The sequence below is a fragment of the Muscardinus avellanarius genome (assembly GCF_963383645.1).
Source record: "Muscardinus avellanarius genome assembly, chromosome: 2".
NCBI lineage: Eukaryota > Metazoa > Chordata > Mammalia > Rodentia > Gliridae > Muscardinus > Muscardinus avellanarius.
In genome coordinates, this window is record NC_137787.1 from 131,003,408 (window position 1) to 131,075,496 (window position 72,089).

Consider the following 72,089-nt stretch of genomic DNA (forward strand, 5'->3'; position numbering starts at 1 on the left):
AGTTCTTTTCGAAGCACCTCTATTATTTCTACAGTTATTTTCCTGATTTGATCTTCTAGAAATCTCTGATTTTCTGTTTTATCGGGTTCTGATGTTGTGGGGTTGTGCACATTCATTACTCCAGTGTTATTCCTCTTTCCCATGATTTCGGAGGTTTGTGCCTTCTCTGGGTTCTTCCCTTGGGTCACTATGGCTTCACTTAAGGTGCTCTGGATCTCGAGTCTGTATTATCTCAGACCCCACTACTCCTTTACTGGGTTGTATCACAGAGTCTCCGACCCAGGGAGTCGATAGAGGCTGCTTTAAACTATGGGGGGTGCCAGGTTGCACGTTCTCCTATGGTGTGATATCTCTGCCACCACCACTCCCTCACTGGGTCAAGTCCCAGGAGGCCCAATACTGGGATTTCTCCTCTGTGGCCCGCAATTTGACTCACTGTTCTTGAGTACGCAGATGTAGCTGTACTGGACTCGGTGAATTCACTGCTGCTGCCGCCGCCGGTGGCAATATGGCGCCTCTGCCACGCCCTCGGCCATGAGGCTGGCGTATTTTTTTCTTCTCTGGTTTTGATTTCCACTCTGAATCCCTGCAGCGTGTGCCGAGCTCAGCCACTGGGAGCTTTAAATGCTGTCTGCGCCGAAAGATCCCGCCTGGCTGTTCCGCAGCGGCTCACCTGGCTTGCTGTAGCCGTCCGTTGAGTTCGCCGCTGCCGCCGGCAGTATGGCGCTGCTGCCGCGTCCTCGGGCTCGTGTGTCTCCTCTGTGGCCCTGAGCTCTGTTCTCAGTCCGCTTTCTCTCTGGAGCCTGGTGGTTTTTTTTGTTTTTCTGGTGATGGTGTTTTCTGGCTATGAAAGGCGCTCTTTTTGTGGTAATGGAGATTGGTTGTTAGCGGAGCTCTTAAGCCCCGCTTTTCTCGGTCGCCATCTTCCCGGAAGTCACAAATTACTCTTCTTCAAAGTTGTCAGATTTACACTTTCACCAATAGTATATAAATACGCTTTTTTGTATTCTAATATTAAATGTTAATCTTTTCCCTCTTTTTGAATAAAACATGGTATTTATCAACAATTTTATTTTCTATTAGTTTGGTAGGGTTTTTTTGCATATATTTGTTGGACAGTTTCACTTTTATCCTTTGAGACTTGCCTGTTCATATCCTTTGATGATTTTTACACTGAATATATTATGCTTACTTATTTGTTTTCCATATTCTTTATGGGTTATTGATATGAACTCCCTGAAAATAATTTTTTAGGTTATTTGCACTCATCTTTAATTTTATTAATAATGTCTTTATGGTTACCTTTATCAATATTTTCCTTTATGTTATCTGAATTTTGTTTCATGCTGAGAAAGGCTTTCTTTGCCACAAGTTTACAAAAATATTCTGCTTTTGTTGTAGCATTTTAAAGCATTTAAAATTTTTGTTATTTAATCAATTAGGATTATTTTATTAGTGTGGTGTAAATTTGGAATTTAATATAGTTTTCTTCCAATTGAATTTTCTCCAGTATTAAAACTAACTCTCTCTCTCTCTCTCTCTCTCTCTCTCTCTCTCTCTCTCTTTCTCTCTCTTTCTCTCTCTCTCTCTTTTCCTGCATTTTAGCTTATGCAAAATGACCTTATATCTTTCCAGAGCTGTTTTGTACATTCTAATATATTTTATTGGTTTTTTATTTTTTTGCGGGTCTGGGGATGGAACCCAGGGGCATTTGACCTCTGAGCTACACCCCCTGCCCTATTTTTTATTCTTTATTTTGAAACCGGGTCTCACTGAGTTGCAGAGGGCCTCACTAAGTAGCTGAGGCTGTCCGCGAACCATGATCCTCCAGGTCTCAGCCTCCCGAATGCTGGGATTATAAGCGTGCACCACCATGCCCGGCTTTTTTTATTGTTTTTTTGCTGTCCCAATTGTAGTAATATGTTGTTTAGGAAAAAAACATTTCTATTTTTCTTTTCACAATTTTCTGGACTCCTCTTACACAATTTACGTTTCTTTTATCCTGACTGTTGTTGAATATTTCTTAGGCTTATACTTTCTGTTTGTTCTCCTGCTAACTCTCTATGTACTTTACCAATTAAATATGTTGACTTTAGATGAAGCTTGAAATGTCCCAGTGGAAATGCTGGGCAAACTTTGCAGGTGTGAGGTGGGGAAGTTTAAATTTGTGAATTGCTCTCACAAATGAAACCAAAGAGTAGAAGAATGGTGTGAAAAGAGGGTCAACATGAGAGATGGGGACAGTCACAAAGAGAAAGAACCAAGCTAAAATTTTGAACCTAGGATCACAAAATTCATGCTGTAGAAAATGAGCTCTAAATATCAAATTGCTGGGCCACATCAGAGCCTCTTGATGAAAAATAAGATCTCCAGGCTCTGTCCTTAGAGAAAGAGAGCACCAAGGTGGTACAGGCACAACATCCACACCACAAGGGTGAGGGTTTGTAGGAGCTCAGCTGTCACCTGGTCAGGGGTCCTAGACCAAGTTTTGTTAGTCACACTTGGAGACTGATGCATTTTGAGCTATTTTTCTTTTGCTGGTGATACATTCCAGCTAATTAATGCACTTTCTGTTCCAACTGATGCCCTGATGACTCAGGACACCAATTTCAAGTCTACGGCAGGACCAAGATGGCAACCTATGGAGAACGATGGATGCTTAATTAGGCTGTCCAAATTCTGAACTCTTGACCTTAGTCCCAATCATCAAGGAACTGACCATATTCTAATAAACAGAAAGTGTGATTTTCTATTAAGTAAAAGTTTAGTTGTTTCATTATCTCTGTGAGAAATGGGTCACAAAATTGTGGATTTTAAACACCAGCATACAAACTGCCTGAAACACTGCATAAGGTACTTGAGATCACTGGGTCTATATAGACAGTTACTTTAAAAATGCAATGTTGTGTGGCTTCAATCCTGCTTTTCAGTGATGTTTCAATATCTTTTGTTGACTACTTGGGAATTTCCCTATATTGGTTTTTTCTTTTTTCAGACTCACCCAGCTGGCTCTCAGCAGTTAACTTAATCTTTTATTCTACAAAATGTAAGTCATTAGTTTTAAGATTCCTGTCATTTCCTTCAACTGCCATCAGCCTCTCATCTCAGAATATAATTGTCTATAATTTCCTCTCTGCCGCCCGTCTTTCTGTAGCTCCATGAACTTGTCTTCCTTCTCTTAGGAAGGCCTAATTCTTCTGCACTCTAGACTAAAACTTATTGACATGCACTTTTTTCAACTTATGGATAAGTTGAAAAATCAAATAACATTGAAGTGTTTATTTAAAATATCATCACACTTTGGTTTTGCCCCTTTCAACTCTTTTACCTATTTTTTCTTGGTATTTCACTTCCACATATTAAAATAATGTGCACACACAACCTCTTTCTCTTGATCATTTGTGCAATTGCTTATTGTAGTTGTAATCACAATTTTGTATTATATTCATGTTAAATATAAATATGTAAATTTCATTCATGGCTAAGCTGAGTCAAATACTGTACTGTTTCTTTTTCATACACTTTTTCCCCCCATGAAGAAGTGGTTATTTCTTTTTCTTTTTTAAGTCAGGGTTCTGATATACTTGTCTCTTCAAACATCTTTTTACCTTTGAATGTGCCCTGTAAGTTTGTTGTTGTTATTGAAAGTTGGACATGGCACATCAGTTAAAAGGAACTGAGACCAAGAGGACTTTAGTGTGAGATTGCATTTGACTAGGAGTGAGGCTGTGCTGATTCTTTTCTATAGTCATGGGGTCAGAGGCTAAAATTTTCTTAACTGTTCTTGTTTTTTTTATCTTCTTTATTGTTGTGGGGTTTCCCTAGAGTCTTCTTCCTAAAAAGGTCTGAGGCTTTGGCTATAATCCCCTGACATTATACAGAAGCCCCATTGATGCAGTGATAAGATGTGGAGGAAGGGGAACCATGCTGTAGTCATGTGACTGGACCCTAGTCTTTCAGTGATTCTGGATTGGGTATTTCTCTTCCTTCATGCTGAAAGGAGCAGAGACTTGGAGTGGTTTTCCCTTACCCCAGGAGAGGGACTTGGTGGAGAGGGGATGCATCATGCCTACCTGTGCTGGGAAAGGGTAGAAAAACAGGGTATAAGAGCTGCTGTTTTCAGGAACCCCCAGTCATAGTGTCTCAGATCTTGATCCTTTCTAAGGTGAAGCCGGGTGAACCATCTTGTTTCCCCCTCAGATCTCCCCCAGCTGGCTCTTTCCTTTCTCTGTAGTAACTGCAAATAAATATCTTATTCTCCTCATTGGTGGCAGTATTCTGAGAGAAATAGTAGAAACACTTGACTCTAGCAACTCCATGCTCCAAGACCCTGATGCTCCCAGGTTCTAGACATAAGCCTTGTGCCAGGACATGTTTAGTTGGCATCCAAATCAGTAGCAGGTTATGGAAGCATCATCTTACTTAGGAGGACATGGCAGGGTTGGGAGTGCAGGATGTAAACCTTTGGGCCCTCTGCTCCAGTATGAAGAGATGAAGCCACCCAGGGACAAGCAGCTTTCATAGGACAGAAAAGGCACCAGAGCCCATCTAGTGACCCCATGGTCTGCACTAGCTCCAAAGAGCTCTGCAGAGCTGCACCTTCTTGAGAAGAAACCACAGGTGCCCTGGGGCATTATGGGGCTCATTTTTGCTGTCCTTTTAGTAGGTTTTTGTCCATCTTCCCTGACTTGCTGACTTGTGCTCCCTTCTCCAGCACTAAGACATTCCAGCTGCATGTTCTTGCTTTCTTTCTTCTGTCTACATGTTTAAAATCTTGGGACCTTAAAAGTCTACAATCAACTACATTAGATCATGGTGATTCCAGTACCCTATTTTGCTTCATCTTCTCTGAAACTCCCCATTCCTCAGCTCCTTCAAGATTATAAACACAAATGTAGGCAGAATTGGTTATCTTGAAAAAAATTTTCCTTGAACTCTGCCAGCTCCACAAAGTGACCTCTTTTCTAATTCCCTCCACTGGAAATATACTCAGTGTTTACTTGTGGCCTTTGTTTTCTCACCTCCCTCAGGCTCTCCTTAATGCCTTATATTGTAATCTGGCTTCAGTTCCTATCCCATTACAATTCAACAAGTGAAACAAAAGTAAAAGTGATTTACTGTCCCCAAAGTCACCAAATGGACCTAGATCAGTATCTTTTTTCAACAAGTTTGAGCATCTTTCCTTTGTTGAAGTGCTCAACTGCTTAGCTTGAAAAAATACTATCCTGGGACTTCTGGTATCCCTCTATAAGTGGTCCCTCTTCCTCCTCCTCCTCCTCCACTTCCTCCTTGCTTCCTTTCATTCTCCATCCTATCCATCTCCCCAAATGGAGATTACACCAGGGTCCTGCCCTTTGCTTTTAGTTGCTTTTCTTTTTACTATCCTCATTTGATCCAATATCCTGATATCAAAATTTCTAGTCTAAATATTCAGTTTGTAACTGCCTCTTGAACTTTGATTCCATATCTTCATCTATATGCTTGATATCTTAATTTTTATCTTTGAAAAATTCTTCAAATTCAGCCTATTTAACATAATTCATCTTTCCCCCCAAATTAACTACGTGCTTTAAGCATTCTTATAGTCCTATCATTTTTATTGTCAACTAAGTTTAAATCACTTAAATCATCCTTAATCTTACCTCCTATCTTCCTCTCTGGCCTCCCACATTGAATCAGTCTTTTTCAGCACCACCTTTCATCTTTCCCTTTGTGTTCTTCACATGTTTCTTATGCTCGACATCAGCCTTCCTTTGTTCATTACCCAGGTTACTACAGTTGCGTTCAGTCTGTTCTTCTGGATTCCAGCATTATCTCTTTCAATGGATGCTGTGTGTTATTGTCAAGTCAATTGACTGGCTAATTAATACCACCCTTTTATTTAAGTTTTTTGTGGTACTGGGGATTGAACCCAGTGGAATTCTCTAAGCTACACCCCAGCCCTATTTTTTATCCTTTATTTTGAAACAGGGTTTCACTAGTTGTGGAGAGTCTCACTAAGTAGCTGAGGCTGGGTGTGAACCTGTGATCCTCCTGTCTTAGCCTTGTAAGTACTAGGATTACAAGTGTGCACCATTAAGCGCGGCTTACTCTTTTATTAAAATAAGTTGAAGCCTCTTTGCTGTTTTACCAAAGCCTGAGTTGGGCTGGGCCCTATAGATTTGAAACTCATATCTTGGGATGTAAATCACTTGTACTTAATTTCACTTGCAAATAAGTAGAGCAAGGATGCCACTGGGTGGGAATGACTCCCTCTTATTTCCCCAGCTTTTTATGAAGGTACACCTGGAACTTGGTGGATACAAAAACTTTTGTGGAAAGAAGAATTTTCTAGATCAGAAAGCCTCAGAACCCCAGCATCACTTCCTTTCCCACCGCTTTGGGCATCAGAGATGAACCAGGGGAAGGAGGGCAAGAAGAAACCTATTAGAGCTGCTTTATAATCTAACCCTTTACAGAGTTTTCAGACCTCTATTTCCTTCTCTCTTTGAATTTCTCTAACCATTATTCAGTGTGTCATTTATTGACACTCAACTGAACAAATTAAACAATTTATTGCCAACTTTATCCGGTCTCTCTATTCTGTACTGCCTCTGAGGGCCAGATCTGATGTCTATGTTTTGAAGTCTCTAAGCACTTCACAGATGTCTGGCTCATAGTTGTTGCTCAATGAAATTGCTGCTGCTAATGGAAATACCTTCCTATGGAGGCTGCATGTCTGTGGCTGCTGAGCTGAGACGTCATGAGATTGGTGAACCTCCTTCTGTTCCCTTGGCTGTGGAAGACTCCATGGTCCCAGGAGCATCCAGGAGAACAGGTATGAGGGGCTGGAGAAAAGTGGGTGATGGGGGAAAAGATGACCAGAATGCTGACCACTTTTAGGTTACTGAAAATCATCACAGTAGTTGGGCATGATGGTCCATGTTTACAATCCCAGTACTTGGGAGGCTGAGACAGGAGGATCATGGGTTCACAGCCAGCCTCAGCAAGTTAGTGAGGCCCTCTGCAATTTAGTGAGACCCAGTGTTTTTTTTTTTTTTTTTTTTTTTTTTTTTTTTTTTTAGAAAAGGCTGGGAGTGCAGCTAGGATGTAGAATGCCCCTGGATTCAAATCCCAGTACTATGACCAAAAATAAAAAATTACTAAAAAAATAAATCGCCACCATGACCAAGGTCCATAAACCAATTTTAAATTGTCCTTTTCTTTGATGCTTCTACACCTTCACTTTTATAGTCAAAGCACAGCAAGTAATTAATCTCTCATATGCAGGGGAACAAAGCATTTGAAATCCACATGGTAGACGTTTGAAAGTGGTTGTTAAAAAATAGCAGCCAAAATAAAGCCAAGCTCAGGAGAAGCCACAGTAGCAGTTATTTACACCCCAGGAATCTAGAACTTAATGATCATGAACAGAACCTTCACAAACAGAAAGTTCTGGAAAGAAAGTGCAATTATAATGCCATCCTTTTTGTTGGGTTAAATTAAGTATCATCTGGGAAGCTGCAAATGCTGGAAGCTTTGATGTCCATCTTAGGAGATGCATGTGCCTTATGTCTCCCTTGGAGAGGGGAATTTCAGATGTGAAACATTTAATCAAGTTGGTCCTGCTCTTTAATCACCACTCTAGAAGAAACTCCTTTTTTTTTTTTAACTGTTGGTTAAATAAAAATAGCAATAGATGCAATCTGCCCTGAGCAAACAGACCATCCATCAATACATGAATACTTAGCCTGAGCTGTTTTCCATGAGACTCATGAAGCATTGCTAATTGAAACATAACAAGCTCCCACCCAGAAACACTAATGTTCAGTTCTGCAAGGGAAGGGGACTGCGTGCAAGATGTAGAAGGCTTTCAATTTAGCTGGAAGAGAGGGCAACTGTAGAGTTACATGGTATAATGTTTTTAATTGCTCATGTGTCATTGTTTGTTATTTCTCATTTACTTAACAACCTAAATGCCACATTTAACAGAATAGCAATAAGTATTTGTTCCAGTCTGGTGACTTACTCTTACTAATCATGATAATGTATGCTAGATAGAGTTGGGAATATTTAATAAAATACTGCAATAAATTTCTTGTGCTTCCATTTCAAGGGAATTAATAAAAATACCTTTTATCGTCAACTCTTAAAATTCTATTGACTTTAAATTTGTATGAGGCAGTGCAGGAAGATCAGCAGTGGAGAATACATGCACCTCTGCGGGGGTATTAGTCATCCAGCACAGTGTAGGCGAACAGGGACTGAGTTATAACCTACAGAATAGGAAGGAAGGCAGAAATAATAGCAAGACTGAATTCTAACCTACTGAATAGAAGGTACAACCATTAGCAGGATCTCCATTCATCTCGGCTTTCCATGTCTGAGTCACCAGTGTGTCCATGTCTTCCAGTGGTGCTTTGCAGCCCTCTGAGGTGGCAGGTCAGGTGCCCATCCACTTTTTGTAGAGGAGGGAACTTGGGTTGGAGAGCCTGTCCTGCCTCAAGTCACAAAGGAGAACCCCCACCTTTTTTTCCTTAACAAATGCATGCCAATTACTCACCAATTATGTATTTGTATGTGTACAAACAACGTACACTCAGGCACTTAACTTCTGTTCAGAGGGCTCTATAGCAACTGAAAATGATGTCGCAGCTCTGTTTTGTTGTAGGGAATTAGGGAATGGGAATGGTTTGAATCTCCCCTCCCTCTGCTCCGCAGCAGCACAGGTAATAAATGTGGAAACTTGGGATCTCCGACTCCGGTGCAGCTGCGCCTGCAACTTTCCACCGGAAGTTACTTGCCAAAGTCAGAGCTGAAAGCTAAAACGTGCGACTATTCATCAAACGGATGCAAAAGGATAAAAATGGTGATTGGGATGTACTAAAAGCCGAAACCTAGCTAGGCGTGGTGGCGCATGCTTGTAATCCCAGCACTTGGGAAGCCGAGACAGGAGGACCCCACAGGTTCGAAGCCAGCCTCAGCTACTTAGTGAGGCTCTCAGCAACTTAGTGAGACCCCGTTTCCAAATAAAATATAAAATAGGGCTGGGGGGTGTAACCTGGAGGCAGAAAGCCCCTGGGTCCCACCCCACACACACAAAAAAGTCAAAACCTAGGTGGCTTTGCTTCTTCCCCCGAACAATCAGTAACTATGATTTGAAGTTCATCTGGGAATTCTGAGACCTAATAGAAGAACAAGCACTGGTTTGAAGTTAAAAGATAACTGTGAGAGAAAGTGTAAAGCAAAGTCCTAGCAACGCATGAGTCTCTTCATCTTCCTTGGCTGCAGGGCCAGGAGGGGCTGTCCCGCTCCTGCGCCGGTGCGGGGTGCACCTGGGCGCGCCGGCCTCCCAGAGGGAGACCTGCCACAGAGCCCTTCTTCCAGCGCAAAGTTTCTGCGTGGCTCTCCCCACCTGGCCCTCCTTTACGATTCCAGACAATTCCCAATCCGCCCTAGCAAAGTCGATCGCAAGCCTCCCCCGCGCTTCCCCGCCGGCGGGTCCTCGAGGATCCCCAGCCCCGCCGCTCCTCCCGGGAGGGCTCGCGGGTGATGGCGACGAGAAGGTGGCGCTGGACCACTGAGCGTCGCCCCAACTCCCCGAGCGGCTCCCTCCGGCCGGGAGGAGCAGGTGGCCTTCCTCCGACGCCCCGCGAGCCGCCCCTGGCCGGCTGGCGCCCCCTCCCGGGGCACCTGGCCCGCGCCCCCCCGCGGGCCGGGAGGGAGGCGCCTGCTCGTGGGTAACCATGGCCCGCGGCCGGGAGCGGGGCGAGCGCGCGGCGGGGGCGGCGGCGGCGGCGCGGGCATAAAGGGGCGCGGCGCGGCGGGCCCGGCTCCCCAGCATGCCCGCCCGCGCCCCTCCGCGCCGCCCGTCGCTGCTGCCGCCGCTGCTGCTGCTGCTGGCCCTGGGCGGCCGCCGCCTGCAAGCCCGGCCCGGCGACGGCGCGCAGACCTGGGCCCGCTTCGCGCGCCCGCAGGCCCCCGAGGCGGCGGGGCTGCTCCACGCCACCTTCCCCGACGGCTTCCGCTGGGCGGTGGGCAGCGCCGCCTACCAGACCGAGGGCGGCTGGAGGCAGCACGGCAAGGGCGCGTCCGTCTGGGACACGTTCACGCACCGCCCTCCCCCGGGCGCCGCGCTGCCGTCGGGCATCCCCGCGCCCTCCCCGCCCGCCACCGGGGACGTGGCCGGCGACGGCTACAACAACGTGTTCCGCGACACCGAGGGGCTGCGCGAGCTCGGGGTCACCCACTACCGCTTCTCCATCTCGTGGGCGCGGGTGCTCCCCGATGGCAGCGCGGGCGCCCCCAACCGCGAGGGGCTGCGCTACTACCGGCGCCTGCTGGAGCGGCTGCGGGAGCTGGGCGTGCAGCCCGTGGTCACCCTGTACCACTGGGACCTGCCCCAGCGCCTGCAGGACACCTACGGAGGCTGGGCCAACCGCACCCTGGCCGACCACTTCAGCGATTACGCCGAGCTCTGCTTCCGCCACTTCGGCGGCCAGGTCAAGTACTGGATCACCATCGACAACCCCTACGTGGTGGCCTGGCACGGCTACGCCACCGGGCGCCTGGCCCCCGGAGTCCGGGGCGGCTCGAGCCTGGGCTACCTGGTGGCGCACAACCTCCTTCTGGTGAGTGCGAGGGGCCAGGCAGAGAGCCACTCACTCCAGGAGGGAGGGCCTCAGGCGGGGAAGGGGGTGCCCAACTCTCTGCTTATGACAGGCCTCGCTTGAATCCCTTGTGGGGTCCCCTGGATTCACACCTTTGGGGAAACTGAGCAGTTCAGGCTTTGCTGGGAAGGCTTGGAGGCAGGAGAGCGGGGTGGCTGTGCGCTTGAGTCAGTGTCCCTTGGAGCCCATTTGTCAAAAAAGAAATCCGCATTAGTTTCCCTGCTAGGAAAGGGAACTCCTTTTTCTGGGTGTTGAGGAATTCCTAGAGGTAAGGGTTGGGAGGATTTCCTAGTGGTAGCTGCAGAGAGAGAGACTAAGGAGGATGAGTGTAAGAAAAATGTTGGTTCTCAAACCTCACCGAGGGGCATTGGGCTCTACCAGAGCTCAGTGTTAGTCCAGGAAGACCTGTCTTGCTTATGACCCAAGGTCACACTATCAAATGTAAAGGTGTCAAAACCTCATTATCTGGAGGGTCGGAAGTCTTTTCTGCAGCAGGATATTGAGCTGCCTAGGTCAGTCTCACTCATCGCCTGGGGTCTGAAGACCACTTTTTACACAATCTTAAAAGAACCGACTGCAGAGTGATCTAGATTGGGTATCTGCAACATCTGTTTCCACAGTGCTGTCTCTAGTTGAAAGGGCTCCTCCCTGGTGCGATTATTAGCCTGACAGAAGTAATTTTAACACAGGTGTGCAAAAGAGCTCATACATTTTGACAGCAGGAAATATTGGTATGTAATGATAAAATTGTTTCTCAATTACGTCTTCCTCCTTTTTTCTGCTTACTGTTCAAACCCCCATTGGTTTGGGGGGCTCATTTATAATGTCAGTTGTTGGCACACTTTGTACAGGACTTTGTATCATGATAAGATATATTATGCACATGTACAACATTTTAATAAAAGTATTTAAATGTATAGTTTTGGCACCCTATTTTGGTGACTAGTGGACCTACTGGAAAACCTATTTTTAAATTTAGAGTCAAGACACATATTCTGAACAAATTCAAGATGAAGACTATTCCTAAACGCTTTTAATTAAAGCTATAGATAATTGAGGCAGAGCAGTACCAGGTTATTGAGTTGACTCAGTGCTCTGAGCTGCTGGTAATGTAATAATGGCTAAATTAGATTGTATGTCAGCGTCACAAAACCTGTTTTGCTGCCATGGGTCATACAAGAATGTTGGATTTATTTAACAAATTTTGACTTTGGTGAAATCATAGTGATAACTGTCTTTTCATAGGGGTACTTTAGAGCAAAGATTTAAAATTTTTCCATGCTGTTAATCCTTTTAAAGAATATCCTATAAAAAATCCTTTTATAGAATAAACTATAAACACAACCAGTTAATGGTTGGTAATAGAAAAACTATAGGCAGAACTGTCTCACATTTTGAAAAAAAAAAAACAGAAATTTTTCAGTTTATACCAGAAAAAGAAAAAAAATAAAAAAAGATGAGTGTACTAGTTGGAGAACCTGATAGACCATCATTTGAAAACCACTAAAGATTTAAACCATACATATTCTATTTTACAGTGCATATAATAAACCCTAATGTATACAAAAGTAGTCAGTTGTTATTATAGTGACTAATGATCATTGCATTTATAAGATAAGGAATTGCAAGAACTTTCTGATATTTTAAATAATCAACACACTTTAGATTCTTGTGCCTATTCTTGGCCTTGTGGCCAACTTTTTAGTTATATTTTTGAGGAATTACACAAAAATTTTCTAAACGCTAACCACCCTTCCTAAACGTGGTGGACTTTGTGTTTATAAGAAATTAGTAACTGGTAGACACGTGGCTTGGTTTTGCTGATGCTGCGAATACAGTGCTAGTTGCTGTAAAATATTAATTTAACTTTAAATTTTCTTTGGGTTTGGAATGAAGTCATTCTTGTCTCTTCTGTAGACTCTTTTTTTTATCTAAAAAAAGTATCTTTCATTTTGTTGTGTGAGATTCTTTCATTTTGGTTTCTGTGTTCTTTCTTGATGAATGTGTATGGGTGGGGTGGAGGTGGGCAATTCTTACCTTACCTGAAAAAGAGAAAACAAACACCTATTGTGTGGATTTTGGTGACAGGACATTTCAGACAGAGCTTAGCTATTGCTGCTGAACAGTTAGGGCACTGAGTCCTTTAGCAGCTTTAGTCCTTAGGGGATCTAAGCTGGTAAAGGATAAAGCAGGCCAACCTGCCCTTTCTTCTCTCCATTTCCAGTAATTTACTAGTGGGCTTAGGAGACCCCTGGAAAGAATAGACAGTTGGGTCCCCAGGGATTCCAGAATTACTGTTTGATGGCCCAGAGGGCAGAAGGCTGGGCAAACAAATAACAGGACAAATAATGGGGAGGGGATTCTATCATGGAAGTCTCCATGATCTTTTGCGGGTTCCTGGTACAGGTGTGATTCTTGATGAAAAATGTGTATGTTGCCGAATGTAACAAAGGAGGACATGTTTATTTTTCTTTGGCTTCAAGACAGACAATTAGCTTTCATGGCTTTTGAAACTTGGTTCTTGATGTCCTGGAAAAGCCAGCACTGGCACCTGTAGTTGGGGAGTCAAGCACCAACTCCCTTGCTCATTCCCTTGCTCCCCGGAGTCACCCTGATGGGTATTATCCAGTGTGTCATTGTGTATGAGCAATTTTTGTGTAATTCCTCAAAAATATAACTAAAAAGTTGGCCACAAGGCCAAGAATGGGCACAAGAATCTAAAGTGTGTAGATTATTTAAAATATCAGAAAGTTCTTGCAATTCCTTATCTTATAGAGGAAGATCCACGTGTTCCTCCCCCCTCCCCGCCCTCGGTCCCTGGAAGAGTCTTGCACTATTGACTGGATTGGAGCTTTAGCCTTGAAGCCCCCCTTTAGTCTGATTCGTCCCCAGTACACGTGTCTAAGCCATCCATTTCTTTCTTGTCACTCTTCCTCAGTTTGGCTTCCAGACCCCACATTCTTGCTTCTTTTTTCAGCTCCCCCCGTGATTCCTTCTCTGTCTCTGTTGTTTTTTTATTTTTTTACTTTATTTTTTCTCCCTCCTCACTTTGCCTGGAAAGAGTAGAGGGGCCAGGACTGCCCTGGCCTATGTCTCAATTCACTCACTCTTGAAGGTCCTTTGAACAGCCTCTGCATCCTGACCATTCCAGAATTTGAGTCTTTAGCCGGGACTTCTCCTCTGAGCTTCAGGTTTGGATAGACGATCACCTTGTCCACTTAGGTGGGTCACATGTCACACATTCCAAACCAAAGTCCTGTTGTTGTCCCCATCTCTGTAGAGCACTTTGCTCCTGTAGTTGGTTAGGTGCCAAATCATAGCTCCCCCACCCTTCTCTTATTTCAAACCTGTCAGCAAATCCTACATCTCTACTGATCACAGTGTGCCCAGAAACAACCCCCTCTCCCTATCTGTATCTGTGACCGAGGTGCAAGCCATCATCCAGTCTTTCCAGGGTAGCTGGAAGAGCCCCCCCCCTCACTGACGCCCTTGCTCATTCCCTTGCCCCCCGGAGTCACCCTGATGGGTATTATCCGGTGTGTCATTGTGTATGAGCAAGACAGGCCTCTGCTTATTAAAATCCCACCTATTCTTCAAGAACCAGCTTGCACACTCTTTCGGCTCCGCACCTGAAGGCCATTTCCTCTATGGAATTCCATATTGGGTTGCTTCCCTCTACTGCCTCCTACTGCTTTCTTCCTTTTATTCACCCATTTGTCTCTTTTACCACCCTGCTGGCTGTGTGGTTCCTTGCACCAGGGAGCCTTGTCCTTTGCATCTTCTCCTAAGTTGGCATCACGCCTTGGTAGATGCTCCGGAGGTGGTTTCTGCCTAGCGAGGAGCCTGGTTTTGCCTCTATAAATGCATGCTTCTGGGACTTGCTCTCCTTGTTCATCTGATGGAACAGTGGATGCCAAAAGCTAACCAGATGTAGTAAGTAAAATGACACAGCATCTGATCGCCACAGTGAACATTTAAAGTTATTTACTAAATATACCCACTCCATGTACTAGAGGAGGGCAGATCTCAGGCTAGCACATGAGACCCATTTTCAAAATAAATAATAAAATAGGGATGGGGGATATAGCTCAGTGGCAGTCCCATCCCCCATTCAGTCTCCAGTGTTACAAAGATTAATTAACTAACTAATTAATTAAAAGAACTGTAGTCACTATATAGCAGTATGAAGACATTTTTCAGAACAGGGAGAGTTGTAAATTCACTAGGCTCACATTGGCAGTATATATTGGAAAGGATTTTTTGCTGTCTAGTTGAATTTTTGTTCCCCAAGTAATCAGTATAAGCAATTTATCTGCTACATATATATTCAAATTATATAGAATATGGACTTTTGAAAGCACTTTACAAATTTCCTTCTCATTAAAATGTATTTGCTCCGTGGCTAGAATAATCAACTGGGTTGAAAGCACATTTTATAGACTGACTGATTTCAATATCCATTTTATCAGAAAGAGTTACATCACCCAAATAGCTTAACTCACTTCTCTTTGAGCATCAAATTGAACACAATATTTTCAGAAGGTTACAAGACCAAGAAAAAATTTAAAAGAGGAAAAACACCGATAAATTCATTTTAAATCATAGCAATGTTTTAACAACATTGAATTGAAGAAAAGAAGGACAATAAGCACTTAAATAATGTCAGTGTGTACTTCTCAAGTGCAAATTGAATGAGCTGCACCACCTGAATTCAGAATCAGTCATGGCTCGGCACACAGGATCATCTGAGGTATCTCATTTAAAAAAGTAGTATTGCTCTAAACCACAGTTTTACTATCCTTTGTGTAAAAGGTGGCTTTATAGCTGGGTGTGGTAGTTCATGCACACACACACACACACACACACACACACACACACACACAGCACTTGATGAGCCCCCACCCCCAGCTCCCACCCACCTCCTCAATATGTGAGATTGAGATTGGCAGGATAATACAACTTTTATATACTTTATTTGATATGTTCCCGGTACAAATTTAACTGAAGGTTATCTATACGTCTTCTTCCCTCTGTCATGGATAAACTCTAAATTACCTTTCAAAGACTCGGCTCACATACTCCAATTACGGGACAGCAGGCAGAGTGGATCACTTACTCATTTGTGGCTCTTTGAGGGCACAGACTACATGTCATATTTAATTTTTAGTTCTTAGTGCTTATGGTCATTCTTTGCCACAGAGGAAGTAATCAATACATTTTAAATGAATGAATAAATGTACATGTGAAATATTTTTCTGGATTCAATAAATCTATTTCCTTTCTTATAAATTAAGTACTTGCATTGTGTTTTTATCCCACACTGGGAGGAATTTTTAAAGAGTGAGGAAGAGCTGGGTATGTAACCCCAGCACTTGGGAGGCTGAGACAGAGGATTCCAACTTTAAGGCCAGCCTCATTACTTTTGTGAGGCCCTGGCTCAAAATAAAAAATAAAATAGGGCTGGGGATGTAGCTCACAGGTAGAAGGTCCTGGTTCAATCCCCAGTACTACAAAAAATGTGAGGAAGAATAATGCAAAAAAAAAAATCCAAGATTGATATGTATATGACCTTTGTACATTTTCAGAACAAATAATGTTCTACTTGTATTCAGTGGACAGGGAAAGAAAGGGAGAGGGGGAATGGGGCCTCCCAAGTGCCTGGAAATCACCCATTACTTCCTGTCGCAGAACTGGGTCATGTGGTACAAAGGAGTCTAGGAATTATTATCCAATGCCAAGCCATGAGCTGAGTGAACAATTGTATTATGTCAAAATCAGGTGGGACCAGATCACTCAGGCAGCCAGCAGTCTCTACCACGTTGCCACCCTCCCAGGTATATTGTGAGAATCCAAACCAAGTCATATATGCCAATAAGTTTTGAAAAATGTAAAGAGCGCTACAAAGGTGAATATATTTGTGAATTTCCCACTACTGTTACAAAATACTCATGATAAGTAACTTATAAAGAAACAATGATGGTTTTATCTTATGATTTTGGAGGTTCCGGTACATGATCGGGTGACCTCATTTGTTTTAGAATTCTAGCGAGGGCAGCGTATCATGACAGAAGTATGTGGCAGAAAAAAAAATCACTCACCTGTAAGACAGGAAAAAGATGGGGTCCCACATCCCCTTTGAGGGCACACCCCCAGTGACCCACAGCATCCCACAAGGCTCCACCTCATAAAGGTCCAAAGTACCTTCCAATTGCACCACTCTGGGGAATAAGTCTTTTTAATACATGGATCTTTGGGGGACACTCATCCAAGCCATAGCAATGAAGCATGAATTTATTGTCAATAACAATAACTACAGCAAAAGCATTTAAGAAATGTCCTCTTGAGCCATTTAGAAGAAAAAATTAGACAAGCACTTTAGAATTTGTGTTGTCATTTAATTTCTAAGTTTGGAGCCTGTAGCTTGAATGGGATGAAGTCTTCTTTAAAATTATTTTAATAGCTTTTGACAAAGGACTGTAAAATCATTTTTAAATAACCTGTTCTACATAAAACGTATTACCAACTACCTTTTGGGACACAGTCTGGTGTTCAAAAGACATGTGCTAAAGCTTATGACTAATGCAATATGATATATGCACTAAAGAAAACAGTGAAATTTGTGACCACAGTCTGAATTGTTTTTTTTCTTTTTTTGGGGGGTAGTATTGGGAATTGAATCCAAAGGCATGACTTATGAGCTACTCCCCCAGCCCTTTTTTAATTTTTATTTTGAAACAGAGTTTCACTTGATTGCTAAGAATCTCACTAACCTGCTGAGGCTGGCCTTGAACCTGAGATCCTGCTGTTTCAGCCTCCCAAGTATTAGGATTTCAGGCATGCACAACCATGCCTGGCTAGATTTTTTTTATAAATTACATTAGTTTGACATTTGGTTGTTGGAACATCATTCATGAAAGTATATCATTCTGGGTTTAATACAATATTCAAACTGAAAGCAGTGAGGTACATTTACTTTAAATAAAGTGATTATGCAAACATTATTTCCATCTATAGACGCACTTTTCGTTGATGATTAGAGAGTTAGTCTTAGAAGGAACCTGGGGGATCCGAGGACAGACCCTCCTAGGGTCATCTAGCATTTGCTTGTCTTTGCAGCAAGATGAACTCAGTTGTTCTCCAGTTATTGAAACCTGTCACTCTGCAGGACTCAGCCCTACTTATCTTTGCTTTCCTCAATCTTGAACAAAGCAAATCACTCTCTGACAAGACTTAGGCTATGCTGTAAATGTTTGTCCATTCCAAAATTTGCGTTGAAATTTAACTGGGCATCTTTCCAAAGGAATTGAAATAAGAAAATTATAGTGATTCTTGCGTATCCATGTTCAAAAGAGCAAAATTACAATAGCTAAATTATGGAGCCCGCCTAGGTGTCCATCAACAGGCAAATGGATCACAAAACTGGTATATACTCACAATGAAATTTTACTCAGCCATAGAAAAAGAACAAAATCATGTCATTTGCAGGAAAATGGGTAGAACTTGAGAATATTATATTGAATAAGATTAGCCAGTCCCCAAAAACGAATACATGTTTGTTTCCTCCTGTATGTGAAAGCTAGAGAGAAATTTGGAAATAAAGGTGGAAGAGCAAAACCTCCAGGGGAGCAACAGAGGGTTTAGGGAAGGAAGGAGGGGGACAACGATGGAAAGAGAATTAACAGTTAAAATAATGCTAATATGTGTATAAAATTACCAGTCCCAATCTTGATGGTGTGTATGAGGGGGCAGTGTTCCAAGAGTTGTGAACATGTGTGTTTCTCTCACTTTAAATATGATGTCTAATTACAATGCACCAAATTAAAAAAAAAAAGAAATTTAATTGCCATGACAAATAGTGTTGGGAGGTGGAGTCTGACGGGAGGCTGCGCCCATCCGTGCTCTTACTGCTGGAGTGGGTTTGGAGCATCAGGACTGGACTTGTTATAAGAGACAGCCTGGCCTCCTCTTGATCTCTTGTACCCACTCTCCTGCCATGCACCACCCTCCGCCCTGTGATGGCACAGCACAAAGGTCCTTACCAGATGTAGCCCCTTGATCTTGGACTTCCCAGACTCCCAGTGGGAAATAAATTCCTTTCCTTTAAAAATGTCCCAATCTGCGATATTCTGTCATAGTAGCAAAACTCAGACTAAGATGACAACTTTTCAAACTTTTGAAAAGGTCACTGGTTCTTCCTCAGTCTTTTCCCCTTTGTGCTGGAATCTGTTCCAAGGACACAGGGAGAACTGGAAATTTGGTCTGGGCCCTTTCTCAGGTGTGGCAGGCAGGCGTGGTATTGGATTCTGAGAACACAGATGTGACCTTTGGAGGCCTCTCAATCATCCAATGCTTGAGGTGAGGTGGGGGCACAGGTAAGTGTCCCCAGAGGGGAGAGTCTAGAGTTGTTTGTGGGCTTCACCTCTTTCCCATCATCCTTCACTAGGGGAGGTGATGGGTACAGATGACAGAGGACGAAGGGCTGGGGGTCTCTAGCTCTGAATCCCACAGAGAATACAGACTTCTGGCTCCCACGGTGTGTTTTTAGGGCTCTTTCTTTAAGAGTCCAGGGGATGGCTCCAAAGCAACAAGGCAGGAGTGGTAGAAGGCAGTGTGCACTGCCTCAAGATTCCTTGAGAATCTTTGGGGGGTTGCTGTTTTATCTCCCTATTTCCGGTCACACAGCCTACTCCCTTCAACCCCTTCCTCTATTGAGAATCTCTTGCAAATGTCCTTTTGTACCATGTCAGGCTTTCCTGGCTGCTTTTGCAGAGGTGGGTGATGGTGGTGAGGAGGTTTCACTCTTGGCTCAGGTAGTCCCCTTTGGTCTGAAGTCAGACACAACTCACAGTATAGCTATTTCTTATCCAAAGCACACTGGCCTGCAGAGAGTCAGGTTCCTCCTGTGTACCTAACACTGGCTGTCTAGGAGGCCTCTCCCGTGGAGGGGGACATTCCCTCCTTCCTGGCCAGGATTCCCTTTCCAAGACCACACTCTGCAGGTCTGCTCCTCGCTCTAGGAGGGGCCGGGAGTGGGTTGGGGCTAGGGGCTTCAGGTGGCAAATTTCACTTAAGTTGCCATAGGAAGAGAAATAAAGCGAGACTCCTGCCTTCATGTCACTTACAGGGGAGAGATCATGATCAAATAACTGTGCAAAATGTATAAATGCCTTAGTAGAAAGAGTTTTGAGGGGCAGGGGTGGGGGAATGGTGAGGGAAAACTCTGCAGGTGAGACTGATCAGGGGCTGAGAAAGTTTTCTGCAGAGGGCTACATTTGGGCTTCATGGGTCATGCTGTGTCTGGTGCTGATACTCAGTCCCATTTACAGGGAGGAGAGAACAGCCATCAGTGATGTGTCAGTGAATGGGCACAGCTGGGTTTAAATAAAGCTTTATTTGTAAAAATAAGACTTGGGCCCTCGTGCTGGGTTGGGCATGCCAGGCACATAGTGGAGTTCTGTGAAACAGACCCTGCAAAGCCAGGGCAGGTGAGACAGTGTGACAGTTCACAAGACAGGGCATGGCACTTTGGAAGTCTCTGAATATTTGCTGGGCAGAGCCACAACACTGCCCGAGATGTGCACAGCCAACCTGAGTGATGGCATTGCTTGTTCTGGGCTTTGAATGATGCTCTTGCAGTCCTGGATTATATTAAAGTTTTGGCTGTCATCTCACTGTTGGCTCCGATTAGCCTGTAGTCAGCTAAAACCTCTCAGGCTCCCCTCCCCCCATGTGCACTGCTGTTAAGGCAGACGTCTTCTGTCACCTTTGTAGTTTTTTTTTTTTTTTTTGGTGGTACTGGGGTTCCTGGAAACCCTTCTACCTCCGGGGTACACTCCCAGACACCTTTTTTTTATATTTTAACTTGAAAACAGGGTCTCCTAAGCCAGCGCGGCTGGCTTCGAACCTGCGATCCTCCTGTCTCTGCCTCCCAAGCAATGGGGATTACAAGTGTGTGCCACCACGCCCGGCTGTAGTTTATTTTTGAACTTTTTAATCTTAATAAATTTTAAAAAGATAAAGCTTACCACAAGTGGCAAATTACCATCCCTTCTTTCCTTCTTCCTTTCCTTCCTGTCTCCCTTTCTTCTTTCCTTCCTTCCTTCCTTCCCAGCACAGTGACTAAGCACCAGCACTAGCTTCCCTGCACTCTCAGAATGTTGGTATCTGACACTTACTCTCCAGGTAGGACTGTCGGGGATGAGATTCCTAAACTCAGGAGTTTAGCATCATCAGTGGGGTCCTTGAATAACATGATGGAAAAGAATTTCGGCACGCACCAGTCAGAGACATAGAGGTTTATATAGGAAAGAAGCAAATACACAAGGGAGAAATTAGGCCATCTCAAAAGGGAAAGAGATGCTTTGGGGGAGTGCAGGGTTCTTTTCTTTTCTTTTTTTCTTCTTCTTTTCTTTTTTGTGGTACTGAGGATGGAGCCCAGGGGCTCTCTACCTCTGGGCTACACTCCCAGGCCTATTTTATATTTTTATTTGGAAACAGGGTTTCACTAAGTTGCTGAGAGCCTCACTAAGTAGCTGAGGCTGGCTTTGAACCTGTGCTATCCTCCTGTCTCAGCCTTCCAAGTACTGAGATTACAAACATGTACCACCACGCCCAACCTGCAGGGCTCTTTTCTTATAGGAGACTTTTGTGAGGGGTGTGCAGGAGGAGGTAGGTGAGGATGACCCCAGTCTGCTAGTCCTAGTAGTCCTGAGGCAGTTTCTGGTGGTCTGGTGATCTGGTCAGTCTTAGGGAGGATAGCGTCAGTTCTGCAGTCTTCAGGTAGTTTCTGGTAGTCTGGACAGCCTTAGGGTCCTCAGGCTGATTGAGGTATGGTGAGTGTCCTGAATTATAGGTTCATCAAGATATTGTATCTGTCTGGTTAACAATGCACAGGACAATTATAGTTTCTTTCAGTTAATTCTAGGATCTATAGATTTCCCAGAAATTTGGGAGGGACAGGCCTGGGGAAGAGAACTGGTTTGGGGAGTAAGCATTGAGACACTTTAGCCCCAGGTTCTTATATTAGTTATATTTTACTTTTTCTTCCTGTCTGTCACCTTTCTACCTATTATTATTAATTTTTTTTATCCTTCATCAGGACTGAACGAATCTTTTCCAGATGACGAGTTCATGAGGAAAGACCTCAGATGCTGGTCTTAGGACTTTTACAACTAATGGTTGAGGCAGATCACTACAGTGTGGCTCAGAGTCAACACACCATACACATATGAACAATCGGGGTTTTGCTTTTCAACTCTTAAATAAGAGTAGATGATCAAGGACCAAGAAACAGCTTAAGAAAGCCTCTTGTATGAAAGACTGAGATCACATAGCTAAACAAATAAAAAGGGGAAAAAAGCAGTTTGGAGAAAATAAATTATAAGGGGGAGAAAAAAAGGTAAAAACAATAATGACAAACCACAACTTATACTAATATACTAGAAGAGATCCAAGAAGGCATTGTATCTAGAAAATAAGACGAGGATAATATAAAATCAGGGTAAATAAGAATGTTTGAAATTACACATTAAAGGAGAAATAAACAATTCATTAGAAAAGCTGGAAAATAAAGTTGATGAAATATTACTAAAAGTAGAACAAGAAGGCCAAGAAAAGGAAAACAGTAGAAAAACGTAAGAAAATGAGCAGACCAATTAGAGGTCCAACATTCAAATAACAGAAGTTACAGAAAGAAAGAGCAGGGTTCGGTACTGCTGTGTCTGAGTCCCATCAAACCTCATCTCTCAGTGTCCACACCTGGGGCACTTTCCTCCCCCGCGGATGGTGGACTTGACCATGTGACTTGTTTTGGCCAATGGGATGGTAGCCAGTGTGATGCAAGCAAACGCTGAGTCCACATCTTACAGCAGCGGGTGGGCATTAGCACCCCTGCCACCATCTGTCACATAGGAGGAGCCCATGAGAAGCACGGCCTCAGGAGCAACTGTGGTGCTGGATCCACGGGGTGGCAACTGGCGCCATCTCCTTACTGTGCTCCTTACAGCCATTTTTATGGCCATTTTTACTGTGCTCCTTACAGCCATTTTTATGGCCACTACAAAGACTAGTGAGGAATGCCGTCCACAAGAAGGGAATGAAAATTACTTCCAACCTAGAATTGAATACTTATCTAGACTATCAATCATTCATGAGGGGAGAATAAGGAGGTTTCCAGACAAGGTCTCAAAAAAAAATCTTCTGTGAACTTTCTTAGGAAATTGTTGGAGATCACTTCTACATAAATGAAGAAAAAAAGAAAGAAGATGTAGAATGAGCTAAATAGCAGGTATGTCTCAGGAATGGGATGCTGAAGGGTAGACCCAGGAAGCCAGCTATGCAGTAGATGTAGCAGCCAACCAGTGAAGAAAAGGAAGATTCCAGAATCACATCTCTAGGAAAAATATTTGATGCTAATGTGAACATCTGTGCTGAGAGAATACTGTTAATTGTGGGAAGAATGATCCAGCAGTACAGAGAAAACCAAGCAAATGAAAAACCAATGTGGCCGGGCATGGTGGCACACGCTTGTAATCCCAGCATTCAGAAGGCTGAGACAGGAGATCACAGTTCAAGGACAGCCTCAGCTACTTGGTGAGGCCCTTTGCAACTCAGTGAGACCTTGTTTCAAAGTAAAGAATAAAAAATAGGACTGGAGGGGTAGCTTGGAGGTAGAATGCTCCTGGGTTCCATCCCTAGTACTGCAAAAGAAAACCCCCACAAAAAACAAAACAAAACAAAACAAAAAACAGACAAATACAATGAAACCACTAACTTCGAGGAAAAAAAAAAAAACTAAGAAAATACAGTCTTTATTACTACATTACCATGTCCATGTGTGAGTAATATTCATGTTGGCAGGATATCAGCACTGAATATTTGTTAAACCAAAACTATTGTATAGCTAAATTGGCTGTATTAGATAGCTAAGTTCTTGTCTACTGTAATAAGTAGTCAATCGATACTGTCTACAGTCTGGGAGTTCTTAGATATGCAAATTCAGTCTTCAACTTGGGAGGTTGAGATAGGAGGACTGCAGGTTTGAGGCTAGCCCCAGAAACTTTGGAAACAACTCTGTTTCCAAATATAAAGGGCTGGGGTAGATGTCTGTGTAACTCAGAGGTAGAATGCCCTGGATTCAAGCCTCAGCACCACCCCCCTACCCATGCCAAAAAAAAGTTCATGTGATTTTACCTCTAGAGGAAGGAACAGGGGAGAGATGGGGAATGTAGGACAGAGAACTGTGTTTTTTTATTATAAGTTATTAAGAACTATGCATTTGACTTTAAAAACCATGAATATATATTGTGCTTATAAAAATGAAATAGGTATTTTTACTATCACCTTAAAAGTTAATTTTCTAGTTATGGCACATATTTATAGCCTTCCAGCCTATAAAGATCTTCTTGAATCAAGATTTGGAGAATTTCCACATTATTGGATTAGGGCCTTGTAAGTTTTCATCACCTTGATTATAAGAAGTTAGACAGAAATTGGGCTATGAGTTAACATTGTGGGACATTCTTAGTCACCTCTCAAGTGGATTCCTTCCATTAATCAATGTTTCAAACATCTATCAGTGTTTGGCATTTAAAAAGCAAATAGCACTTAGTGAGACTCTGTTTCAAATAAAAATAAAAAAGGGCTGGAGTTGTAGCTTGGATGTAGAATACCCTGGATCCAATCCCCAGTAACATACACACACACACACACACACACACACACACACACACACACACACAGACACTTTGCTTTATATATTTTCAAGAAGCAATAGTAATATCTTCTATATACTCTTCTTTTCTCTTCTCCTTTTTTGCCCTGAGAATTTCACAAGAAGGTTTATAAATTATCAAAATTATTATGTAAACCGGGGTGGTGGCGCATGCTTGTAATCCCAGCATTTGGGAGGCTGAGACAGGAGGATTGCGGTTTGCAGACAGCCTCAGCTATTTAGTGAGGCCCTCTGCAACTTAGTGAGACCCTGTTTCAAAATAAAGAATAAAAAACAGGGCAGGGGGTGCAGCTCGGAGGTCGAATGCCCCTGGGTTCCATCCCCAGAACTTCCAGAAAAAAAAAATTACATACAGAAAAGAAATATGACTATTGTGTTCCCAGATACACTATATATAATACTATAACAATTATTTTTTTAAAGGGGTTCTGTTTTTTGTCTTTTTGGAACAGGGATTGAACCCAGAGCTCCACACCTGCACATCAGACGCTTTGCCACTGAGCTACATCCGGGCCCCAAATACTATAACAATTATTTGAAACTACTTTGGCAGAGTGATTCTATGAATCTGTGTTGTACCCTAGCTACTTTCTCCAGTACCAATGCATTTTTATTAGCTATTACATGTGCTTTGCTCATGGGTCTATTGTTTTTTAAATCCACATTTCCTTCTCTTGGAAATTAAGAAGACTTTTGTGGGGCATGGTGGTGCATGCTTGTAATCCCAGGGAGGCTGACATAGGAGGATCTCAAGTTTGAGGTCAGTCTCAGCAGTTTTTCAAAGTTCTCAACAACTTAGTGAGATGTTGTTTCAAAATAAAAAGTAAAATAGAGCTGGAGGTATATAACTCAGAGGTAGAACACTTCTGGTTTCAATTCCTAACCATACACACACACACACACACACACACACACACACACACACACAGACATACACAGACACACACACACACAGACATACACACACACACAGACACACACACACAGACACACACACACACAGACACACACACACACACACACACACAGATTTTCATATTTTATATAAATATACTCCATTGACCAAACATTGTCAAGTGCCGGTACCTGTCATGCAACTAATATATTGTATGCAATTTATAATCCTAGATTTTATTTTATAGAGATACAATTTTACTGAGGAAGCCCAGAGAACCAGGTGGGATGACATTCTGATCAATTCATGAACGCTGCAAGAGCTTCTACAAAGGATAATGTGCTGATCAGAAGCACACAGGTCATTTTAATTGAGAGAAGCGGGCTAGGGGTAGGAAACACTGCGACCTTTGATGAGCCTGGGTCCCACCAAGTCCCTTCAGATGACTGTCGGGTGGTATGAGATGTGGTAATGGCAGAGTCTCTGAGTTTCCAGAAGAAGCTGGAAACTTGGGATCTTGTGTGAAGTTTCCTGATTTTCATGGGTATGGAAAAGAGCTAACTCATTATCCTGAATTATAAAATTGCAGAATGACCATAATATTTACCAATACAATGTAAATTACTAGAAGAATCACCTCAAAGTTAAATCTGGTTGTCTGCAGGAGTAGCGGCTGGGTTATAAAGATGCCTACTGTTTCTCATGGTGAGCCTTAATTGAAATACTTGACTTTAAGCTATCTGAATGGATTTAGTTAAAATTAATTTAAAAAGACATACCATTGAATAAACTTTATAGTATCTGAAGCACTTTTGTGTATTTTTTTTCAGGGCAGGTAAATTCTGTGTACTTCTTTTAGGGCAGGTAAATTTAATGAGCACCTCACAGTTTAGCTGACTTTCCTCTGGCAGCCAACAGCCAGAGCTGAGATGGACACCCAGGTTTTCTAAGCTCCTATTCCAAGTGCTCAGCCTATGACTTTACTGTCTCCAGCACAGTACCAGTTTCATTTAGGGGTCTCCTCACCACTGCGTAGACTTCAGACCTGCTTTGTCTACATTAGCACCTGAGAATGTGAGTCCTGACCTGCCACTGACCTTCACTAACATCTGACCACAAAGGGAGACTGTACATTTTTTTTTTAACTCACTGACCCAGATGCACCCATCTACTTCCTGTCACTGTGCAATACCTCCAGGCTTAGCAGCTTTAGATAACTATTTTTCTTAGTGTATTCATCAGCATTTTCATAGCTATAATCTAAAAGACTAACCATGTAACTTAGAGGATGGAAGACTTATCAGTTCATGGTTTTCCTTGAAGATATTGGGGTTTAGTTCATGTGAGGTGGGGGACTGGGATCTCAGGGGATGGCTACAAGAAGCAGAAAGAGGGAGACCACAAGGGCTTCACTCTCACGTCATAGAGGCCAGAAGCAAGAGAGAGCTCAGGGGAGCAGGAACCATACATAATCCTCAAGACCACAGCCCAGGGACCCTCGTTGCCAGTCACACCTACCGGCCTGGGCCACCACTCAGATAAATCCATTACCGTGTATTTATCCAAGCCAGGCATGGTGGCACACGCTTGTAAACTAGGTACGGGGGTATAGCCCAGAGGTAGAAGGCCTCTGAGTTCCATCCCCAGTACCAAATAAATGAATAATAAATAAACAAACAATGGATTTATCCACTGCTGAGATTACAACTCTTGTGACTTAACTATATCAACCCCGAATATTAATAAATGAGCTCTTTAAGGGACAGTCTATATCCATCCAGAATACTTAGCTCACAAAGCTGTGGGCCAGGGCTAGGGAGGGGCCTGTCTGGGCAGTGTTCCTGCGTTCTGCAGTCATCTGAACCTTCAGGGTACTGGGCAGCTGGGCCCCCCACTAACATGATTCGCAGTGGGTGCTGGCTCTTGACCTCAGCACCTCTGTTGGCCTCTCCAAGCTGGTGGTCTGAGCTAGAGACACCATCTGAAAGGCTTTTTTCTATCTCCCCAGAAAACATTGCATTTCATTACATGGTTTAGAAACTACCCCCTGCAGGAAGTCTTCCCTGATTTCTTATAGCAAGAGTCTTTCTTCCTCTGAATTTCCACTGCATTTTCTTTTTTTTCTTTCTTTTTTTTTTTTTTTTGGTGGTACTGGGGTTCCTGGAAGCCCTTCTACCTCCGGGCTACACTCCCAGACCTATTTTATATATTTTTTTGGAAACAGGGTCTCCTAAGCCAGCGTGCGCAGCTGGCTTCGAACCTGTGCTATCCTCCTGTCTCCGCCTCCCAAGCGCTGGGATTACAAGCGTGTGCCACCACGCCCGGCTTCCACTGCATTTTCTAAAAACCTCTCTTATGCAGTTTTACTTTCCATCTTGCACCATAATTATCCTATGTACTCATGCTCTGGACCTGCTGAGGCTAAAGGGTCCATTTCTCAACTTAGGAACTCAGGCTCATGCCAGTCAGAGATACAGACAGGTTTTTTAGAAAATAGGAAATACACACTCAAGGGAGAATTCAAGGGAGAAATATACATTCAAGGGAGAATGCAGGCCATCTCAGGAGGCAGAGAGATTGCTTTGGGATTGCAGGGCTCTTATTGAGGACTTTTGTGAGGGGTGGGCTCCAGAGGTAGGCCAGGATGATCGCAGTGTGGTAGTTCTGAGGCCATTTATGGTGGTCTGGTAGCCTGGTCAGCTTTAGGGAGGAGGATCTCAGTCCAGAAGTCCTGAGGCGGGTTTTGGTTGTCTGGTCAACTTTAGGGTCTGCAGGCTGAGTGAGATCTTTATTATCTGATTAACAGAAAAGCTAGAGAGTGTCCTAAATTTATGTTTCTCAAGATATCGTATCTGTCTGGTTAACAATGCACAGGACAATTATAGTTTTTTTTTTTTTCCAGTTAACTTTAGGATCTATAGATTTCCCCCAAATTTGGGAGAGACAGGCCTGGGAAAAAGAACTGATTTGGGAGTAAAGGTTGAGGCACTTTAGCACCAGGTTCTTATATTAAAATTATTTTACTTACCCTGTTTTTGTTCCTGTCTTTAGTCTGTCTATTTCTTGTATCCTACATCAGTCCCTCCCAAAGCTCTGCATAATAACAAAACTTATTCCTTGAATAAACATTTGCTTCCTGAAATAATGATTCCAAGATAACTTAAATAGCAGTCATGAGTAAAAAGAATGCGGATCCACTCAGATCTCTCTCTCTCTCTTTCTCTCCTCTCTCTCTCTCTCTCTCTCTCTCTCTCTCTCTCTCTCTCTCATTCTCTCTCTCTCATTCTCTCTCTCTCTCTCTCTCTCTCTCTCCCTCTCTCTCTCTGACACACACACACACACACACACACACACACACACACACACACACACACACACACACTTTCCTCTGCAATTGTCATGAGGAGTTACAGTATAAACTCTGTGCCTCTGTCTCCTGTGTTTTTCCTACTCCTGAGAAATGACACAGAGGAGTGAAAACCCATGCCATTTACAATCTGATTAGAAAGCTTTTTCTTTTCCTTTCATGTGTGTAAGTCTTGCCGTTGTTTTAATATTTCCCTTTTGTCACAGAGGAAGACCATCAGGCAACTGTTACCGCTGCAGGTCCCTGTTCTGAAAACAACAAGTGTTGAACAAATATGGCCTCAATTCTGCCTCCTGCCCCCTGACTCTAAGCTTTCCAGCCACTCTGGGGTCTTGCTGTTGTTTCTTTTTTTCTCTGGTCTCCTCTCTGCCCCCACCCCCCAGGTCCCAGCCACAGAAACAGCCATCTCACTCTTTGAACCACTTTCTCAAAGCAGGAACACACTGACACCTCATTTAAAGTTGCTTCTCCCAGAGACTCAGCCTAAATGTCCGAAGCAGATTTTCTTGGGTTTTTAATCATTTTGGTAGAAGTATCAACAAAAACAAATTAAAAAAAAAAAAAAAACAGACAAAACCCCTTCTGGCGTAATAGTGGCTACTGAAAATGCAATGTGAAATTTCTTATGAAATCCCCAGACAGAAGCTAATTCTTTGGACTTAATAGTTGCTTCACACTCTAGGGCCAAGAGGCTTAGATAATGTTAATTAACACCCCTGGAGGAACATTTGTAAATGAATCTGGTGAAAGCTTAAGGAGAACAGCTTTTTTTGTGATGAAGAATTATCTTTGGAGATTATTTCTAATCACTGTAAGGAAATTTTTTCCTAGATTTGGAAACGGGGCAGAAGGATTACTGGTGTCCAGGGCTGAGGCCTCAGAGCAGGTCTGCCTGCTTAATACTATTCCCTTATTCTGGTTCTCTGGGGTGCAGAATGGAGCACACCTTTGTTGAAGTTGCTGTTTATGTTGGAATAGAGTATCTCGAATTCCCCAAGGTTCCACCCACACTAACTTGTAGAAAACTGATAGTCATGGAAATAACGTTGGCCTAGTAGGAACACATATGGATTTTTCCCTGTAGAGATATAAATGAAAAGATTAAAACCAAAACATATGTAAATATGGAAAATACAGACTCTAGTGAGCACCACCAGAAAAATAAATCACATTTTTTTCCTTTTTCTTCTTGCAAAAATCTTTTTTATCTTGGTGTGTGTGTGTGTGTGTGTGTGTGTGTGTGTGTGTGTGTGTGTGTTATAGCACTGATTTGCATTCTAGCATTTTTTATAATTTCCATATGTAATGCTTGTTATTGACCTTCACTCCTTCTGCTCAAATGGAAGCTCCAGACAGATTTTTATCTGATCTATTGGTGTTTTACCCCAAGCACTAAAACTTTGCCAGCACATACTAGGTGCTTGATGGCTACTTAAGGAATGAAAAGTTCCTATACTTAAGCCAATGACTTTCAAACTTTTTTGACCTTGATCCACAGTAAAAACTGCTTTTTACATGTTTACACACTTGAAACCAAAGGATTATGAAATAATACCCTGATTACTCTGATATTTTCTAATCTCATCCAGTTCAGGGGGGTTTTTTTGCCTTTCTTTCTTTCTTTCTTTCTTTCTTTCTTTCTTTCTTTCTTTCTTTCTGTGCTGGGGATTGGGCATTCTACCTCTGAGGTAGACTCCCAGCCCTATTTTATTTTGAAAGAGGGCCTCACCAAGTTGCTGAGGGCCTTACTAAATTGTTGAGGCTGGCTTGAACCAGTGATCCTCCTGTTTCAGCCTCCCAAGTACTGGGGTTACAAACATGTGTCACCACACCTGGCTTTATCCATTTCAGTTTTTTTAATTGTAAAGGCTACAATACACCAAGTGCTGTGTGCACGTATATGTACATCACTGTGAATTTCATTATAATGTATAATTACATTGCACCAATAAAAGTACAAAAAGAGGAGATTAAACATACTTGTCAAGGCTACCCGTGGATTGACTTCACAACCTGAAGTATGAAAAACTTTGATGTAAGGTCACGAGGAAACTGCTACCACATATAGGCAAAATGGGATGGAGGGGGACAGGCAGATTACCTTCTTTTACTCCATCAAGCACACTGCATTTTCCTGGAAGCTTACTCTTGCCTACAGATACAGAAATATATTCACGTGACATTTTCTCTTTGAGTTAAAAGTGTTCTCTCCTGCAAGGGGAATTGAGTTATTTCAAAAAGCAAAGAGTTATAAATGAGCCTGCGAACTGTTAAATGATCCCTGTAAACTCTCAGGGAAGGGCAGGTGGATCTGCTGTTGATAATTCAAAGCAGTAGAGTCAGGTGAGGAGGTAGAGGGAGGACATTTAGAAGGTAAAGGCGACTATTGTGGGAGAAAAGCACTTGTCTCCGCTTGTTGAAATCTGAGAGTAGCTGTTTGATGCAGGCATTACAGAATTACGTGGGCGATTATAGGAATAGATGTTTACTGAAATGATCCTGTTTGACTGATGAACACGGTGCTCCTGCTGACCTTGCAAAGGCATCGCTTATCTTAGCTCATTATCTTCTTGTCTCTTTTTCTCTTTGCCTCCTGACCTGTTGTTCCCTTGATGTCCTCATTTCATTGCTCTTAGAAAACAGAGAAACAAACCCAGGAATTGGAAGCCTTCTGTGTCTCCAATAATAGTGCTATTATTAATGGGCTAGATAGATTCTGACCATCAGCCAGGAGTTTTTTAACAGCCTAACATAAATGATGTGGAGGGATTTTTGTAGCAATGTGATTTACTATTACATAGAATGAATTCACTGATGCTGATTTGCTCTGTACAGATAAATTCATGAAGCAAGAATTTAATTTCAGATTTGTTGACCTAAGGTGAGATATAGAATTATTTTTATTTCCTTTGAAGTAAGCTTTTACTTAAAAACACATGAATAAGGTCTTTTATGTAACTTCTTTGGAAACATCCAGAAAAAATGATCATATGGAACAGAACTCTAAAAACACAACATGACTTTAAAAATAAAAATCTGCCTTGGCCTTTATCATGAGTAGTTAGATGTGACTTTACCTGAATGGGTTCTTCTAGAATCTTGAGTATGATGATATGTGTATTAGGAACTCCATATTTGTTCTTGACCAGCTCTAGCAAGACCTTGCATAAGGAAGACAAGGAGCGTTAGGAGCAGTACACAGACTTGAAGAAGAGAGAGCTATGGGGACTTTAGACTTTGGGGATTGTACTTGCAAGTAATCATGGCCACCAAGGGTTCTATTTCTTTCTAACTATACACATGCATCACACACACACACACACACACACACACACACACACACCCACATTTGTACTTGGGTCAGTTTGGCTTCTTGCATCCCATGGAGGAGGGTCTTTTTCCATACCAGAAGCCCCAGATGTGGGAGAACTTCCCCTTCAGATATGGGACACTGTTGGTTTTATTCTAGCAGAAACATCTCAGGGAAGATCTCTCCTTGGCTTGACTTGGGGCCTTTAACTTGAAGTAGAAAAGAATAGAATTGTTTTTTTTTATTTTTATGGCTTTTTCTGTAAAATTAATGGATAACAATAAGCATTTCCTTAGAGCAGATATTCTATCTTATTCATGTTCAATGTCTCTAGAACCTAGTGCTATTAGATGTTAGTAGATGCTCAGTAAACCAGCTTTTAACTCATTAACTTTATTTATTTATTTTTGATACAAAGGATTGAACTGAGGGGCATTCTACCTCTGAGCTACACTCTCCAGCTTTTTTTATTTTTTCATGTTGAAACCGGGTCTTGCTAAGTTACCTTGAACCTGTGATTCTCTTATCTCATCTCCCCAGTACTGGGATTACAGGCATGTGTCAACACACTCAACCAAATCAGACTTTCAAAATGTCTAAATGGGGAAATTTTATATTATGGATATTTTACCATAGTAAAAAACAAACATACTTAATGTCTATCTTATGTCCATTTCTCAAAACTAGCATATGCCATAATGTCTTGTGGGTTCTAGAGGAGATCTAATCTCAAACAGTTTTTTCAGGACAGAATAATAAAAAAGGTGTTAGTAGTTGTATGTAGGAGTAGTGGTCACCTTGAAGATCTTAACAAAGGCATGAAGTCACGATGTGATGATGTGAACATACCCATGTTCTGGAGGCGAGGCGGAAAGTTCTTAATATTGGGAGCATACATTTGCTCTTGAGTGTGTTTGGGGACTCTCAGGGGTCAGTTTTTCTACCTGTGTTAGTATGCAGTAAGTCATGGCATGCATCGAAGTCTGGCATTTTTGTTCATTTCTGTGTTCTCAGCTCTTACATGTCTGACATTTACTAAGCGTTGAGTAATATTTGTTGAATAAGTCACTACATTCTTTGGCATGGGAACCAATCCATCTATCAAATTAATCACCTTTAAAAAAATCAATATTTTCGAACCTGTAGATTCAGCCAGAGAGGGTAAAACATTACCTCTTCAGCTAACTACTGTTTTAGTCTAGATTTGCACATGCCTGCACTGTCATCTTCAACACTTTCCCCTGTATTGCCTGGATCTAGCAGTTACAGTGAGCTGTAGACTGATTAAAGCCCTGATGTGGCATCTCTTCATTGTATCCACGCCCTTTGCTATGTGACTTTGCAGTGTCCTCCACCTTGGGTTTACATTCAGCCCTGCCTCTGGCTCTGGCCTGAGCCAAATGACTTGCTGTCACCGATGGACTGTCAGGGATCATAAATCTGATAGACAGTGAGCAAGTGATGGTGAGTTTCTGCCTCGTCTCTTGCTCATTTGCGACTGCTGTGAGATGCCTGGGCTGGCCCACTGGAGGATGAGACGTGTGGAGCAGAGCCAAGTTGACCTGTGTGCCCCAGCAAATCCCAGATCTGCCAAATGAGACCAGAAGAAATGCTCAGCGGAGCCTTACCCAGCTCAGAAGCAATGCTTGTTCAGGGGTGTGGACCCAACACACCACACCCTTTTTATTCTGTGTGTCCAAATGTCTTGCAGATTTTCCTTTTTCTTTACTTCCCAAAAGTCTTCACCTTTGTCCAGGGTCTGCATTTTGGCAGAATCATTCTGCCTTACAGCCACCAGCTGTTCGCATTTTAATTTACTCTGCAAGGTTGATTTTGAGCAGATGACTTAGATCATCACTGTCTTAAACTTATGCTCATCGCTTGTGACCTATTCTATCAAGTGCAAATAACTTTATATTCTAAATTCCTCCTTGTTCTGGTTTCATGCTCTCTATTGAAAACTTACTTTCCAAAAGCCATGCACTATTAATCTTTTAATTAGTGTTCTAACATTATTTTTCAACATATTAGATACAATCACACCTTCATGCCTTTAGTCATCATTTCCATGCTTGGATACCCCAGGGCCCTCCCCAAGCACCAAATTCCATGATAGAGGATATTATAAAGGCTCTTTGCTCCTAACCCATCTGTCTCCAAAGAAATTCCAATTGTTTGGCTTAACTGTTTAAATCTTATAGTTGTTTTAGCAAGTTCCAGATGATTCAATGAAATGCAATTCGGTAAAAAATATTTGGGTGCAGACTAATTTAATAAACCAGACCATCTGGATGAAAATAAATCCCAAGCATGAGACGTTCCAGTGTTAATAATTTTGGTATTCCAAAAATCTTTTAAGCCTGTCTAACAATACTTTTTCAGAAATATTAAGGTTAAAATGTAAGAAACAGTTATTCTTCCATGTTTGTGCGATTATGGGACAATGGGAAGGTGTAACAATAGGATACTTGTAAATCAATAAACAGTTGCTGCATGGTGAGGGATTGAATTAGTTGGAACAACCCATGCCATCCATCCTGTGGGAGAAATGGAAACAGCTGAACAAGCACGGTAGACACCGGCAGCTCAGAAAAACAGTGGAGTAAACAGCTTAGAGAAGAAAATTCTAAAAACGTGAACATTCCAGTATCTTTCAAACTTTGTTTATTGTTTTCTTACTAGAGCAATACATTCTCCTTACAGAAAATTCAGAACGTCAGAGAAACAAAAGAACATTGAAAAATGTCCATAGTTTTATTCAGTAGAGACAAAATGATTATTTTGTTGGTATAAATCTTTTCAAAAAACCCTGTCCTATGTATATTTATTTAATGTATGTACATATTATCCCATAAATTAGTGAATATTGTGTGTGGCTAATCTTTAGCCAACTATAATTTATGAATGTGAATGATGAGCATTTGTTGCTAATAGTTTGTTCTAATTAATCCTCTATTTCTGGGTTATTTAAACTGGCCCCTGCCATTGGCCCTCTTTCTGTCCCTTTAGGTTATTTCCTCTAATCTAAGAATTATTCTTGTCACATAGTAGCTATTTAGTATGTATTTATCAGAAAGAATAAATGAATAAATAGTCCTGTGTTGTTGATGTTCCCATGTTTCCTATCCAGCTCCACTGTTGATGCAGAGCAGCACATCTGATCAGTCTTAGCAGAGCCTACTTGTGAAAACAAACACGCACGCAAAGATACAGAGATGCAGGCATTCACTCCAAATGCACATGCGTAAAGTGCACTGGGGAGCGAAGCGAAGAAGCCCGCGGCCCTAGAGCCAAACAGGATTCCACATGGAACCGGGCGGTGGCGCACGCTTGTAATCCCAGCATTCGGGAGGTGGAGCCTGGAGGATCGCGGTTCACAGACAGCCTCAGCTACTTAGTGAGGCCCTCCGCAACTCAGTGAGACCCTGTTTCAAAAACTAAAAAGACTAAAAACTAGGGCTAGAGGAGTAGCTCGGTGGTAGAATGCCCCTGGGTTTCATCCCCAGGTCTGCCAAAGGGAAAAAAAAAAATTCCTAGTCTCACAGCGGAGACTAGGAATGAACATTCATAAGAATAAGCATTATTCAGTGAATAACTTGGGAAAATCAGTGTTAAGATTGGAGTTAATCAGGAACTTTTTAAGAAGAGGCAAGTCTAGAACAGAAGACAGAAAGGGATCTAGCTAAGGGAGGAGTAAGGGAGGAGAGCTAGAACGTTACTTTGGGGTTGATAGGACATCATCCTAGGTAGGTACAGTTGTAGGCGAGACATAAATGGGAAATTAACCCATTTATAGTAAAAGTGTTGGACTGGAAAATAAGGAGCTGTTCATTTATATGAAACTACTGATTCTTCCTGTAAATTTGTGGGAGGCTATGAGGCCTGGTGCCCAGAGCTAGAAATCCCATTCATTAGATTTGCTAAGGAGTCCAAAGTAAAGGCAAGCCATCTCAGCTGCTACCTCTTCACATTCATTCATCTACCAGGGTGTCAGGAAAGGCAGATATGGTACCCTGAGCTCAGGTTAGGGTCTGGGAAACTTTTAAGGAAACAGTCAACAGAGAGTACTAGCTGGTCTTTTTTGGGTTTTTTTGTTTTTTTGTTTGTTTGTTTTGCAGATAGATAGCTGTTTTGGAGACATTATCTATATATTCTATTAGATGATTATTTTGTGGGAGGCTGTTTGAGATACTATTGGAGGAACTGCAGTTTATAATCTATGGGATTGTGCTGATAGAAACAAGAGGAACAATTTGGTCTACCAACTCAAGCACCAGTCCTGCTGGCAAGCTGGTGCCGCAGCACAGGATAGCAGTGACTTTTAAGAAAGTCCTCAGACATGTAACCGCGACACTGTTCTTCAGGTGAGGGAAAAGCATGCCAAAGTGTGGGGAAGTCTCCAGAGCACTCTGAAATTTTTTCAATCCTTTGACCTTTTCAAAAAGTGCACCTTTAATTGAGATCTGAAGGAACATCGGGAGGGCTCAGGCAGGTAGTCGACAGGAATGAGCTATTTGAATTGCTTTCTGTTTATGGGCTGCATTTCAATTCCTTCACCATTGGTTTCAGTCCATTTAATTAAGATTATTTGTAGGATTAAATTAATCTTTTAAGAATTATTCCATTTCAATTTTTTAAAAATCCAAAGAATGGTAACAAAACGTTGCCCATTTACTATTATCCCTGAAATGTATTTGCATGATTGTTATTACCGTTCGCGTCTTCTCCCACTGTGGCTCCACAGGCCCAGCTGCCTGCCAGGCTTCCTCACTGACATTCAGAGACCTTGACCAGCAGAAAACTGGATGCCTTCCCTTCACAGGCCCCTTATTTTGTCCTTTCTTTGTTAATCTTTATTCCTCCCTCTCCACATTCCACTTGTAGCGTCCTGTTCATCAGCAAGTTCTATGGATTTTACCTTCAATGATAGCCTAAATATCTCCTTTACCAAAGACATCTTTTGCATGGGCCGTTGTTGAAACCATCTTCATTCTTGCCTGGACCATGGCAGTCAGTGCCTAACCATTCTCCTTGCCCCGTTCTTGCTCTTCTGGATCCTATTCTATGTGAGCTCTTTTAAAAATCCACTAATTTTTAAAAATAACTCAAATTATAACTGCATTTGAATAATAAGCACACATGTGGTACTTAGTGTGTGCCAGTCACAATTCCATGTGCTTTCCATACACAAGTTGAATAGCCTTCATTCAAAATGCTTAGGATCAGGAGTATTTCAGATTTTGAATTCTGGAATGTTTGCATAGAGCTATCTTACAAATGGGACTTAATTACAAATATGAAATTCATTTATGTTTTATGTACACCTTATACACACAGGCTACAGGTAATTTTTAGATAGTTTTTTGTGCATCTATGTTTTGACTGTGTCCCATCATATCAGGTCAGGAGTGGATTTTCCACCTGTGACATTTCATTGGCTCTCAAAAAGCTTTGAGTTTTGGAAAACTTCATATGCCGGATTTTTGGATTAAAGATGCTCAACCTGAATTGACTTATTTAATCCTCCTAAGAATGTGAACATAAGGTGCTACTGTTATCCCTATTTTATGTTTGAGGGAAACAGGCACAGAGGAGGTAGATAAATTTGTTGAAGGTCACAGAGCTAATAAGGGTGCAGAATCAGAACAGCTGACCAGAGTCTATTCCCTGAGCCCCTGCCCGATTCTTCCAAATGCCCTTCCTGTACCCCCAGCCCACTTTGCCTCTCTAATTTGTCTTTATTCATTGGGTGGGTATCTTTCCAAACAATGCCTTCTCTAACAATTATTTTTTTCAGAAATTATAAGGTTAAAATGTAAGATACTTTTATTCTTCCATGTTTGTGAGATTTCAGAAAAACTAAGGTTTGTAAATAGGATAGTTGTAAACCAACAAATAAATATCTCTTCAAAGAAGCCATTCCTACCTTAACTGCACCCCCATCCCAATTCCTTCTATCTTTCTTCTACTTTATTTTCATTTCTCTCTTCTGTCATTAGCTTGTGAGCTCCAGGAGAGAAGGATCGTACCTTTAGCCTCTCAGAAAAGTGCGTTGTGCAATGTGTGCTGAATGAATGAAGTGGAAGGGTGAGTGAGCGAGTGAATTTGATCCTTGTCATTAAGAGCTACATGTCAGTGCCCTGGGTTCAATCCCCAGTACCACAAATAAGTTAAATAAACAAATAAAAGCAAAAGCTAAGTAACTATAGGGTTTTTTTTTTAAGTAAAAGATTACTATTGTTTGAAAGATGAATTTATGTTTCAGAGAATATCAGTTGGGCTTACCTGCCCTGGATAAATAATATGGCCAAAGGGACAGAGGTAAACTATGGTGGAGCAGGAACTTTACATGGTATCAACAGTCACATGAGCCCTCCTCCATGGCCTGGGTCATGTATCATTTCCTCACTCAGCCTCCTCGGAGCCACACTGGAGTCCTTGAGGTTAAAAGAGTGGTCCATGATATAGCTATACCACTCCTGGGTATTTTTCCAAAGGGATTGAAATCAGAATATTATAATACATGCATATCCATGTTTATAGCGGCACAGTTCACACTAGCCAATTTATGGAACCAACACAGGTGTCCATCAACAGATGAATGGGTTACATTTATTATATTCAGCAATAAAATTATACTCAGCAATAAAAGAAGAACAAAATTAAAGTATTTTCAAGAAAATGGATGGACCTGGAGAGCATGTTAAGTGAGATTAGCCAGTCACAGAAAGTGAAGGGTCGGGCATATGTTTCCTCTAATAAACAGAAACTTAGAGAGTAATATAAGAGGGACTTTAGACAGTGAAGGAGAAATATCAGGGGAGCAAGGAAGGTGGTCTGGGTTTGTGTGTGAGGGAGAGAATTAACGAAGGAAACACTTCCACTGACATCGTGCACATGTGTGAGAACACTGGTGCCAATCTTAATATCTTGTATGGGGAAGAGGGGAGTGGGGAGGGAGCCGGGGAAAGCCCACCAAGTTCTGTGTGCATGTATGTTACTGTCACTGTGAACTACATTATAATGTGATAAAACTGTAATGCACAATAACAGAATAAAAGAAGAAGGAGGAAAAATAAGAGTGGGCCATGATTATGAGTAATTCTATTGCATGGCTTCAGCTACCTATATATGACTCATACAGGAAGTTTTGAGGTCACCCTCACTCCTGTGGGTTCAGCCTGTGCTCTACAGGTCAGTGCCTATTAGTTTTAGGGCTTGAGTGTTCACAGGCCTCGAGTTGGACAAATTAGGAATGTGCGCTGGTCCTAGGTACCAAGGGGCAGATTCCTGAGTACTAGCCTGGATTGTTCTCCTGCTCTTCTGTTTACCTGTTAGATGACATCAGGAGGCTTCCTGCCAACTGGGAAGGGAGGGATCCTGTGGCAGTGGTGAGGAGTATTGGGGAGAATTGAAGAGAGTGTCTGGCACCTGGAGCAAAAGAGCTTCTCAGGCTGAGGGACTGGAATGAAAAGTGGTGCAATCATTTTGGAGAATATATAGAATCAAACAGAGAAGTAGAACAGGGTTTTTAAAGAGTATGTGCTAGGGGAATAGGAGGCTGATAAATAGCACTTGTGTTTGCAGGGAAATAAGGAGAGTAAATCAAGGGATTCAAAAGTAAAGAGAAACTTCAAACAGAAGGGGAAGCATTCCATATAAGTCTTACTGTTTGTAAATAAAAAGGAAGCAAATGAAAAGATATCAGAAGCAGTAAGGTTTTATGGGAATATAAAGTTGGTTTTACAGAAGCTAAGTCCTTTTCATTGCTAGGAAACTGCTGGCTGAGCCCTGACTGTCTGTGGACAGCCTGCCTCCTCACAGCTGGATTTAGTTGTGTCTGTTCTTGGCTTGTAGCTTGTACCCTGGGTCTGCAGGAAGCCAGCACTGTCCTGGGGTTCCAGAGGGAGGGACAATGCTAGATATTAGTTTGTCCTTTATCTCATTGTGCTGACTCATAGGGAAGAACAGAGATTGTCAAGTCCCATGTTAGAATTTGGCTATGAAAGATGAAAAAGAAATATTATATTGACTCCAGCACTTACTCAATTTGGAAACTCCCAATCTCTTAGGATAAAGCATGTAATCTTATTTAGAGAATCCTGGTATGACAGTAGGTGCCAGATTGTTTATTTTTTTAATGGAACCCATTAATTAAAAAGTACATAATCCAGCCGGGCATGATGGTGCACACTGTAATCCCTGCGCTTGGGAGGCAGAGACAGGTTCGAAGCCAGCCGTGCTGGCTTAAGAGACCCTGTTTCCAAATAAAAAAATATAAAAAATAGGTCTGGGAGCTTAGCCCAGAGGTAGAAGGGCTTCCAGGAATCCCAGTACCACACACACAAAAAAGTACATAACCCAAAGTCAATTAAGTAGTATGATATCGTAACAAATTCTTATTTCATTAACATTCTAAAATGTGAATAATAACTATGCGCTCCACACAATAAATTCATATTTTCCACTGGCTGTTGGAAAAACAATGGAAATAACTTCAATCATGGTAGCAGCTCAATGTGGGGTGACCTACCTCTGAAATAATTATTGATTACATCTGATTTTTATAGTGTGGGTTAGTTATTAGGGTAGGTTTGATGGGAAACAGATACAGTTAGAGTTGGAAAATCAAGTATGCAGTGCATCTCTCCTTACAATCAGAGAGAAATTCACCATGGTTTTTCTCTTCTTAGGCTCATGCCAAAATTTGGCATCTCTACAATACTTCCTTCCGTCCAACTCAGGGAGGCCAGGTGTCCATCGCCTTGAGCTCTCACTGGATCAGTCCTCGAAGAATGACTGAGTATAACATCAAAGAATGTCAAAAATCTCTTGACTTTGTACTGGGCTGGTTTGCCAAACCTGTATTTATTGATGGTGACTATCCCGAAAGCATGAAGAATAACCTTTCATCTCTTCTACCTGCTTTTACTGACTCTGAGAAGCAGTTCATCAAGGGAACAGCCGACTTTTTTGCTCTTTCCTTTGGACCAACCTTGAGTTTCCAACTATTGGACCCTCAAATGAAGTTCCGCCAATTAGAATCTCCCAGCTTGAGGCAACTCCTTTCTTGGATTGACCTTGAATATAACCACCCTCAAATATTTATTGTGGAAAATGGATGGTTCGTCTCAGGGACCACCAAGAGAGATGATGCCAAATATATGTATTACCTCAAAAAGTTCGTCATGGAAACCTTAAAAGGTAGGCTTTTGCATAAAACTCTCATGCCCTGCCAAAATACACTGGAAAAATAATCTTTAGGATTATTTGCCATATAATTTATATGAATTTGTATTTTTAAAATCATAATGTAGAAATTCATTTTGGCAATAGCAGGAATGCATTTGTATAACAGTTTTCTCATTTGTGGCCCTGAGTACTTAAGTCAATTTTTTTTTTTTTTTTTTTTGCGGGTCTGGGAGTGGAACCCAGGGGCATTTGACCTCCAAGCTACACCTCCTGCCCTATTTTTTATTCTTTATTTTGAAACTGGGTCTCACTGAGTTGTGGAGGGCCTTACTAAGTAGCAGAGACTGCCCTCAAACCGTGATTCTCCAGTCTCAGCCTCCCAAATGCTGGGATTACAAGCGTGCCCCACCACACCCGGTCTTAAGTTAATTTTTAAAATTCATTTTTATAAATTAGAATCCAGGTTAACATTTGAAATTATTTGATTTGCAAAGTTACTAGTCTAGGTTTTTAGATGTCAAGTGTAATATATATCTCAAGATATATTGCTCTCTGTACATGTCTTGAGTTCTTATTGTTCTGTCAGAATAAAATATTTTTTAAAGGAAAAGGAGTATGCACAGTATCTGGAGAAAAGAGTTAGTATTTCATATGTTTAAAGACTATTCAATTTATAGCACAGTTCTAATTATAGGTGTCTAGGATAGAATGTAGAAAGACATCATCCTTACCCTGTAGAGCACCCATTGAGAATAAGACACTATCCTGTCTTCAAAAGCCAAATTAAAACACATTGAAAGGCCAGGCATGGTGGCACATACCTATAATCCCAGTGCTTGGGAGGCTGAGATAGGAGGATCACAGGTTCAAGGACAGCCTCGGGAAGTATTGAGGCTCTTATCAACCTGGTGAGACTCTGTTTCAAAAGAAAAATAGAATAGGGCTGGGGGTGTAGCATGAAGGTAGAATGCCCCTTGGTTTAATCCCCAGTACCACACACAAACAAAAAAAATTGAAAATAAGCCTATTTGTAAAGATATTTGTAGAGTTGTATAGATTTTATGAGAACCTTTTTTTAGTAAGAAAAATCATTGGTTTACTGAACATGAAGCATTCTACTTGGCTGAGTTATTTACATGGCTGCTGTGGTTTGGCTCTGGGATATTCCTCAAGAGGCTCATGTGTTGAAAGCATGGTCCCCAGTGCAGGAAGGTTTAGAGGTGGTGGGTGCTTCAAGCAATGATCAGATCATGATGGCTCTGACCTCATCCAGGGATTAGCTCATCAAATGAGTGATGGATTAATCCACTGATAGCTGGATGGACTACTGGGAGGTGGAACTTAGTTTGAAGAAGTGGTTCCCTGGGACATGCCCCAGAAGAGCTAACCTTCTCCTCATCCCTTCGCTCTCGCCTCCCAGCTGCTATGGGTTGAGCAGCTTTCCTCTTCCCTGCCCTTCTGCTGTGATGTGTCTGCCTTGGAGCCAGCCAGCGGTGAACTGAACCTCTACAGCCATGAACAGATTCAACCTTTCCTCCTTTAGGTTGCTATTGTCAGGTATTTTGATCATGGTGATAAAAAGCTGGCTAACACTGGGGTAAACCCGTCAGGTGCTCTTCCATCATGAAGTCAGTGCCTGTGTAGGTCACACCACTCTGGTCCTTTCTTCCTTTTGCAGCCATCAAGCTGGATGGAGTCGATGTCATTGGGTACACGGCATGGTCCCTCATGGATGGTTTCGAGTGGCACAGAGGCTACAGCATCCGACGTGGGCTCTTCTACGTCGACTTTCTAAGCCAGGATAAGAAGCTGTTGCCGAAGTCTTCGGCCTTGTTCTACCAAAAGCTGATAGAGAACAATGGCTTCCCTCCTTTACCTGAAAATCAACCCCTAGAAGGGACATTTTCCTGTGACTTTGCTTGGGGAGTTGTTGACAACTACATTCAAGTAAGTCAGCTGACAAAACCAATCAGCAGTCTCACCAAGCCCTGTCCTAGTAAGTAGTGCTTCCTTATTAGGCTCTCCTTACACTCTCTGTTCTTTGAGCCAAATATAGTTCCCTAAAGAGCACATGAAGATCATCATTTGGAATGCTGCACCCTTCTCTCCAAAAACCTTCCAGTCTTCATCTTGCACTTTAAATTAGATCCAAAAGAAAGAAATTAAAAACATGAATACTTAAAATTTGGTAGGACAGTAAAAAGAAAATGTACCTTCTTTTGGTATTGAGATTTTAGACCTTTTATAAAGCAGTAGAATTTTTCATAAACAAGATACAACATGGAAGTTTGGAGTAGCCAGGATCTCAGTGGGCCTGCTGAGAGTGAGGTGGGGACATTAGGCACAGCCCTCCCGAGGCATAACTGTGGACTGCCCCTTTCCCCGACTAGTAGAAATACCCCAAGAAAGCAAATCCTTGCTCTAGCGATGCACTGATAGACATGTCTGTCAGCTATAGTCCATGCCAATGGAAGTGCTTTAAAGTGATTCACCAAGATTTATTGAGCATCTACGATGTAGTTAACCCTAAATATTCTCTTTAATTTTCCTAATTTTAAAGGGACTTATTTCCTAGGGTTTGACTGAATATTTCAGTAAGCACTTATTGGATGCCTAGTGTATAAAAAGCTCTGTGTGGGTTGGTGGGGCCACTCGGTTAAAGGGACACACTAAGATGAGTAGGATGACCCCTGATTTAAAGAAAGCAAAGGAGACTATTGAGGGTAAGCAAGGGATACACAACGACGTAATGTAGCGTAATAGGGTGAAGAGAAGGCGATGAATTGGGCAGGTGGTGGAGGCCGGGTGCTGCCAGATAGTCTGAGTATGAAACAGTGATGCAGACAAAGCTCAGAACACACAGAGAAGCGTGAGATTTAGTGGGCTTCATTCTCCTCGCCCATTCAGTGAGCCTACGAATTGCAGCTTCAAAAGCAGAATTTGGAAGAATGCTTGGCTCTGAGGAAGGGTGTTCTCATTGAAATGGAGTGTCATTTCCTTGTAAACATCAAATTGAAATCTACAATAAACCAACAGCATCCTTAGCATATTTCTGTTGGTCTAAATGATTCTTAGGCCTTTTCCAGGCCATATAGTTTGTTTCTGGTGTGGTCTCAGATTTCAGTTCCTTCTTTACACCTAAAAGGCAACTGAGGAATGTTGTACTAGTGCTCTAGTGTGGACCTGGAATATCCCCCACTAAAGGCTTGAGTCCCAGCTCAGCACTCCTGGGAGGTGGTGGGACCTTTAAGAGGTGGGGCTTAGTGGGAGTCTTTCAGGTAACTGGGGGTGTACCCTGCAGAGAAGTAGTGGGACCCCATCCTCTTCCTCATGTTTGCAGTTTTGCTCTACCATGCAGCTCCTGTTGCAGTTTCATCACAGGCCCAAAAGCAGTGAGTGCAGTTGATCATGGACTGATGCCCCCAAAACTGTGAGCCAAAGCAAACCTTTCCTCTCTGTAAGTTGATCCTGTCAGTTATTTGTTATAGTGACAGAAAGCTGACTAACACAGTAAGGAGAGCTGAGTGCAAAAGAAACTTTGTCTTGCTTGGTGTGGAATCCTTCAGTCCAGGGCTAATTGCAACTTCCTGATCCTAAATTCTTTCCTCAATGTGGGATCCATGGTGGGGCCCAAGTAGACTCTGAGGTTGTAGAAATGAGGGTGCTGAGGGAAGAGGAGAGAAAGAAAAAAGGAGGAAGACACCACTACTTCCCCCCAGCCCCAGTTCTTTCTTCCTCCCCTTTACTGGGGCTGTAGGTAGACTAGTTGGCGCCTGGCCCCCGTTCTATCCCTGGACCTTCTGCTCACTCTCTGCAGCACTGTGCCTGGTCACCAGGGGCTCATGTGCTCCATGACCTCTGGTAACGCCCGAATATGGCCCATAATTCCAGTTCAGTACTTTATGGGTAGAGAATTCTCATACCCCGCATCTTTGTGGACCCAAGAATGTGGGGAAACGGGAGCCATGGGAGCCATGCAAGCCATGCACTCCTGTCTCATTTCCTAGATGAACTGGTAAAGGGTAAGAAGGTATCAAGGATCCATCTTCTTTCCTTGAGAGAGAACTCTGGTCAGAAACAAGAAGTATGACAGTAAACAGACAGGGAGATGGGGAGAGATTCCTGTTTCAACACCCTAGAAACAATTGTTTTAGAAACTTAACCCAAGGTCGGCCACTCAGCAGCTCTAGTGCATATCTCTCTCTCTCTCTCTCTCTCTCTCTCTCTCTCTCTCTCTCTCTCTCCTGGATTGAATCCCTAGCCATATTTTATATTTTTATTTTGAAAAAGGGTCTCCCTAAGTTGCTGAGGGTCTCCCTAAATTGTGGAGACTGGCCTTGAACCTGTGATCCTACTGCCTCAGACTCCCAAGTACTGGGATTACAGGTGTGTGCCACCATGCCCAGCAGAGTTTCTCTCTTAACTGCGCTTTTAACTCATTGGCTCAGGGGCTTTACCTCTTCATCTTTTCTAGACTTTCAGTCACATTCCACACAAAACTCACTAAAAATCAAATTAAGTCACTCCCAAAGCCCTGGTGGATGTGTGCTTCTCTGGGAGCTGTCTGGTGGGAACAGCTGCCACCACCATCTTCTTTCTGGCTTGCACATCAGGTTTGGTATTATGGTGGCAGTGCCCTCCCCAAGCTCACTCCCTGGCCAACACAGTTCTCTTAGTTCCGAGCTGTGTGTGCATTTTCACGGACGAGCAGTGCTCTGTGCTTTTAACGTGTTAAAGTCCTGAGAGGTGATGTTAAGAACACTGAAGCAGCTTTTTCTCTCCTGCCTCATGTTTCCAACTCTTAATACCTGAGGCATGCATTTCACCTGAATACCTTTGAAAACAATATCCCATCAGCCCACAGATGGTCTGAGGTCTGACCTTGGCTCCTCTACATGGATTGTGGCTTTCTTTGGACCCAGCTTCTGTGTGTGTGTGTGTGTGTGTGTGTGTGTGTGTGTGTGTGTGTGTGTGGTACTGGGGATTGAGCCCAGGAACATTCTACCTCTGAGCTACAGCCCAGCTCTATTTATATTTTACCTGGAAATGGTCTCAGTAGGTTTTGAGAGTCTCACTAAGTTTACTCAGGCTGGCTTCAAAACTTCAATCCTCCCGTCTCAGCCTCCCAAGTACTGGGATTATAGGCATGCATCGCCACATTCACCTAACACTCATTTCTAGATGTCCCATATTTTTAAGAAACGTTGTTGTTGTTGTTGTTTTTAACCCCAGAAATAATACCTCAGTCTTTCATGTTTGTTTTCAGATGGACTGAATACAAACTGCTGCTTTGTAATGATTCTGGTAGAAAGGTTATATATTTAGTCATCTCAGAGCTCTATAAAAATAACCTGGAAAATTCCTTCAGTCTCTGAACACTTTTACTTCAAAAGAACATGCAAATATGTTCTCTTACAAAGCTGAGGAAACACGACTTGTGGGTGTATCACAGTGGAAAAGATTTATGGCAGTGTTAGGGGAAATGCCTGCGTGGGTGATCCACAAGGGACAATTCTCCAGAAAGTCAATTTCCCTCAGACACCGTGTTTTTTTTTTTTTTTTTTATTACTTTACTTTATAAATACGGCACTTACTCCTCCACAGAATGAACAGTAGGTTTACAACAGGAGTGTAAATTTTGACAACATCTTGGCTAGGGCGTCAAAACCAGGGTTTATCTGACCCTTACTTTTATAGGTAGGTCAGATCAAGGCACCTGTTCCAAGGTGATTACTTCAGAGGAGAAACTGACTTACATTGCAGGTCTTTCTGGAGACTTCTCAGTCTTCATGTAAGTCCTGGAGGAAGGATTTTGTGGTTTTCCTTTTACAATTTGCCCACTTTTCTTAAGAACCTGTTTTCATTAGAAAGGCTTATAGATCATGACTGAGCATTTTTAATTGTCATATTGTCTCCAAAAATAATTTATAAAACTAAAAAAAGCTACATTTAAAAAATACCCCTCTTTGGGCAGTGACAGTTTGAGCCTTTTCCCACATTCTCTCTCAGAGTGTGTACCGTTGGATGGAGTTTGTTAAATTCTATCCTTGATCCTAAAGCCGATGAAAGACAACAGCTCTACTCAATTAGCACCTATAGCAAACCTCAATATAGAACGTGGTTTTAAAAGCACAATGTAATTATAAATATCATTTCATTTTCTAACTTTAACTTACTCAGCTTCTGAGCTTTTTCTTTTTTTGTCTGTTTTTATTTTAATTTGAAAGCCTTTCACCACTATTGTTTTTTTCTATTAAAAGAAAATATACGAAAATATTCTGTCTGTATGAGATAGACTGCCTGTGTGTGAAAGCCATTAACATTAATCATCTGAAATGACCAAACTCAAGTTTCTTTTTTTTCCTCTTAACATTAATGTAAGTTTAACAGCAAGAACTCTGGGTAATACAAATGTACACTTTTTAAAAAGTAAAATCTTTTCTTCCTTAGGAGCTTGCAATTTATGAAAGATGATTTAAATTCTCAGCTAGAAAGGAGCCCAATTTGCCTATCTTGCTTGCTAGTTTGTTGAAGTAATTGCATGGAATTACTTTTCCAGGACTTTCCAGGCGAAGGTAACATTTACTCTTTATAGGTGGACACCACCCTGTCTCAGTTTACCGACCCAAATGTTTACCTGTGGGATGTCCATCACAGTAAGAGGCTTATCAAAGTGGACGGGATCGTGGCCAAGAGGAGGAAGTCCTATTGTGTGGATCTCGCTGCCATCCGGCCCCAGATCGCCTTACTCCAGGAGATGCATGTTACCCATTTCTACTTCTCCCTGGACTGGGCTCTGATCCTCCCGCTGGGTAACCAGTCCCAGGTGAACCGCTCTGTCCTGCACTTCTACCGCTGCATGGTCAGTGAACTGGTCCATGCCAACATCACGCCAGTGGTGGCTCTGTGGCACCCAGCAGCACCAAACCAAGGCTTGCCATTCCCCTTGGCTAAGCAGGGTGCCTGGGAGAACCCCCACACTGCCCTGGCTTTTGCAGAATATGCCAGACTGTGCTTCAAAGAACTTGGCCACCATGTCAAGTTTTGGATCACGATGAATGAGCCTTATACACGGAACATGACGTACCGGGCCGGACACCACCTCCTGAAGGCCCATGCCTTGGCTTGGCGCATGTATGATGAAAAGTTTAGGCCTGCCCAAAAGGGGAAAATCTCCCTAGCTTTGCAGGCGGATTGGATAGAACCCGCTTGCCCTTTCTCCCCAAAGGACAAAGAAGTGGCCGAGAGAGTTCTGGAATTTGACATTGGCTGGCTGGCCGAGCCCATCTTCGGCTCTGGAGATTACCCACATGTCATGAGGGACTGGTTAAACCAAAGAAGCAATTTTCTTCTACCTTATTTCACCGAAGATGAAAAGAGGCTTATCCGGGGATCCTTTGACTTCTTGGCTTTAAGCCATTACACCACCATCCTCGTAGACTGGGAAAAAGAAGATCCGACGAAATACAACGATTACCTGGAGGTGCAGGAAATGACCGACATCACCTGGCTCAACTCTCCCAGTCAGGTGGCCGTGGTCCCCTGGGGGCTGCGAAAAGTGCTCACCTGGCTCAAGGGGAAGTATGGAGACCTCCCCATGTACGTGATAGCCAACGGAGTCGACGATGACCCGCAGGCCCCACAAGACGCGCTGAGGGCCTATTACATACAGAATTACGTGAACGAAGCTTTGAAAGGTAAGGAGTCTCTGAATCCCATGTCTCTGGCAGCTCACATCAGCAGAGGGTGTGGGACCCATAGAAACTCTCCTCCAACAGAAACGAATACTGTCACCTCACTGAAGGTCCCGGCCATTCCTGGCCACACTGACATTGCCCAAGAGGTAGCTAATATTTTCCCCAGGGATAAGAGAATTTAGAGCAAAGTGGAAGAGCAGACAAATCCCTAGCACTGACTTCAGATCTATAAAGGCATAGGCTCTCCTGTCTCCCATCTCACTCCGCGGCCTCACATGCATCTTCACTGCTTTACGTATGTACAGATTCAAGCCAAGCACATCATAGAAGATTTAGTTATGGAAAAACAGTGGTTCTATGTTGCTGTTAATACTGACCAATTCGTCTTTGCATAAAAGAAGCCTCTTCTGATTAAATCTAATCGAGTCAGAAGTTTTATTAAATGGTATCTTCCCTGCCACGCCATGGGATGTTCTGTGCAAAGTATTTTAATAACACCTCCCCCTCTCCTTATGTCTTTCCAGCCTACATTTTGGATGGGATCAATCTTTGTGGATACTTTGCTTATTCATTTAGTGATCGCTCCGCTCCGAAGTTTGGCCTCTACCGTTACGCCGCAGATCAATTTGAGCCCAAACCGTCTATGAAACATTACAGAAAAATTATTGACAACAATGGTTTCCTGGGCCCTGAAACTCTGGGGCAGTTTTGTCCAGAAGAATACACTGCGTGCACCCAGTGCAGCTTTTTGCACACCCGGAAGTCTCTACTGACTTTCATTTCTTTCCTAGTTCTTGCTTTCATTATTTCTCTTTCCCTTATTTTTTATTACTCTAAGAAAGGTCGAAGAAGTTACAAGTAGTGTGAACATTTTCCTGTTAATTTTTTGGAAATCATGACATAAACACATAAGCTGTTAGCCATTTGTACCTCTCAGTGTTGTCAAATTAAATTTTCTGAAAAAGATTTCTAGGAAACCTTTTGTGGCATATGACAGAGGGTTTGAAATGGGCATAGGGTTTGAAATGATGTTTTACCAAAGAATGAATAAGGCAAAGAATGTCTGAATTTGTTTTCTTTTGGGGTGATTAAGAAAGTGACAGACAGTGTAGTTTCTAGTACACGTTCTGTAAGGAAAGCATGAGAAATGGTAACCACACAGTGCGACCTTTGTATCAAAACCTGAATGGCACCATTATGAGTATTTTTATTGGTGCCCATTTTAAAATTCCACATTTTTTCCCTTGAAGTAATAATTGCAAGTGCCAGAATAAAAATTTAAGTCCCAAAGTCACAATCTCTCAAGTGCCATGATAATGCCTATCCGACAAGTTCCCATGAAGAAGGTGTTAGAATACACATAGGCCCCAGGGCTGAAAAGTTCCTTTTGAAAGCAGTGTCTCTATGAAATGCTGCTAATATCAGTTTATGCATCTGACTAATAATATGCTTAGCAAATTATGGAAATTTATATTTTATATGCATTTTTTTGGAGGTACTCCCTAAATCGCAGGTCCTTGAGGGCTTAATTTCATGGTGCCTTATCGAAGGCTTGCGTCTGGGAGACTTTTGACAAATGTTTTCAAAGACATAAAGATGAATCATGAGATGCTGGGCTTTTTGGGAAGCAAAAAGCACTTGTGAAATACAATGTCTGCAGTGGCTCTAGGTGGAAGAAAATGTGCTTATTATAAGCAACATGATTAATTGATTGTAGACCCATTTATTTTTTAGCAGACCTTGCAGTGAATGAAATTACTTTTCTTGAGATAATAAGGATGAAACCGTAATTCATTCTGTGAAGAGCAAGTCCATTTTCTGTCCTTCAGAATGCATGTGAATTCTTTGAATTGGTAGCTTTAAAATTTTTTAATATGGTCCAAAGCCATCAGGTCAGATAACACTGGAAGATTTATTTTTGCAATCGCTGAGATCCATTCTGTGTTTTTGTGTCAGTGGAAGTAGCTTTGGACTAGTTTTGCTTTGAACTTTTATGCTGAAACATGCCACTGATTTCAGTAGAAAAGGCTAATTAGGTCTTCTCCTTAGTGCCCTTTAAATAAGTCTTGCTGATTTTCAGACAGGGAAGTCTATTACACTGGAGTTGTTTTATACATAGGTTGATATTGTATCAGGTGAGCAAAACTAGTCATAACAGGCAGAACTAACTGTGCTGACATAGGATCGCAGTGTATAATAAAATACTGTACTGTGCTATATATCATCTTGAGGGGTGGTATGAGTTTTTTTCTGTGAAAGATAAGCTTTTGGTGGTATTCTTTATAAAGCTGAAATTATTATTAAAACCAGACACTAGAGAACCAACAATTTATTTTATGTATATATTTTTCTGATAAGAGTAATATATGTTAATTGTAAAAAGTTTAAAAACAGAAACTATATGTAAACAAATAAAATTACCTATAATCTCACAACCCAGAGGTAGCCTCTATTAACATTCTCTGTGTATTTTAGTTTACACAGTCAGATCATATTATCTGTAGTTATCTTTTATTAATTTTTATTGTGCAACTCTTCTTTGTCATTAGTCTCCAAATGCATGATTTAATAGCTGTGGAGAATCCTACCGTATGAATGTATCACAAGTTAATGAGCCACTGCTATTTTTTGTATTTGTTTCTACTAAACATTGTAAAATAATAATATTGTTTAAACATCTTCTTGCTGCATCACTGACTTCCATTTTTTTGATTGTGGAGAGGACTGGCTCTGGTCCTTTATAAAACATTATAATAAATCTGACTGCAACCTAACTTCCTTTTGTCACTAGCTAATATTTTTTTAATTGAAAAAAAAGTGTTTTTTGAGTTAACTAAGCCACCTAAGATGTGACTTGACATGACCTGTGGGGAGGGAGGACAGTGGAGAGGGGGAAGGGAGGTGTCTCAGGCTGGTCCATGCCATCAGGCTGCCAGAAAGTAGAGTGAGTGTGAGAGGGACAAAGCAGAGAAGCCGAAGGTCTGAACACAAATGACATCTCCAGGCCACTCAACTCAATTCTTATGCATGCCTAAGTTAACATCACCATCTTGGGGTTGGGCCAGCATGCTCACTCCCTCTGGCTGTGTGCTGCGTCACCTTGCTGTGATGCAGAAAAGAGGGCTCTTGCCAGATGCTGCCCCCTGGATATTGCACTTTCTAGTCCCCAGAGCTGGGAGTGAGATAACTGGTATTCTCTATAAATTACCCAGTGTGTGGCATTCAGTTATAGCAACAGCAAATGGACTAAGACAACCCCATAGACCACAAAGACCCTATACCCTGCCCTCCCTGTCCACCTGTGTTGGCCAGGTGTGATCTGAGAGGTGCCCTCCCTCTGTTCACACACCTCGAGAGTGGGCCCTGCCCTCCTGACCTCATCTAAGTCCAATAACCTCCCAAAGACCCCACCTCCAAACCTTATCCAAGTTTCAGGAGAAATCCAAAACCATAGCAGTGGTTGTGCACAGCCATTTCTTTTTCTTTCTTCCTTTCTTTCTTTCTTTCTTTCTTTCTTTCTTTCTTTCTTTCTTTCTTTCTCTCTTTCTTTCTTTCCCTTCTTTCTCTCTTTTCTTTCCCCTCCCTCCCTCCCTCCCTTCCTTCCTACCTTCCTTCTCCTTCCTTCCTTCCTTCCTCTTTCTCAATGCTGACAATGGTACCCAGCACCTCCCCCAATCTGAGGCAGGCACTCTACCAATGAGCTATACCCCAACCCCATCCTCATTTCTCAGCTGACTTCTCAGACCTCTGATTTCTTTCACTTCAGTCCTCCTCTTTAATCTTTTCCTCCTGTGGATTTTGGGTTCTCCATGTGTATAATACAGTGGCCACATAACAATATAGAGATCATTCTCCTTGAATCTCTGCATCTCTTATTACAGAGCGGGGCCAATAGTGGAAAACTTGTGGTTCCCTGAGGCCTGCCGGCTGTTTCCCACCATCCTTGGCGTTGTGATTTTCCTGCCTTCACAGCTCATTCCTTTAATCCCAGGTGGACCCTCAGCATTTAGCATCAGTTCGTTTCCCCCTGATTTGGAGGGATGAATTTTCAGATTCATTAGAGACATTTATAATTTTATTTTTTCTACCATGCCCAGTGATGAGAATCTCCTAAAACCTTGGAAGCTTTACTTTATATTGTGTATAAGGGTGCTGTCCAACAGAGATAAAATGCAAACCACATATTTAAAAGTATCCAATAGTCATATTAAAATAAATTGTACTAAAATTCAGTTTTTCCCAATATATCAACATGTAATCAGTATAAAATGACTGAGATATTTCATATACTTTTTGTGCTGAACCTTACAAATATGGCATCTGTTTTATACATACAGCTCACTGTATAATCCATTTGGACTGACTGAATTTTAAGTGCTCCGCTGCCACATATGGCTAATGCCTGTGGCATTGAACAGCACCAGCCTGTTATTAACTTAATAGCATTGCAGGGCGTGGTGGTGTCTGCCTGTAATCCCAGTACTTGGGAGGCTGAGACAGGAGAATTACAGGTTTGCAGCCAGCCTCAGCAACCTAAGAAGGACCTCTGAAACTTAGATCTTGTTTCCAATAAAAAAAAAAAAATTAAAATAAAAAGAGGGCTTGGGATGTAGTTTGGAGGTAGAATGCCTCCGAGTTTAATATCCTGTACCATAATAAAATAAAATAATGGTGTAGTTAGAATTTTCAAAATGTTTAACAAATTAAAAAAATACTTTTTTCAAGAATCTTTCAAGCAAGCTTTATAATTAGAAATGAGCTTTATAAATAGACATAACTGACCTGTAAATTTAAATTTAAGCCAAATTATTGATCAAGATGACATTTTTAGAAAGGTCTAGGTGGAAGGGAAAATTCTAGCAACTTAGTTTCTGAATATCATACTAATTCAGGGAGAATAAAACTGCTTTGCTTTTTATATAGCCATAAAATTGTGTTTTTATCCCAGTTGTCCTTTTCTGAGTTAATAGAGTAAATATATTGCTCTCTAGCATCTCCATTTGATATTTCATATTGAGCCATGCTGCTGGAAATTTCTGCCTGGGAAGAAAAATGTTCATTTGACTGATTTTGATCATTGTGAACAAGAGTGCCTCAGAAGCCAGGTCTTTTCTGTCATATTCTTTTTCCGTGTTTAACACAGTCTCTTATACATGACATTGTGAAAGAATTGATATATGAAATATAAGTAGTTGAATAAATATGGGAATGAATGATGGGGTAAAGGCATAAACAGAACCAGCTTATGACCATTACTATTGTCTGAAAGACAAAAGACCGAATTAATAGGGACTGCGAGTCAACTGAAGACTGACGTGTGTTCGATGCCACACAGTTTAGTACTGATTCGAGGCAAGTGATCAGCTTCCACGTGACCTTTGACAACTTGCCTTTCTAGGTCGCAAGGTGAACACTTACGTCTATTCTAAGTCATTACTCTTAGACTTACTGCCGAGTGACAAGATTGTGACTTTTTGTTTTCATTGTTCACTGTTCCTGAACTAGATCAAGTCTTTCTAAGTTCTTTATCTGTGAATAAAAACAGGGAGGTCCTCTTGTAGAAGAGCCCTTCCAAATACTTATCATTCTTAGAACTTATAGCTTTTTTTCCCTCAGACTCAAATATCGCTGGAGTGCTTTCTTGTTGTCGAGTGCCAGACATTTCCTGGAACACCCAAGTCTCATGCATTTGTGGCGAAGGCCCTTTGTTTGAAATCAATGAGAAAGAGATCCAGGAAGACCACAAGCTTGGAAGTCCTGCTAATGACTGTGGTCAACACCCTGACAAACATGGAGAAGTTCTACATGACACTATTTCTGTTCTTCAGAAAAGACTTAACAACTAATAATATGAAAGTATTTTTCTTGGCCCAAGAAATTAGAGAAGAAAAAAAGTCAACTTACGTGTGTGTGTGTGTGTGTGTGTGTGTGTGTGTGTTACTGGGGATGCAACCCAGGTGCCTTTTACCTCTCGGCTACACACCCAGACCTATTTTCTTTCTTTTTTTTTTTTTTTAATTTGGAAACAGGGTCTCACTAAGTTGCTGAGAGCTTCACTAAGCTGCTGAGGCTGGCTTTGAACCTCAGAGTTGTGGGCTCTTAGTTAGCTCAACCCTCCAGAGACTCAGTGTCCTCATCTTTGAAATGAGAGTATTACACATTTACAATGAGATGTCTGTCTCAGCACAGTGCTGAACACAGTAAATATTCAATAAACAATGTACCTCCCTCAGACAGATTTTTCCCAGACCAATTTTCACTTACTCTTAATGTGCATGAGATTTTGTATTAATAGATATTTAGAGCTCAATTTTGTAAAACCAGGAACTAGTTCAATCAAAGTGATTTACCCTGAAGCTCTTTAGTTATTTTATTTGTGACTGCGTATACATTTTCAAAGAATCCTTTGGCAACACTAAAAAAGAAAAATTGATTCTCACATTTAGTTAATAATACCAAATTATTTCCTTGGATTTGGGTACTAAAAATGTTGGTTTGGTAGAATTCTGAAGATAATTTGGCAGAAGATGTCTGTACCAGTATGGTATACCATCTGCTTTTTTGTAACAGGGGCATAGACAAAACATTAAAATTTGTATACTTGTTATTTAGTTGGTAAATAATTGAAGGCTCACTAATTTTTTATGTAATTTGAGAACTTTTGGTAGAATTTCTGGTTTTAGTATAATTGTTCAGGATAATTATTTTATAGTGAAGCCATTTAATGTGAAATAATTTTATTTTGTATAAATTATTTTCAACAGAAACACTTCTTAGAAAAACCCCTAGAATAAGACAGGCATGGTGGCCAGTAATACCAGAAGTTGAGAGGCTGAGACAGGAGGATCATAGATTTGAGGACAGCCTCAGCAAGTAACAAGGCTCTCAGCAACCTACCAAGATTCTGCTTCAAAACAAAAGAATTGGGAGTGTAGATCAGAGGTAGAATGCCCCTGGGTTCAATCCCCAGTACCACAAACAATAAAAAATTCCCTAGAATAAGCTGACATTTTTTGTTGTTTCAAATCTCAATTGATGAGTTTGAAAAACTCCATGTCCTTTTAATATTGTAGAATTGTCTAATTATGGCCTTGAGCATAAATGTTGCTTAAGGCATTTTGGCTTGTTTTGATCTCCATCTGCATGTGAATCAAAGCTTTGGCTAATTTATATTCAAGTTATTAGATGGCAAATTCTATGGTGTTTCAATGCTATGTGGTATATTTAAGACATAAAGATTTTATAGCCATTTTTTCTGTATGTGTGTGTATGAGCAGTCACACAGGTACAGCATGTAATACTATATAAACTGAACCCAGGGGCATCCTACCTCCCAGCTACACCATCAGCCCTTTTTATTATTTTATTTTGAAACAAGGTCACATTAAGTTGCCAAGGCTGGGCCTGTCATCCTTCTCTCTCAGCCTCCTAAGTACTAGGATTTTCCCTTTAAACTATGGACCACCTTTGAATCTTGGGTAAATAGTCTTGCGGCTTCAAACAGAACATTTAGATAGACAGAGGGCAGTGCTGGTAAGGGGGGGCGGGCAATGGGAGCTATAATTAGAGAATGACTGGCAGGTCAGGTGAAAATATTCTGTCAGTAAAATCAAGATGGAAACTGAACCGGCCTTTATTTCAAATTGGTACCATTCTAAAATGTCCTTATCTCATCTGTGCTTGTCATGGACCTACCAACCCAGCAAAACAATCTCCCTGGAGATTACTCATGTCATCAGACTGGCAAGGTGAGCAGCAAAGCTGGGGCTGGGGGGATGCTGGGGACTCACCTGACTGCAATGGTTCACCCAGAGAAGGAGGAGAGGATGGGCGCACAGATGGTGGAGGGCTTGCAGCTCTGGGGAGGGACTTGTGAGCGAATGGAGCAGGTGTACTGGCTCATGAGTCAAAATGCAGCCGACCTGGGGGAGAAGGCGGCAGCACTCGAAGTTGGTAAGGGGCTCTTTGGAAGGGTCTAACCCGTGTTCTTTGAGAACTATAGGGTTGTATGGAAACGCTATCTAGAGTAGATTCATAAGAGGCTGAGACAGGAGAATAGCAGGCTCAAGGACAGCCTCAGCAACTTAGTAAGGCTCTCAGCAACCTATTTGAAAACAAAAAATGAAAACAGCTAGGGGTGTAGCTCAGAGGTAGAATACCCCTGGGTTCAATCCCCATGAGAGAGAGAGAGAGAGAGAGAGAGAGAGAGAGAGAGAGAGAGAATTCAGTGGATATAAGAAGGTGAGGCAGGTCAAAGGCCAGGAAATCGAGCCAGAAACTGGACTTGCAGAATCGGAAACATGGGAGTCAGCATGCTCAGTTGCAGCAGGAGGACGAAAAGGCTGAGGACGACTTCAGGAGAGTGGGCCCAGTGGAGAAGGGAGGAAAGCAAACTGAAGAGGCATTCAAGTGTCCCCAGAAAGGCAGAACAGGTCTAAGCTGAGGAGGGGCAGGTAAGTGGAAAGGGGTCTGGGAAACAAGCATCATGCCAGCTCCCGCGTGGGAACAGAGCCTTGGGGCGTAAACGGAGCCAGGTGGGAGGGAGCTCTTATATATTAGCAGCAGCCCTAAGTCAGATAGGGACCTTCCAATTTTTAATTCTTGCAAATTTGCCTTCTTACCTGGAACAAGTCACCTAACCCACTGGGCACTGAGTTTCAATCTTGGTTACACACTGGAATCACCACAGAGCTTAAAAAAAAAAAAAAAAATCCCCAGGCCAAGTGAATCAGCTTCTTTGGGGTGGGATCCATCTCCCAGGCCTTTACAATGGGAAGCTAAAATCGAGAACCAGCCGTCTCTGTTGCCTTCTCCAACTTCAGCGTGTATGTGGATCACATGGGGATTTTGGCAAAATGCTGATTAGATTCTTTCAGTTGGGGGAACCTCAGGTCTTGCATTTCTAGTAACATTCTAAGGGTGCCCAGATTTTGTGGACCACACTTTGAGGAGCAAGGGGCTAAGGGCCCACTATGGGTTGTCAAGGAGTGCGGTTTGTTCTAATGGGGATACAAACAGGCAGAAAAGAACTACTAGTCTGTTTTTATTAGAATGGTAGAAAGGGCCAGATTACAGTAGGCTCCGTAGATGGCAAACAAGGGCCAATTTTGGGGTGTCATAATCAAAACTTTATGACACGATTTCCTAACAAATTCTCATTTTAAGCACATAATCAGTTTTGAAACAGAACTTTCAGGTTCAGGTGACTATTCCTTTTAAAAATTAAATAACAGTCAGCCAGGCGTGGTGGCACAGGTTTGTAATCCCAGCATTTGGGAGGCTGAGAGAGGAGGATCCTGGTTCGTAGCCAGCCTCAGCTACTACTTAGTAAGGCCCTATGCAACTCAGTGAGACCCTGTTTCAAAAGTAAAGACTAAAAACTAGAGTTGGAGGTGTAGCTCAGAGGTAGAATGCTTCTGGGTTTTATCCCCATTACTGCCCAAAAAAAAAAAAAAAACAATAGTCTTTGAAGATTAAATGATCAAAATTTTTTAAATTAACAGCAACTTTAATTTTAAAATGGAAAAAACATTCCTGAGTTTTTCTCTGTATTTTTATCATGTTGGGAGAGTAGCCCAACCTCAGAGCCTGGTGCTGCACACATCCTATAAACTGGGACATCTTTGGTGATGTGTGTTCAATACGCAATGATAAAAACAATGAAAGATGGCAGATACATATTACAATGGTATACGATGTATATATGTATTGACAATAGATAAGATGTGAGTTATGAGACATCAGAGATTTAGATTTACTGGACGTTTTTCCACCACTGGAAATATATTTAAAAGTGCATATTGAATGAAGACAATAAAAAGCAAGTTTTGAAGAGGGATCACTGGAAGCCGGGGTAGCTTGAAGTCTGAAAAATAGCATCGTTCAGGAACAAACTCTTCTGAACCAATTATAGACCCATCCTACCCATCTAGAGGAATGGAGTCATGAGACAGGGGGTTAAAAATTGGTCATTTCATATAATGCTTGTCACATCCATCTGTCAGCAATAGAAGATGACAGCCACTTCACAGAATTATTGTGTTTTTTTTTTTTGCACTGGGATTGAACCCAAGGTGCATTCTACCTCTGGATTACACTTCATTTTATTATTATTTTTTCAATTTTGAAATAGGGTTTCACTAAGTTGCTGAGGGCCTCACTAAATTTGCCAAGGTTGACCTCAAACCCACAATCCTCCTGTCTCAGCCTCCAAATACTGGGATTACAGATTTGCATCACCGTGCAGGCTTTTATTGTGAACTTTACGTGTATTCATGTCATAGAAGAAAGTGCTTGGTAAATGTCAAAGCGCTATTATCTGGCTCTCTCATGTTAAATCCATTTCTGTCACCTCTAAAAAGATAAAGAGAAAATAGAAAGAGTCAGCGAAATGCCATCCTTATAAAGCAAAGTATAGGGCTCTTCCCAGCCCAACTGCCATGCAGTTGTGTAATACAGTGTCTCAACTGACTCTCCAGCTCCTGCCAGGAGAGCACAAATCAGCGCATTGTGCCTGTGTCAAGACATGATCATTGCTGCTCATAAACTTCTCATGGAATGGACTCTGGATCGTGTTTTCTCCAACCTAAGCCTAAAATCCTGGGCAATATCAGCATCAGCATCAGCATCATGGTTTTACTAAAATGGAAACAGTCCTGTTTGAATCCTATAAAGATGACTGGCACAGTTATTCTTGAAAGCCTTTAATAATATTGTGTTAACCAAGGTCTCAATATTGTTACTCAAAATATTTTGGAAAATGACAAGTGAGCATTTTATTTCTGGATGAAGGTTATACAATAACAATATCATAATAAGCTACTTTGCAAATCGCGTGAGCTGTTTAGCACACTCATGATGGGTGTCTCTTATTGGACGTCTTATCCAGCCTATAGGCAGGCACATATGAATGGGAATAGTCATTATCCTTTTTTCTAACAAACGTTTTTTCTTCAACTTCCCCAGTCAACCCTTGGAGACATTCAGACATATAATTTTATGGCTGGTTTTTATTCTAATATTTCTAGCGCTCACCCTTCATTTGTATGCTTTCTGTAATTGTCCTTTCTGGGCCTATTGCTTGAATGTTTCCAATGACCTCTAAGTCTTCTGGATTGTACATCAAGTGCTATCTTGATGAGGGCATGTCCATCTTCAACTGCTTTTTAAATGAGCAGCTTGATTCCTGCCATCGGCTAGCATTTGTTCTCAAATTTCCTTCTCATGTCCTCTGGCCTGGTCGCCCTCAAGCCTCACTACTTCCTAGGGACTTGACTTGTGTGATTAACTGGACCCATTAGACTATAAGGTACTCCAAGGCAAAGACCTCATCTTATTTATCTTGTTATTCCCTAGGAGGTATTATTAATTGCTCAATTAACATGTGTTATATAAACAAATACTTAATGAAAAACGCACAGAAACTTCTTTCTGATAGTTCTTTAAAAGCAGTTAACCATTTTTTCCTTCCTGGGCCTCTGTTGCTCTCTTATCTGGCACTTGGCCAATCAGACTTCTCTTTAACAATCTTTATGATGATAATTGGTGTTCATGGTGACTACCCTAGGGCTGTATAAAATCTTGAGATGACTTCTCAGTCACTTAAAGACGATCATATTAAAATGTTTGTTTTTTAATAGCAGATTAATTATATGAATCATGGTAGATTATCAATTTTTGAAGAATTAAAATACAATAAAAATCACAATACTGTCATACTGAACATTAATCTTCCTGTGATGATTAGTTCATTCAACAAATAATTAGTACACACTTAGTATGTGCAAGCTAATTAAGTTATTAAGCAGGATATCTTACTCTAGTCAATTTATGTACATTATTTGAAATGCCTTTGCATCAATTGGGCCAGATAATAGTTTACTGTAATTAGCATATAGTCTGATACTTAATCACGTTTTCAATAGACATTAAGAAAAACATAGATCTTTAAATAGTATCTTTTAAAAGCAATTATTTAAAAATGACTTTAAAAAGTTCCTTACATTGGATACAGTCCTTGGGCATTTCTACAAAGGTTAGCTTAGAGTGGGTTGGCTGCCTGGTCTACTGGGACCTTTGCTCTCTGCTTTCAGACCTTGACTGATGTTATGTCAATGTTCAGTCTGGGACAGATTTAATATTAGGAATTCAAATTCAGATTGGACTCTTTAAATAATCGCCAGGGGAAATTTCACAAGCTGCTGATGGTCCCACTTGCAAAGAATCCAACTTTATTTGCCTGAGATGTTGCCTTGTGACTCTTCTGTGGCTCTAGTCTCTGGATGAACCTTCCGGCCTCTCCCCGGTGAGCCTGGCCCCTGAGGCCCAGTAACACATCTTCCTCTTTATTCATTAACCCAGGGGTGTCAGTCAGCTTTCTGCGATATTAAACAAACACCTGAGATAATTAACTTATAAAGAAGAGAAGTTTGTTTTGACTCACAGTATTAGAGGATCCAGTCTGGGGTTGGTTGGCCCTATGGTGGGCAGCATTTCATGGCAGAAGTACCTGGAGAGCAAATGCCCCTCCTCCAGGAAGTGAAAGACACAGCCGGCCGATACCAGGGCAGGGTCCCACACTGCCCTTCAAGGGCCTGCTCCCAAGACCTAAGACCTCCCCCTAGGCCCTGCCTCTTAAAGGCTCTACCACCTACCTCCTAAGAGCACCACCCTGCAGACTAAGCCTTTACTGCATGGCCTTTGGGAGGGCATTCCAGATCCACCCTGTAGCACCAGGTGGGAGCTGCTTCCCACTGTTGCTACTGTGTGACTTTGCCCTCCACCCCCTGCTGGCTTCTCAGCTCTTCCATTATCCTTGCAGCTGATTCTCAGTTGTACAACATTCCCTCTCTGGTAGAAATCTCAGAGTGGTTCCTCTTTTCTAGAATCCTAACCGAGTTGGCAGGAAAGAGAGTGAAGGGAAGCATATTAAAAATGAAGGAAGCATATTAAGGGGCAACCTCAGGTACCTGGGAAAGCAGACTGGGGAGGTGAGGGTGGAGGATGGCCAGGACACTGGCTTGATGGCCATTTCCAAGGTCACTTGTTTAGCAACGGAGATACTTGCAGGTATTCCATGACACAAATCTCCTGGGAGAATTTAATGAGATGTGATGGTTCCATTATTTTTGATGACTTAGTTTACTTGTACTAGATCACACTTATATTTTGTAAAGCCCAATGAGAAAGAAATTAATTTTAACATGCCTATCTATTGGTATATAGGATTGAGTAATTAACCCTAATTAACCATTTAGTCTCTACTAGCAATGCTCATGAAACTTAAATATGAATTGCTTCTCATAGTCTGAATTCCTTTTTACAGAACTCAGGTATTGGACATATAATTCAAATTCATTACCAGCATAAGGTAGTATTGAAATCCCACATAAAACTATAACAAAACAAGACACTTAAAAACGAAAAGCTGCCGGGCGTGGTGGCGCAGGCTTGTAATCCCCGCACTTGGGAGGCGGAGACAGGAGAATTGCGCAGGTTTGAAGCCAGCCACGCTGGCTTAAGAGACCCTGTTTCCAAATTTTAAAAAGTATAAAATAGGTCTGGGAGTGTAGCCTGGAGGTAGAAGGGTTTCCAGGCACCCCAGTACCACCAACAAAACAAAACAAAAACCAAAAAGCCTGCTCTTTGTCTTTGTAGGTATGCAGAGGCGCTCTGCTCTGTATTCCTTAACTGTGTTGTCTTTTTGGAGGTCTACTGATGGTTGCCATGGAAACAAGACAAGAGGAAGCAATCCTAGCAATGAGATGAAAGCCATGTGTATGTGTTGGATGTACACAGGACGCTCGGGGCCTTCTTTCAAGTAAGTGCAGGGAAGATGGTATGCAGACCCAGAGCCTTTTGGATACCTGAGTGTATGCACACATGCTCACACACACAACCTCAGCTGGTGCTGTAGCAGCTTTTCTGCTTTTGGCAGGTGTCTCAGAAAGCCCTAATGAAAATCTCCTACATTTTTCAAACGTATGTTAGTAAAAATTAGTATTTTTGTCCTCAGAAGGAGATCATTGCTACAAGCTAAGAGACTGAACCCCATTTATTTAGAATTAGCTAGCAATAAACATTATCAAGCTCTATAACGATATACCATTATGCAGAGATAAAAGATGAAGACCCAGTATTTGGGAGGCTGAGACAGAGGACTGCAGATTTGAGGGCAGCCTCTGCAATTTAGCAATATCCTCAGAAACTTAGCAAGACTATGTTTCTGAATAAAAAATAAAAAATAAAGGGCTAGGGGCATAGCTCAAAGGTCAAATGTCCCTGGGTTCAATCCCCAATGCCCAAAATGAAGGATATGAAGAAACTGAGGATCACAGAGGTTAATAACATGCACAAAGCTCACAGCAGGAAGGTGGATTGCTCCAGGGCTTGTGCTCCAAGCTCTGCTTTGGGCTGCGTTTGTGGCCAGTTCTCTATGGCTGTGAATCCAGTGCTTCTCCATGCCTGGGCCATGAACTCCTGAAGAAGGGTAGGTAGGGGGCTCAGAAGGACCCAACAACTAATAGAGGTCAGAGTTGGGTTTTCTAAAGAGATAGCCAACTGATTAAGAAGGAGAGGACAGAGAGCTCCTGGCTGAGAGCTTCACACAGCCTCACACATTTTTAGGAGAAATTATAAGCGGCAGGCTTACAAGACAAATTACTTACTAGATTGGCAATAAAAATATGTGCATTAAACACTTCAATCCAAACCGCTAGTGACAAGTGTCTGGTCACCGAGCAGGGCTGGCTCATGGCTGTGAGGCCTGTGTAAGCCTGCATGTACAGGCCCCTCCTGCTCCACATAATATTCCTTTGTGACTGACTTGAAACTCGTAATATCAATTGATCTTTGAACTTGTGTTTTCTGATGATGTTTGATGGGACAGACGCACATAAATGGATGACTGTGGTCCAGCAGCAGCCTGCAGTGGGCAATGCTCACAGGGCCTCTGGCTGAGGTCTCCTGTGCTTTCCCTGGGACAGACTAAGGGTTCTAGAGGTGGTGCCCAGGCCAGGACTTGGGTCTACATTGGTGGCCACAGCCATAGAAGTGACAATCAAAGTACCACAAATTACAGAAAATGTCAGAGGGGACATTAAAATAACATTATATGAAATAACATTGTATACATGACTGATTTTCAGAGCTAAATCTTTAAAATAAAAGGGCTGGGAGAATAGCTCAAAGATAAAATTACCCTGGGCTCAATCCCCAGTACAATTTTTTTTCCTCTGTGAGAATTATCTGTTCTATATGTAATAAAATTTATATTTTGATTTATCAGAAATTTGTCCCAGTACTATATTCTATAGCTCTAGTAACAGTTGGATATGCAGATTCTTATCAAAATTTAAAACTATTAAAAACTGTATAATCTTTCATGTATAAGAGCAATTGGTACTACTTCAACTCTGTTAAAGTTAAATGTATAGATTTTGATGATCTAATGAATTTCCAGAAAAGTGAGCTGGAAAAATCTTATGGTAGCCGGGTGTAGTGGCACATACTTGTAATCCTAGCATTCGGGAGGCTGAGACAGGAGGATCACAGTTCACGGACAGCCTCAACTATGTAGTGAGGCCTTTTGCAACTCAGTGAGACCCTGTTTTAAAATAAAGAATAAAAAATAGATCTAGGGGTATAGTGAGGAGATAGAATTCCCTGGGGTTCTACCCCAGTACCGGAAAAAGAAATTACGATTAATCAAGAAATCACATTCATATACTGTTATTTTTCTTTCTTTCTTTTCTTTTATTCTTTTTTCTTTTTGTAATACTGGGGATTGAACCCAGGGGCAGTCCACCTCTGAGCTACACTCCCAGGGGCTGGCCACAAACCTACAGTCCTCCTATCTCAGCCTCCCAAGTATTGGGATTACAGCTGTGCACCACCACACCCGGCTATCCTATCATTATTTATTACATTACTATATGCAAAATTACACCACCAAAATATTATTTTGCAAATCTGCACATTTATGTGGTTACTGGTATTATCACTATCAACCCTGTTACTTTTTTTGGTTAGTAAAAGAAAATATTTTTAGAGGAACTTTAATAGCACTTTCTCCTGTTTTTTTAAGTAAGGGATCTTTTTTTCCCATTCTTCATCAAGTCCTTCAAATTATGAACGTGGCCTTAGGGGAAAGAAAAAGGATGCGGTTCTCTACTAAGAGTCCATGCTTCCTTTTCATCCTGATGAAAAATACAGATACATGCAGCAGAGGAAACTGTCAGCTCAGCTTGGGTCTAGTGTTGCGGCTCAGAGGCATCAAGTGCCACCTCCTGGCAGCTGGCCAGGCCAACCCTGGCCTCAGAGCAGCCGGTGCTTTTTTTTCCAGTTGCCAAAGCAGCACATTAGGTGCTGATAACATTAAAGATGAAAAAGCAGGAGGAAGGCTTTTTTCTGTTCCACAGTCACTACTCTTGTAAAACAAGCTGGTGCATTTTATGTGTATTTTTATTTTCATTCTCCAGAATTAGAGCTGGTTCATTAGGGAGAGGGAGATTACAGAGCAGCCCGCTGTCTCTGATGTTGGAAGTGGGCCCAACTTTAACTTTTATTGCCGTGACCTTTATGAGCCACTCGGGTCTTTAATTCTTCACTTTCTCCACACACGGCAGTAAAGGGTACAGTGACAGCTGATACGTTTTGGTGACACTCCTTTGATTCATGCTAAAGAAACAGTAGGTTTACTTGCCATTGCTTTTATGTCGTTAGCACAAATGTCGACATGGTTAAAAAAAAAAGGCAGGGAACATGTTAATATGTGTATAAAAGTAGTCATGATCTTGTAGACCCCTGGCGGGGTCTTGGGCAGTCTGGGCTCTCTGACCACAGCTGAGCATCCCTCTTTCACGTTCACTTGAAGGAATCCAACAGCTGGACTTGAGCCTTGGTGCTCAGAGACAGCCCAGGAGATTAGAGAGAAAAAGCATGCAAAACACTCTGGCAAGCCTGGAGAGGGAGTGATCACAACTTTAATCGTGCCAAGGGCAGTGGCACATGCCTGTAATATCAGGACTTGGGAGGCTGAAACAAGACAACCAGAGGTTCAAAGCCAGCCTCGACAACTTAGCAAGACCCTATTTCAAAATAAAAAATGAAAAAGGACTGGGGTTGTATCTCAGAGGTAGAATGTACCTGGTTTCCATCCCTAGTACCAAAATACAAAACAAACCAAAAACACAACACAAACAAAAAAAATAAAACAACAGCAATAACAACAACAACCAAACTTTGAACCAAACAGAGACACTGTAAGAGTGGTCAATGAATAATTGTAAAAGAATTACTGCCTGAGTTTTGAACTAAAAATTCTAGTGAATAAATTCAAGGAGAGTATTGGTCACTGTCAAGACTTGTATTCATGGCCTGCAAGTTCAACTGGGGGAAATATATCAGAACAGAGCAAAACCAGAAGGTCCATCAGGTAAGAAAATAATAGGCTTATGGAGGCTATACCTTGAACAAACTCATGTGGCCATAAAATAAGATACAGAGAGGAAAAAGAAACAGAAGAGGCAATCATTAAGTTAATAACATGAACAACGACCTGAATCGGCAACTGCAGTTGTTCACCAAGTTCCAACCACAAGAGAGGAGAAAGCAGCACAGTCATTGAAGGTCGTCTGGGAAGTTTTCCAACCTCAGGAATGAAAACATTACAAACTTCTAGACAGAAATAACTAGTTACTTAAAGGATCCAGCTGTCATGGAATGCTTCATGAGCAACACCTGACGTAGAAAGCAATGGGGTAGCATCTGTCTGTGGAGAGGACTGTGACCTGAGGTCCCTGTATGTGCTCCAGATGTCGTTCACCTTTCCCGGCAGAGGAAAGGGTGGTACGTGGTGATTCTGACAGTTTGTCCCTCACGGATCTCGGGTTAAGGGTAAACTATTAGAGGAAGTCTGTAACCAAACAACAGTGGGACCATACACCTCCATTAGTACCAGTGTGCAATGGCTTGGATGTGTTTGTCTCCCTAGGTTCATGAGTTTTGGTCTTCAGCATGGCACAGTTGAGGTGGTGGAACTTCTCAGATGTGGGGCTTGTTGGGAGGTGATGGGTTCAGCGGGGTACCTCCTTTGGAAGGGGTTGAAGTTGTTTCCTTAGAGTAATTTAGTTCTCTCAAGGGAGGGTTGCTATAAATGAGCGACACTAGTCCCTTCCTGCTCTCTGGCTTCCCATCTCGCACGTGATTGCTTTTCCAGGGGTGGAGAGGCCATCTGCCATGAGGCTCTCACCACAGGCAAAATGAATGTGGCTGCCCACGCTTGAACATTTCAGCCTCCAGAACTGTGAGATAAATGAACCTCTTTTTTTTTTGGTGGTACTGGGGTTCCTGGAAGCCCTTCTACCTCCGGGCTACACTCTCAGACCTATTTTTTATATTTTTGAAACAGGGTCTCTTAAGCCAGCGCAGCTGGCTTCGAACCAGCGTGATCCTCCTGTCTCCGCCTCCCAAGCGCGGGGATTACAAGCATGCGCCACCATGCCCGGCTAATGAACCTCTTTTTTAAAAAATAAAGTACACAGTCTCAGGCATTTTGTTATAGCAATAAAAAAAGCAGCTTAATATTCAGCAACACCACACAGAGACAGAAGAGCATTTAGAGAATGAGAAACAAGAGTCAGTGGTGCATAAGTGGCTAAATCCAATGAGTTAGCAACAGAGCAAGATGTGTAGTCATTACCCCAAATGAAAATTCTAACAATAACAAGGGAAATTCTAATAATAATCTGGAACATAAGTAGAAAGTGATCACAGCAAAAGCTAGAACTTCAGGGTGAAGAAGAAAAGTGAATCGAGACCCCTGGAGAAACCAGACCCAGTAAGACGCTGGGTTCTGGGCAGGGGTCGCGGGCTGGGCACGCCAGATGGGGCCCGGGTCGCGGGACTCTGGGCCCCAGGCAGAACTGCGCGTAGCACGCCAGACCCCTGGAGAAACCAGGCCCAGTAAGACGCTGGGTTCTGGGCAGGGGTTGCGCGCGGCGCACAAAAGCCGGGGCCTGGGTCGCGGGACCCTGGGCCCCGGGCCGAACTGCGCGTAGCACACCAGACCCCTGGAGAAACCAGGCCCAGTAAGACGCTGGGTTCTGGGTGGGGGTCGCGGGCGGGGCACGCCTAATGGGGCCCGGGTCGCGGGACTCTGGGTCCCGGCCGAACTGCGAGTAGCACGCCAGACCCCTGGAGAAACCGGGCCCAGAACAGAAAAAGATAAAGAAAAATATCGGAGAGGTGGTAAGAAAGCCGTTATGGATGCCAGGACACTGGAGATGCAGACAAAACTTATCTAAATGCACTGGAACTTATGGAAAAATTCGCCGTGAAAGAGGACTGCTATTTCTCTATATTGTTAAGAATCTCAGACATCACATATAAGGAGAGAGTTTAGCGGAGACCAAGGAGAAATGCGGTGTTGAAAGAGTTCTTCGCGATGGTGGTGGAGACTTGTATTCAGGAGAAGCAGAAACCGGATCTTACCAACTTTATTTTTTTGGAGAAATTACACTAAATGTCGAATGCTACCATCACGCATGCTTAGGAACACTGGACAACTTTCAGAGTGGAAAAAGAGCCTGGGAAGGATTTGAAACGGTGGAGGCAGTGACAATGCCAGTGGCCAATATTCGGGGGAGGCAGAGATCTGATACATTACAACTGGAACCTTTGAAATAATAACCACAGAGACAGTGATCGGAACCTGCTGAGGGGTTAGGCGGGCGCTGGGGCCAGTGGCCGACATCTGAGCTTGCTGTGAGGCAAGGCCACTACTGAGGCCTCCGTGGCCGGGATTGGAACCTGCAGAGGGGTTAGACCGATGCTGGGGCCAGCGAGGCCGGCATTGGAGCCTGCCATGATGCAAGGCTTGTGCTAGGGCCTCCGAGGTCGGGTCCGGAACTTGCTGAGGGGTTAGGCCGGTGCTGGGGTCAGCGAGGCCGGCATCGGAGCCTGCCGTGAGGCAAGGCCAGTGTTGGGGCCCCCGAGGACGGGACCGGAGCCTGCTGAGGGGTTAGGCCGGTGCTGGGGCCAGCGAGGCTGGCATCAGAGCCTGCCATGAGGCAAGGCCGGTACTTGGGCCTCCGAGGCCAGGATAAGAGCCTGCCGAGGGGTTAGGCCGGTGCTGGGGCCTCCGAGGCCAGGATAAGAGCCTGCTGAGGGATTAGGCCGGTGCTGGGGCCAGCGAGGCCGGCATTGGAGCCTGCCTTGAGGCATGACCAGTGCTGGGGCCTCCGAGGCCGGGATCGGAGCCTGCCGAGGGGTTAGGCCGCTGCTGGGGCCAGTGAGGCCGGCATCGGAGCCTGCCTTGAGGCAAGGCCGGTACTGGGGCCTCCGAGGCCAGGACAAGAGCTTGCCGAGGGGTTAGGCCGGTGCTGGGGCCAGCGAGGCCGGCATCGGAGCCTGCCGTGAGGCATGACCAGTGCTGGGGCCGCTGAGGCCGGGATCGGAGCCTGCTGAGGGGTTAGGCCGCTGCTGGGGCCAGCGAGGCCGGCATCGGAGCCTGCCGTGAGGCAAGGCCGGTACTGGGGCCTCCGAGGCCAGGATAAGAGCTTGCCGAGGGGTTAGGCCGCTGCTGGGGCCAACGAGGCCGGCAGCGGAGCCTGCCGTGAGGCAAGGCCGGTACTGGGGCCTCCGAGGCCAGGATAAGAGCTTGCCGAGGGGTTAGGCCGCTGCTGGGGCCAACGAGGCCGGCAGCGGAGCCTGCCGTGAGGCATGACCAGTGCTGGGGCCTCCGAGGCCGGGATCGGAGCATGCCGCGGGGTTAGGCCGGTGCTGGGGCCAGCGAGGCCGGCATCGGAGCCTGCCGTGAGGCAAGGCCGGTACTGGGGCCTCCGAGGCCAGGATAAGAGTCTGCCAAGGGGTTAGGCCGGTGCTGGGGCCAGCGAGGCCGGCATCGGAGCCTGCCTTGAGGCATTTCCAGTGCTGGGGCCTCCGAGGCCGGGATCGGAGCCTGCCGAGGGGTTAGGCCGCTGCTGGGGCCAGCGAGGCCGGCATCGGAGCCTGCCGTGAGGCAAGGCCGGTACTGGGGCCTCCGAGGCCGGGATCGGAGCCTGCCGAGGGGTTAGGCCGCTGCTGGGGCCAGTGAGGCCGGCATCGGAGCCTGCCTTGAGGCAAGGCCGGTACTGGGGCCTCCGAGGCCAGGACAAGAGCTTGCCGAGGGGTTAGGCCGCTGCTGGGGCCAGCGAGGCCGGCATCGGAGCCTGCCGTGAGGCATGACCAGTGCTGGGGCCGCTGAGGCCGGGATCGGAGCCTGCCGAGGGGTTAGGCCGCTGCTGGGGCCAGCGAGGCCGGCATCGGAGCCTGCCGTGAGGCAAGGCCGGTACTGGGGCCTCCGAGGCCAGGATAAGAGCTTGCCGAGGGGTTAGGCCGCTGCTGGGGCCAACGAGGCCGGCAGCGGAGCCTGCCGTGAGGCAAGGCCGGTACTGGGGCCTCCGAGGCCAGGATAAGAGCTTGCCGAGGGGTTAGGCCGCTGCTGGGGCCAACGAGGCCGGCAGCGGAGCCTGCCGTGAGGCATGACCAGTGCTGGGGCCTCCGAGGCCGGGATCGGAGCATGCCGCGGGGTTAGGCCGGTGCTGGGGCCAGCGAGGCCGGCATCGGAGCCTGCCGTGAGGCAAGGCCGGTACTGGGGCCTCCGAGGCCAGGATAAGAGTCTGCCAAGGGGTTAGGCCGGTGCTGGGGCCAGCGAGGCCGGCATCGGAGCCTGCCTTGAGGCATTTCCAGTGCTGGGGCCTCCGAGGCCGGGATCGGAGCCTGCCGAGGGGTTAGGCCGCTGCTGGGGCCAGCGAGGCCGGCATCGGAGCCTGCCGTGAGGCAAGGCCGGTACTGGGGCCTCTGAGGCCGGGATCGGAGCCTGCCGAGGGGTTAGGCCGCTGCTGGGGCCAGTGAGGTCGGCATCGGAGCCTGCCGTGAGGCAAGGCCGGTACTGGGGCCTCTAGGCCAGGATAAGAGCCTGCCGAGGGGTTAGGCCGGTGCTGGAGCCAGCGAGGCCGGCATCGGAGCCTGCTGTGAGGCAAGGCCGGTACTGGGGCCTCCGAGGCCAGGATAAGAGCTTGCCGAGGGGTTAGGCCGGTGCTGGGGCCAACAAGGCCGGCAGCGGAGCCTGCCGTGAGGCATGACCAGTGCTAGGGCCTCCGAGGCCGGGATTGGAGCATGCCGAGGGGTTAGGCCGGTGCTGGGGCCAGCGAGGCCGGCATCGGAGCCTGCCGTGAGGCAAGGCCGGTACTGGGGCCTCCGAGGCCAGGATAAGAGCCTGCCGAGGGGTTAGGCCGCTCCTGGGGCCAACGAGGCCGGCAGCGGAGCCTGCCGTGAGGCAAGGCCGGTACTGGGGCCTCCGAGGCCAGGATAAGAGCTTGCCGAGGGGTTAGGCCGCTGCTGGGGCCAACGAGGCCGGCAGCGGAGCCTGCCGTGAGGCATGACCAGTGCTGGGGCCTCCGAGGCCGGGATCGGAGCATGCCGCGGGGTTAGGCCGGTGCTGGGGCCAGCGAGGCCGGCATCGGAGCCTGCCGTGAGGCAAGGCCGGTACTGGGGCCTCTGGGGCCAGGATAAGAGTCTGCCAAAGGGTTAGGCCGGTGCTGGGGCCAGCGAGGCCGGCATCGGAGCCTGCCTTGAGGCATTTCCAGTGCTGGGGCCTCCGAGGCCGGGATCGGAGCCTGCCGAGGGGTTAGGCCGCTGCTGGGGCCAGCGAGGCCGGCATCGGAGCCTGCCGTGAGGCAAGGCCGGTACTGGGGCCTCTGAGGCCGGGATCGGAGCCTGCCGAGGGGTTAGGCCGCTGCTGGGGCCAGTGAGGCCGGCATCGGAGCCTGCCGTGAGGCAAGGCCGGTACTGGGGCCTCTAGGCCAGGATAAGAGCCTGCCGAGGGGTTAGGCCGGTGCTGGGGCCAGCGAGGCCGGCATCGGAGCCTGCTGTGAGGCAAGGCCGGTACTGGGGCCTCCGAGGCCAGGATAAGAGCTTGCCGAGGGGTTAGGCCGGTTCTGGGGCCAACAAGGCCGGCAGCGGAGCCTGCCGTGAGGCATGACCAGTGCTAGGGCCTCCGAGGCCGGGATCGGAGCATGCCGAGGGGTTAGGCCGGTGCTGGGGCCAGCGATGCCGGCATCGGAGCCTGCCGTGAGGCAAGGCCGGTACTGGGGCCTCCGAGGCCAGGATAAGAGCCTGCCAAGGGGTTAGGCCGGTGCTGGGGCTAGCGAGGCCGGCATCGGAGCCTGCCTTGAGGCATGACCAGTGCTGGGGCCTCTGAGGCCG

At 43.6% G+C, this 72,089-nt stretch overlaps 1 protein-coding gene across 1 annotated transcript; it reads left to right on the top strand.

Moving 5' to 3' along the window:
• Positions 1-9,821: 9,821 nt before the first annotated feature.
• KL (klotho) lies at positions 9,822-49,704 on the top strand (the record flags this gene model as incomplete). The annotated part of the gene is made up of 5 exons (XM_080689123.1): positions 9,822-10,610; positions 40,647-41,157; positions 42,824-43,092; positions 47,741-48,842; positions 49,367-49,704. 5 exons carry the CDS (start codon positions 9,822-9,824, stop codon positions 49,702-49,704), a joined length of 3,009 nt encoding a protein of 1,002 aa, XP_080545249.1.
• Positions 49,705-72,089: the final 22,385 nt, after the last annotated feature.